This window comes from Bidens hawaiensis, unplaced genomic scaffold (assembly GCF_021521415.1).
Source record: "Bidens hawaiensis isolate Kalapana, Puna unplaced genomic scaffold, B.hawaiensis_p1.1 tig00012643_1, whole genome shotgun sequence".
In the NCBI taxonomy this organism is placed as follows: domain Eukaryota; kingdom Viridiplantae; phylum Streptophyta; class Magnoliopsida; order Asterales; family Asteraceae; genus Bidens; species Bidens hawaiensis.
The window spans coordinates 529,062-601,150 of NW_027492044.1; the positions used below are offsets into that span (position 1 = coordinate 529,062).

General features: G+C 36.9%; 3 protein-coding genes across 3 annotated transcripts; 1 reads left to right on the plus strand and 2 right to left on the minus strand.

Annotated features, from left to right (window-relative positions):
* Positions 1–19,475: 19,475 nt before the first annotated feature.
* On the plus strand, positions 19,476–23,275 carry LOC143541726 (uncharacterized). Its single transcript, XM_077034468.1, has 2 exons — positions 19,476–19,955; positions 22,538–23,275. The coding sequence occupies exons 1-2, from the start codon at positions 19,510–19,512 to the stop codon at positions 23,139–23,141; spliced, it is 1,050 nt and encodes a 349-aa protein (XP_076890583.1). The 5' UTR covers positions 19,476–19,509; the 3' UTR covers positions 23,142–23,275.
* A 1,050-nt stretch (positions 23,276–24,325) lies between these two features.
* On the minus strand, positions 24,326–27,363 carry LOC143541727 (GDSL esterase/lipase At5g33370-like). The gene is made up of 5 exons (XM_077034469.1): positions 27,026–27,363; positions 26,803–26,930; positions 26,223–26,465; positions 25,264–25,516; positions 24,326–24,778 (listed from the first exon to the last, which is right to left on the minus strand). Exons 1-5 carry the CDS (start codon positions 27,267–27,269, stop codon positions 24,540–24,542), a joined length of 1,107 nt encoding a protein of 368 aa, XP_076890584.1. The 5' UTR covers positions 27,270–27,363; the 3' UTR covers positions 24,326–24,539.
* Positions 27,364–28,967: 1,604 nt separating this feature from the next.
* LOC143541713 (GDSL esterase/lipase At5g33370-like) lies at positions 28,968–33,433 on the minus strand. The gene is made up of 5 exons (XM_077034460.1): positions 32,477–33,433; positions 32,036–32,163; positions 31,310–31,552; positions 29,970–30,222; positions 28,968–29,421 (listed from the first exon to the last, which is right to left on the minus strand). Exons 1-5 carry the CDS (start codon positions 32,721–32,723, stop codon positions 29,189–29,191), a joined length of 1,104 nt encoding a protein of 367 aa, XP_076890575.1. The 5' UTR covers positions 32,724–33,433; the 3' UTR covers positions 28,968–29,188.
* Positions 33,434–72,089: the final 38,656 nt, after the last annotated feature.

Genomic DNA, 72,089 nt, shown 5'->3' on the forward strand with positions numbered 1-72,089 from the left:
GGGCTTGATCTCATTCGAAATTATGTTTTATTATGATAAGTAGTCTTTTATGCTATGTTATTAGATAGAAATTGCAGTTTTTAGAGATTATTTGATGCCGAAAAGATGTATATTTATATGTACATCAAACATCCCCACACTTGAACATTGCTCGTCCTCAAGCAAAATTCTTATAAATATCCTCTAAAAAAACAGCAAATTTAGGTTATAGCTATTCCTTAAGTGAGCTCCAAGAAGATGAAACAAAATAACCAATCTTTATGTTAGTAATAAATAAGAGAGAACTTTTGTTTTTATGAGCTTCCGTTTATGCAAAACGTCACGTTCTCACAATGTTCACTAACACTCGGTTTTATATCTGATCATATCTGTGATGGATGTATGTGAACACTCTTAGTCAAAATGCAACCTGTAATAAATAAGCTTGTAATAAGTTCAAATCTCCACCTTTTTAAGGGTTGCATAGATCAGAAGGTAAAAAGGGGTTTCGGTTTAGTGTGAGTAGGGATTGGTATTTTGTGGTGGTTCAAAGTTTAATAGTAAATACAACTTCCACTGTTTGTCGGGGGTTTTGAGATGTCTTCAATGGTTAGCTCCTTTTCTTCGAGAGTTTTTTATATATATATATATAACCATTATATACCTAATGACTCTTTTAAGGTCAGATTGTCAAGACCAATTTTATCGAGGATGTGGATTAATTCTTCCTCAATCCTATTCTGAATATAACTTCCAACTCTAATGGATCGTTCGGCTTTGAGCCTAATAGCCCCCACCCTCATTAGTTCGGTATATTTATGCTGAGACTGAGTTTGACTTTTTCTACATCTTCCTTCGTGGGACCAGTTTCCGCAACCTAAACATCGTTCATATCTTTTTGCTCTTCTCTTCATTGCGTTTTTGGAAATTCCACAGAATGGTGGTCTTTGTTCGTTTTGGCACCACTTTTTCCTCACCTCATTGCTAAAGAGAAAGATTCTCTCCCTAAGTTCTGGAGGCTACCTAGGTTTTGTGAAGTGTATGCAGCAAAGTAAATTGAAATCGAAAGAATGCATTTCCAGTTTTTAGGGTCTACCGGTAAAATACCAATGTTGTATTTTACCGATGAAAGTGGATAAGGTGATCGGATTTTTGGGTTTTGTAATTTGATAATGGGTTTGATGGAATTGTGTAGATATTACCTTCTTCTTTATACAACGCTTCATGCGGTCTTGAAATGAATAATTGCGACAAATTTTAAATCACATGAAACATATGACTCACTCAAAGCTTCCGAAAAAATTATTTATATGGCATGGGGTTTATCTCACAGTAACGGAGGAATTGGGTATTAACGCCATATTTTGCATAAATTTATTCTCAATATTACAAAACTTCTTTTACTTTTTCACTTTTATAGTGATTGGTTGTTTGCAAAAAAAAATTTCTTGGTTTTCTCTTTAGGTTTTTAAGTAATCTTTGTTTTACTGCAAAAATATTTGTTTTAGAGAATTTTTATAATTAGTTGTCAAACAATTTGGTCAAGTAATTCCCCTCCCCACACTTGAATCTCACATTGTCCTCAATGTGACAAGATTCATGAAAATATAAAAATTCTAATTAAGTATTATGGGTTAAAATTGAGAGTTACTTCCCTACGGGTTAACGAAATTTCGACAGAGCGTCCCCTGTTTTTCGTCCGCTTTCCTGTTTTTGTACCTGTATAATATAAAACTGCACACATCCACAAATAACCAAGCATAAACTGCTGAAAATTGGGTATGGAATCATTCATCCCTTGCCCTACCGGGCTAAATTAGTACCTAGCATAATGTCTTTGGCTCCCCCGGCCATAAAAATATCCAAACCAACAAAAAAATAAACAAACAAGTACGACGAAAAGTAAATTGTTTAGAACACACATAATAAGTTCATAAAATACTACCAACCCGTGCCCGTGCCTGACCTACCAGTGCCATCAGTTACCCTTGTCCGGGTCAAATGGTCCCCACTGCCTGTCCATGCGATAGCCCAAACAATCAATCTCTCGTCTCGTCTATGCATATTCGGCTGCTCATTGTGCATCTGAGGCAGCCATCTGCTCTGTAATCCTGTTAAATGAGGCAGTAGTGTTAGCTGAGAACTGATCAATAAGTCCAAATATACCCTCGAAAGAGTATCGGCTATCATGTGATGAACTGGGACCGGCCCCTGACGAAGATGGGCCTCATCTCTGATGGTAAGTGCGGCGACGGTATTGTCTGGGCGGTGATTGTCGTCTCTCGTGCACATCCTGTATCATCATCTCTGACGGGTCTTCTGGATCCCAAACTTGGTTGTTCTTATCACAAAATCTACACACACCCGGGCTGATTTGCTGAACCATCTGCATGCTCTCACAGTAATCAAGGTTGAGAGCGATCGTGTCTGGGCTTGGAGTTCCTTCTGTGTCTGTACCATAGGCCTGGTAGAGGTTGTAGATCCAGGGACCACCAAAGATCGGGGAATTTCCTCGGGCAGTAGCATTTGTCATGAAAAGTTTGCAAAATAGCATAGTGATATTGCATGGTATTTCGTTTTTCATGAAGTATAATACCCAAAGATCCTTCAAGTTAACAACCCCCTCACTCTGTCCTCTAGCGTTAACGGTATGACTCAGCAAACGGTGGATGTACCTCATCAGCGGGTCACGCAGGGCTGTGCTTTTAGAGACGCTTGGTCTATACGTTGTTGTTCCATAACTCAATTGTTCCCAAGCTTCTTCCCTTATGGCACCTGCTACGGCTTCATCATCGTCACCTTCATCTGTAAATGTTGTTTTTGCTTCAAACCAGATGTCGGTGTCAGTTTCCTCGGCCGTGTAAATACTCAAGTCAATCCCCAGTTGGGTAACAGAAGTTGTATGCCAAACACCCCCACAACGGAACTCGATTGCCTTGGTATCCCACATGTCAAACTTTTTCTTCTTAAAGTTGAACGAGGCTAGGAATTCTTTTGTGAGTTCCGTCACTGAATCCTCTGTCTGGTTAAATACCCGTCTCCAAGGTCCCCTCACAATGCTTTGATAGCAGTCCCATTGGTTTAAGTTTCTTAGGGTGTCTTCACATGCACGGAAGTGGGCTTCTCGATATCTATTGTTGAGGTACGTTAATCTTTCGTTTGCCGATCGGTCCTTTGTTTTGCGGTTTCAGAAGACTAGGAACACATGAAAATCTTCCCCATACTCAGCCATCTGCAATTTACACTTAAATTAGTCAAAACTCACGGAAAATTTTCGTTTTGCTGAAACAGAATGCAAAGCACGGCGGCGTGCTTTCAGAAGCACGGTACCGTGCTGCTGCTTCTGGTTCAGTTCCTTTGATGTTTGACTTTTGGTTGACCACGACTCGTGTTGTTTCGGGCACGGCTTGTGTTTTTAATATCGATTTTTAACTTACTCAGACTCGAACCCTCGTTTCTAACCGGTTATATCAATTGGGTTTAATGGTAAGTTGGGTATTTATGTCAAAACCCAAAAACCCGAATTGTTTCTTTCAATTAAACCCTAACCATTCAACATTCAACAATCTATTCATCATAATCAAGCATAATAACCCATACCCTTTTTGGGTTTTGACCTGATTTGGTCGATTTGAACAATTCTAGGGTTAATCTAAATCTAGAATGACGAATTTGGACAATACAATTGTTAAATTAACATACCTTAGGTTTAGAATTGATGAATTGATTAAGAAATTAGCAAAACAATTGAAGGTCGGCGGTTTTCGGTTTAGAATGCAGTGAAAAATAGGGTTGGTTGTGTGAGAAAGTTATTTTATTAAGTAAAAACTCGTAACTGTTGTTTGACCAAAAACACGGCCCCGTGCATTAAGAAGCACAGTACCGTGCTGCGTAGTGCAGACAGTATTGTTTTGTTTATTTGTTGAGCTGGTTATTTTAAACTTGGTAATTTAAACATCATAATTTTCATTAAAAACATAAAACTAAAAACATAATTAAAGATAGATGAAATGAAAAGTACAACAATTCTCGGGTCCTAACACATAGTACTAGCGGGAACATCTTAAACATGAAACAAAGTCAGAACTTCAACGGCCACCACTCCCGAACAAGTACTGGATGTGTGGTGGTGCTCGCTTGGCTTTCAAAAGTTCGTCAAGCTTTTTGTTGAGCGTGACGATTTCTCGGTTGAGAAAGTTAAGTTTGGAAGTCACATCCTTGTGGTGGCCATCCACAACATGGAAGTTTTCGAACCTAAGCAGGTCAACTTTGTTAATTAACTCGACTACTCGAGTTTCGGTTTGCATGTTGCTCTCAACTTGATCTCTTACGATGCATTGGAGTCGCATGACTTGTTCCTCGAGGAAGGAAGATTCATGTTGTTTCCCCTTTTTCACTGGCTTCCATTCAACCTGTTTTCCTTCCATTTAGGTAGTTTTTGTTTGGTGTGAATGGAAAAGTGAATTTATGCATGCATTATATAGAGACTGGAAAGTTGAACACTACACCGTGTTTTTGGAAGCACGGCCCCGTGCTACTACAGGAATAAATGTTTCTGAGTCAGAGAATTGTACGGAGTCAGCGCATATCATGCTGAAAATTCTGGGGTGACCACGGCCTCGTGCTTAGGAAAGCACGGCCCTTGCAATTTGTCACAGTGATTTTTCTTTTAAATTTTCAACATGATTCAAGATCCGGAATTTTTAGAATGACGTTTATTGTGATAATTTGGAAGTTTGGTCATCTAAAAATTACTTTTCATTAAATAAAGATCCTAGAACAATTTCGGGATAAGCCCGGGTTTCCTACGAAAAGAAAATAATTGGGTTAAGCCCTAAGTCCTAACACATTGTGCTTAATGCACTTGTTTACACATAAAAGCATAAAATTAAGTTTCCTAGAGCTCCCCGAAATTCTCTCCTCATCCGAATGGTCCTGGTGGTGGAAAATACGTGAAACCGAGAACTTGAAACTGGAGTTGCTCGTTGATGTCTCGGAGTTCCATTTTCACGTTTTCCACTGATTCGGTGAGTTGCACGAGACGCATCTCTGCAAGGAGATTCATTTCGGTGAGTTCTTTCACGAGTTCTTGAAGTTTCAAGAGAAGCTTGGTTTTGGAAACATGGCGGGCATCGTTTCTCGGATGTCGGGAAACGGGAATTGCTTCATTCATCTCAGTTGGCATGCTGAATTTCCAGAGGTTTTTGGTTTTGGTTTTGGTTTGTGCAAGAAATGCAATGACACAAGGTGCCTTTTATAACCAAACAGGAAACCAAGCACGGCACCGTGCTTTTGGAAGCACGCCCCCGTGTTTTTGTTCTGACAATTCTGTTACAAGCAAGTCTGACTGAGATTTTTGCAGCGTAGATACCGGCCCGCATTTTTAGGCACGGGACCGTGCTTTTGAGAGCACGCCCCCGTGATTTTTATATTTTATAAATTTTTTTTATTTACAAGGCCTAGTTTTGAGAAGGTTTTGGCCAGACCTTATTTCCCTAATTTCTTTAATCAAGAAGTTTGGAGGGTTAATACCTCCAACACTTCTTTAAGTGGACCGTCGATATATGGTTTTAATCGATGTCCATTTACCTTGAACTTTTGGTCGGTTGAACTTGAAATTTCGATGCTTCCATAGTCAAAAACTGTTTCAACTACGTATGGACCTGTCCATCGGGATTGCAGTTTTTCTGGGAAAAGACGTAAACAAGCGTTGTATAACAGTACACGATCGCCAGTTCGAAAATTTTTATTTCCTTTTAAATGAGCGTTGTGTATGCGTTTAGTCTTTTCCTTATAGGACCAGGAATTTTCATAGGCCATTGTTCTCAGTTCCTCGATCTCACGAATTTGATCTTCCCGGTTTGCTCCGGCGGACGTTAGATCAAAATTCACTGCTCTAAAGGCCTAGTAAGCTTTGTGTTTTAATTCTACTGGTAGATGACATGCCTTCCCGTAAACGAGTTTTAAGGGTATCGTTCCTATGGGAGTTTTGTAAGCCGTCCTAAGGGCCCACAATGCGTCATCTAATTTTTCTGCCCAATTTTTGCGATTCATCCCCACACTTCTTTCCAAAATTCTCTTAATTCCTCGATTTGAGACTTCCACCTGCCCACTGGTCTGCGGGTGATATGGTGTTGCCAGTCGGTGATGGACCCCATATCGTGCTAAGACCTTGTCCATCAGGGTGTTACAGAAGTGAGTACCTCTGTCGCTGATGAGAGCTTTTGGAGTACCGAATCTTGAAAATAACTTTTTCAGAAATCTTATAACTACTCGAGCATCGTTGGTGGGAAGAGCTTGTGCTTCTACCCATTTAGATACGTAGTCGACTGCTACCAGGATGTATTTATTTCCGAATGAGTTAAAAAATGGCCCCATGAAATCTATCCCCCATACATCAAAGATTTCACAAATTTGAATGCCCTTTTGAGCCATCTCATTTTTTGATGAGATGTTCCTGGCTCTTTGACAATCATCGCATGCTTGGATCAAAGTATGTGTATCTTTGTATATAGTGGGCCAGAAAAATCCTGCATCAAACACTTTTCTGACCGTAGTGGCGGTACCGTGGTGCCCACCAGTAGGTCCTTCATGATAGTGTTAGAGAATGTCTAAGGCCTCCTTGCCTGCTACGCACCTATGAATGACTTGATCCGCACCTATCCTAAATACGTATGGATCTTCCCAGAAGTAAAACTTAAGGTCGGAGAAGAATTTCTTCCACTGTTGATTGGTAAGCCCTTTTCTGAGGATCCTACAAGCTAAGTAAATTGCGAAGTCGGCATACCAAGGACTTTCGTCTTTTTCCTCTCTCACTTCTAGAATGTGCATGAGGACTTCACGTGGGAAATTATCATTATTATTTTTTTTGTGAAGTTCCTCGGGAGTTGGACATTCTAAACGTGAAAGGTGGTCTGCGGCTACATTTTCTGCTCCCTTCTTGTCTTTAACTTCGATTTCGAATTCTTGGAGTAGTAGGATCCACCGGATGAGTCTAGGTTTGGCATCTTGTTTGTTGAATAGGTATCGTATTGCGGCATGATCGCTGTAAACTATGGTTTTGGAAAGAAATAAGTAGGATCTAAATTTTTCAAAGGCAAAGACTACTGCTAGTAACTCTTTTTCTGTTGTGGTGTAATTCTCTTGTGCATCGTTAAGAGTTTTACTGTCATAGTAAATTGGGTGAAAGTGTTTTTCTTTGCGTTGTCCGAGTACGGCTCCAACTGCAAAGTCACTTGCATCGCACATGATTTCAAATGGAAGGGTCCAATCGGGTGTGGTCATGATTGGTGCGTTGACAAGTTTGTCTTTTAGTGTATTGAATGACTCAACACATTCCTCGGAGAAGACAAATGGTGCATCTTTCTTCAGAAGTTTGGTCATAGGTCTTGAGATTTTTGAGAAGTCTTTTATGAAGCGGCGGTAGAAACCTGCGTGACCTAGAAAACTTCTAATGGCTTTGACCGAGTTGGTGGCGGAAGTTTGGATATGGTTTCTATTTTGGCCCTATCAACCTCTAGTCCGTTTTGAGAAATCTTGTGTCCTAGAACAATGCCTTCCTTTACCATAAAGTGGCATTTTTCCCAGTTGAGCACTAGGTTTACTTCTTACACCTAGCTAACATTTTGTCTAGGTTTTTTAGACAATGATCGAAGGAGTCTCCAAAGACTGAGAAGTCTCCCATGAAAACCTCCATGGAGTTTTAGATCATTTCATGAAAGATGGCCACCATGCAACGTTGGAAGGTGGCTGGAGCATTACATAGTCCAAATGGCATTATTTGGTAGGCGAAGGTTCCCTATGGACATGTAAAAGTAGTTTTCTCCTGATCTTCAGGAGCAATGGGAATATGAAAGTATCCGGAAAATCCATCAAGAAAACAGTAGAACATTTTTCCAGATAATCGTTCGAGGATTTGATCTATGAAAGGAAGTGTAAAATGATCTTTTCTTATGGCATCATTAAGCTTCCGGTAATCAATGCAAACTCGCTAGCCTGTAATGGTTCTCATTGGTATTAGTTCGTCATTCTCGTTCATTACGACCGTCATTCCTCCCTTCTTGGGTACTACCTGAACAGGACTAACCCAATGTGAATCAGAGATCGGGTAGATTAATCCGGCATCAAGTAGTTTGATTACTTCCTTCTTCACCACATCTTTCATGTTTGGATTGAGACGTCTTTGATGTTGGATCATGGGTTTGTATTCTTCTTCCATGAGAATTTTGTGAGTACAAAAGGAAGGACTGATGCCCTTGATATCCATGATCTTCCATGCGATAGCTTTCTTATGGTTTTTGAGAACCTTAAGAAGTTCGTCTTTCTCTCCTTTAGAAAGGTGAGTTGAAATAATTACTGGGAGTTGAGAATCTTTCTCTAGAAAGGCGTATTCGAGATGTTTTGGTAGTTCTTTTAACTCTAAGGCTGGTGGCTCTTCGATTGATGGTTTTGATTTTTCATTGTTTTCAATGATTTCGCATATCATTTCTGATTCTTCTTGGTGGTTATTATTGAAATTTTCGTTCTCTAAAATGGGTTTGTTGAGTGTTTTGTCTAAGACTTGTGTTTCTAAGGGAGTGTTGATGGAGGAATCTCGCATATAGCAACTCACGATGGAGTCTATGATGTCAACACAATATGAAGTGTCATCGTGCTGTTGTGGATATTGCATAGATTTTCCTATGTCAAAAGTGATTGCCTCGTCATTAACCCTGAGAGTGAGTTTACCGGTGCAAACATCAATGATAGCCTTTGCGGTGGCTAAAAAGGGTCTTCCTAAAATCAGAGGTACACTTTTGTCTTCTTCCATGTCTAGAATCACAAAATCTACTGGGAAAACAAACTTGTCAATTTTGACAAGCATGTTTTCAACAATGCCCCGAGGATATTTAACGGATCGGTCAGCTAACTGAATGCTCATGCGGGTGGGTTTTGGTTCTCCTATCCCCAGTTTTGCAAAAACCGCATAAGGCATTAAATTAATACTAGATCGTAGGTCAGCCAAGGCATTTCTAACAGATAAATTTCCTATGAGACAAGGGATAGTAAAGCTCCCTGAATCGGTCATCTTCGTCGGTAGCTTGCTTTGGAGGACAGCTGAACATTCTTCACTTAGGGTGACATGCGAGAGCTCCTCCAGCTTCCTTTTGTTTGTCAGCACTTCTTTGAGAAACTTGGCAACAACTTTAAAGAGTTCTAGAAATTTCCCATACTGGGATTCCAATCGCTCCTGCTTCAATCTTCCAGGGTAAGGAATAGGTGGAACATAGGTTCGTACTGGCTCCTTAGGCTGGACTATGCTTGTTGGGGTCCGCTTTTCATGTGTTTCATCAGGAGACTTTTTCTCCATAACTGATTCTGAAGTTGGTGAGACAACAGTGGTCGTACCTCTCCTGAGTGTAACGGCGTTAGCTGTTGCATTCGGGTTGGTGATTGTGTTGCTTGGAAGAGCGCCAGGTGGTCTTTCGGATAATTGTCGGGCAATTTGTCTGATTTGGGTTTCTAGGTTCTGAAGTGATGCTTGTTGACTTTTGAGATCGGCTTCATGTTTTAATAATACTCCGCTGATATCAACAGCTATTGAGTCGGCTTTCTTTTCTGCTTCATTTGTTTTGGTCATTAACTGGATTTACATTTCTTCGATCTTAGAGTAGCTTGGGTTTTGATGGCTACTAGAACTTTGATCTTGGTATTGAGGTTTAGGTTGGAAGGGTTGATTCATTGGTCTTTTTCGAATCCGGATAAAGGTTGAGTGTTACCTCCATCTTTCCAGCTGAAATTCGGGTGGTTTCTCCATCCTGGATTGTAGTTGTTGCTGAAAGCGTTGTTCTGTCGAGCGATGAAATCGACTTCTTCCATGGCCATGATGACTTGTTTACAGTCACTCATCTTATGATTTCCTCCACAATTGTCACATGTGAGTCTGGTTTTTGATAGTTCGGCTTGAAGTTGTTCGAATTTTTTAGAAAGGGCTTCAAGCTGTGCTATGACAAGAGTGTTGGAATAAACGTGGTGTATTCCTTTATGGGTAGGTGTAGATCTTGGTGGGTTGTAAGCGAAACTCTTCTTTGCGGCTTTCTCCAGGACTTCAAATGCTTCGTTAGGTGATTTGGATCCCAGGTCTCCACCAGCTATTTGGTCGATGGCCTGTTTGTTTTGACTGGATTGTGCGTCAAAGAAAGTTTGAATTGTAACCATACGCTCAGTCCATGATGTGGGCATCTTCTTAGAAGACTTTTGTATCTTTCCCATGCTGCGTGTAACGATTCATCATCATTGGTCCGAAATCCGGTAATGCTGGCTCGGTATTTGGCAGTTTTATCGGGTGGAAAATATTTGAGGAAAAACTGTTCAACCATCTGGTCCCAAGTGGTGATGGAACCAGAAGAAAGAGATTCTATCCATTCTAGGGCTTGTCCCCTTAGACAGAAAGGAAAGAGTTTGAGTTTGATTTGATCTTCTGAACAGTTTTGGATTTTAAAGTTTCCGCAGATTCGTAAGAATCGGGATATGTGAGAAAGAGGGTCTTTGTCGAGGAGACTATGAAATTGAACTGAATTTTCCATCATATGAATGGTGCTTGATTTGATTTCGAGATTCTCGGTGATTTCGGGTGGAGCCACTCCATTACCGTAGCCTTCGAGAGTTGGCTTGCATACTGGCTCGTGTTCGGCTCATTGTTCTGAGCCGCCATCATTTCTTCGGTTTGATTTTCTCCTGATGTGGTGGCGTCTACCGATTCGTCTTTGATTGTTTCGGCGGTTTCTGTTGTCCGTTTACGAGTTCGTCGACGAAAGAGTCGTTCCGGTTCAGAAATTGGAGAAACAAGCTCAGACTCAAAAGTAGATTACATACATGGGACTAAATCAAAAGTAAACTAAAGTGAAAGTTAGCTAAAGTTAGTCTAAAAGGTTAGTCTAATATTAAGCTACAAGTTAAGTTAAGCTACTTTAAACTAAACTAAACTAAGGTCTAAATTAATTAAAGTAAGGTAAGGTAAAAAAAATTAGGCTAGCCGGAAAATTATATATTTTAATATTTAGTAAATATATAATAAAATAAGATTAAATATAATAAAAGTTAAAAATTTGTACAATTATGAACAATGATTAAATTAAAACTCGGATCGTTCTTAGAAACGTACCGTGTCCCCGGCAACGGCGCCAAAAAACTTTGATGTGCGTGTGCGCGGCTTGTATAAAATATGATGGATTGGATATTTAGCTTTTGCACAAAATCGTGTTTTAAATTTATAAAAGTGATTTCTACAAAGACTGAACACACACAAAATAGGCAAGTGTACCTATCATATATGTAGAATAGTATTGGTAAGAACCAAGTATCGATCCGTGGACACAAATGTTTCTAATAATAAATCGTTGTTTTACTTCAATCAGAGATTTTAGTCATTTTGGGGTTAATTTTTGAACTTTTTATAAAATGTAAATACTTATATATAATGTATAGGTGACCAAGACAAGAAATTCTAAACGAGTTGTTCAATTATGCGAAGATTACCATCTAAGATCAAGAATCCACTCCATTTTAACATTGATAAGTAATATGTAGACATGTGATAAACTTGCCGTAGCAATATATGATAGATAGCTCCTTAAACCTTAAGTGAGCATCTTTGGCACTAAGGAGATGATATGCGCATTTTAAAGTCCACCCTTTCCTAATGTCATACCATCTCAATGATGTCAATTTAAGTTGGCAAGTAGTTTCGTAAAGTAGAAAGATTAGGATTGACTTCAATTTCTCGAATACCAATTTCCGGGTACAGTTCATCACACAACCTCTCCTTGGTTGATTTAAGTAGGTTATAATTACACATTCCGTTAACATATGGTTTCTTTGGCTAATTTGATATCCTAAGCAAAGCCATTTTCGGATTACCAAGGTTTAGAAAAATACACCATAACTTATATCTCATCATTTCTAAGTACAATATAAGGATCCATGTTTCGATAATATATCAAAGTATTTCTATCTTTCAAGAACATGAATCGATCATGAACGATTGCCAATGATATTGACAACCACCAACTTTGAATTAGTGATTTAAGATTGTGAAACATTTCTCATCAAAAGATAATTGTAATATAACCATGTACTTTACTAGACTACATCACATGTCTTGATTAATTATCAAGTAAAACAAAGCTTCTTCATAGATTTTAGATGGTAAAAGGAGTTTAGCTCATAATGAGCATGAAGATAGACATTAAGATGATTGATAATAACAAATACATGATTAAACTTGGAACAATATAACCAAATGTAGATGAATCTTTCTTCTTAATGATGGTAATGATGGTTGATGATGATGATTAGTGGTGATGACCTCCAAACCTTCAAACTCTTCACTAGATCTTCAAAGTGAGTGTTAGTGTGTGTTTTTATAAGTGAAAACCGGAGAGAATTCTTTTCAAGGCACACTTAATGAATGCAACATGAGCCAATATTTATAGGCAATCTGGATGGTGAGGCACGACCCCATGCATGATGAGCACGGCCCCGTGTATCTTTATAACATGTGCTAGATTTTTTTGTCTTTTGTGTGAGGTGGCAACGGCCCCGTGGTTGGTAGGCACGACCCCGTGTTTTTTAGTGACATGTGCTCAATTCTTTTTGTCTTTTCTGTATCCTCGTCCACGGCCCCGTGCGTGATAAGCACGGCCCCATGCTTTTGCTTCCAGATTTTGTCTTTTCTTATGTTAGAAGCATGGGGGCGTGTTTCTTGAGGCATGGGGGCGTGTTTATTCGTTTTCTTGTGTTTTCTTCTGTTTTTTCTTCGTATTTTCGCTTGTTTCTTTGTTTGGGGCTTGGTTTCACCTGAAATTATGTTTTATTATGATAAGTAGTCTTTTATGCTATGTTATTAGATAGAAATTGCAGTTTTTAGAGATTATTTAATGCCGAAAAGATGTATATTTATATGTACATCAGTGGACCTCACATGAGTGTCCCCTCCTGTTGGGCTTAGGTACAATGGGTTTGTAGCAGGTTAGACAACATTGAAGGCGGCATCGGGCAAGGTTTCTAAACACGAGAGAGCCTGTTTGGAGAATCAACACGTGTTTATCCCATTTGCCTTTAACACTTTTGGTTTCTTAGCTATGGATGTCATGGACCTTTTGAACAGAGTTCAGAAAGTCACACATGGTAACTTATCGGCCCATAAGAACCGAAACTTTGTTTTTAGTAGGATTGAGTTTGCTATCCAAAAGGGAGGTTGCGGCGCAGCTTGTTATCCGTTTACATGGCACTTCATTGTAAATCGTTTAGATGCTTTTATCGAAAAGAAATTGTTTCAAAAAAATTCAATATCGGTTTTAATAATCGACTTATAAGGTTAAACACGTTTGTTTGCTATGTCACGTACCAAACAAAAGATAAAACACAAAAAATATAACATGTTCGGTTAATTGGTTGGACAAATATTTGCACTGATTAAATAAAAAAACTAATAAAAAATAGGAGAATTAAATATAACATGTTCGTGTTTCTTTATTAATCTTAGGTTTTATGAACATAATTCCGAATTGCATTTCTTTATTATTATTTTGCGATCGTGATTGTGAATCCTAGCATAACCAAAACTAATAGAAATTATCGCCCCTTTCATGGTTATGAACAGTATGTGTGTTCACGATTCGGATTCAAACCGTGAAACCCCCTAAAACGGTCATTGGTTTGGTTTTACGGTCGGTTTGTCATACTAACTTTTTGGTCTATCGTTTCAATATTTTCAAACCGTAGTGAACAGTTTGGCTTACGGTTTATACCAAAAACCAACCGGATCAAACCGTAAGAAATTATTATATTAGAGTTTTGAAATATTTCATATATAAATATATATTATACATAATTAAGACTAAGTTGTTTTAACTCAATTCAAATTAAATAAGTTAAATTAAAAGTAAGCAAACCTATTTTCTTATGTTTCAATTCTCAATAGTAAATAGATATCTTTAGTGTGCTTTCTAATTTGCAGGTTTCCAACACAATAAGTCTCATATACTCAAGTTATGAAATCCTTATAAAATGTTTATGCCCGTATATTTTGTTTCATGTGACTAATGATGATATCATATATTCATATGTGTTCCTTTTGAGTTCCCTTATGTATCTAGGTTCTGTTGATTAATCTACCAAAAGCGTTTATTTTGGACATCTTGTAAATCCCAAAGTGTTCAAACCGTGAAACTAAACCGGAACCAAACCGTTACTAACGGTTTGGTTCAGTTTGGTTTAAGATTTCTACGGTTTGGTTTGGTTTACAAAAATAAAAATCGTTAGTAACGGTTTGGTTTACAGTTTAACCTAAAGACCACGAAAACCGGACCATGAACACCCCTAATGAAAAATTATGACTCTAAATGAAAGGGTGGGATCATATAAATTACTAGTAGTCGTGACATATTCACAACTCCTTTATAACAACCACTTTCTTTACTTTTCTCTTACTTCAATGAGCCAAGAACATGATGCTTCTTTTACTTCACATTTTCGTGCAAACACAGTACATGATGACTTCGCTCATCATTTTTAACAAACACTAAACAAGTTTGCGAAAGCCTAACATCGAAAAGTTATATACTCTTGAAGATTTGAGTTTAACCAAACCTAGCATAATAACATTTCAACTTGTTTTTATTAGTATATAACACATAACATGTTAGTATGTTGTCACACCCCCATCTTAGGCCTGGGAGTGCGACCAACAGTTGGTACCACATTTGAAAATACATCCGAGTTAACGGTTTAAAAGCGGAAGACTTTATAACATGTGGATTTAAAATATAATATTTACATTAACAAAAGGCGAGATTTTAAAAGTTCCTGTTTAGTATATAAGATTACTTGTTTATTTACAAAACCACCATTCATTTAACATTTAAGTTTAACAAAATGATCCGAGCCATCGGATATCTTGAGCACTGCGTCATCCCAAGACATATTCTTAATTACCTGCAAAATGTTTAGAAAATACGTCAGCAACACATGCCGGTGAATATGCTGACGCTGAAATATTTTCTTTTACTTAATTACCCCTCGAGACTACGTAGGTCTCGGCCCAACATGGCTTAGGAATAACCAAGCTTAAAAACAATACAACTATAAACTCAAGTCTCTACACTAAATACCCCAGCAAACACCGCATCTTCGACTTAGTTAAGTACCTATTCGTATACACATGGTCATGCTCCCCGCAGGACATCGTAATTGTGACCAGGTGTGGTGTGGTGTGCCCACCACATTTACCACAAATGTAAGGATCCAGACAAACGTATACAATAGCCTGAGGGCTAGTGCTTATACTTTTATTTATAATGTTTTAGAGACACGTAGTCCCATGTAAACCTTTTAATTCATTTGACTCGTTGTAAACAAGTTTGTAAAGTTTGGAGCGTATTCACCTTTTTCGATTTGGATCAGCTTCAAACACTGTCCGAGGGTCTTTCCCGTTGCTATCTCACACCTATAGTACGAGTATAACCTTTTCTTTAGTCGGATATACAATCCGGCTTAAGACCTTTAGTCATTATAATCTTTACCTAGACTTTAAAACCTTAACTGAAAAGTATTCTTTCTTTCTTTTATAAATTAAAAGTCTTTCTTTTAACTTATATTCTTTTATAAGACAAACCTTTAGTTAAATCTTATTTTCTTTAAACCATAAGTTTATTCTTTTTTAAGAAACGTATTCTTTTCTTTTCTTTATTATCTAAGAATAATCATATTAAACTTAAATAATACTTATAACAAGGAATAACAATCACATAGTATCATATTCATATTTCTTCCTTTTCTTTGTTATGTTTTCTTTTATTTTATCGAGGTATCGAATATATCTTCGACTTAGGGTTTTAAGTCTTTTTAATATTTTATTATTATTTTATTCGAGCATTATGCCTAACTTCTTTGGCTTAAAGGAACCCTATACAATCGAGCAGCACTTTGACGCCGCTTTATCTTCTTTATCTTCTTGATCAAACACTTCCTTTCGACACCTTTTCTTCGCACGCAAATCGAGACACCAACACTTATTTCCACGTCAGCACACTTTACGAGGCAGGTCGTCGGGACGTTGGGATGGCAACACCTTCTTTGTTGGAATGTCGTTGGTATGAGGCACGCACTTCGATGAAATGGCACGGAAAACGAGGTAATGATCGAGGGTTTGCACGAACTTCAAGGTATAATATATGAGGCTAGAGAGATGTTTTAGTGAGAGAGAAGAGAGCTGATGTTGGTGTGATGAAATGAGATGCCCATGGCCTTCTATTTATAGGCTGATCAGCAAGGGCATCGCGATACATGATGGCTTTAGGCTAGCCCGTCGCGTATCGCGACGTAGAGTGACGCGTTGACATATAGGCTTGCCACGTGGCGGACGCTGTGCCACGTGGTGACACGTGGCAACACATAGTGTCACTGGATGACACGTGTCGACACGTGTCATGCCTGTCAGACCACGTCATCGCGATACGCGATGACGCTGGCTTTCAGATGATCGCGTATCGCTATAGGACCTTTTGGTTGGTTTCATAATCATGCTCTTCGCGATACGCGATGAGCTTATCTTCTGAAATCAGATGTTTCATTTTTAATCCTTCATCTTTTGAAACTTGACATTTTAAATCCGAAACTTTCGTGATGTTACATATGTCCATAAATTATAGTTATAAATGTACCTTTTTATCTTATTAAAAAATATATGTTATGAAAACGTTATTTACAATTGCATACAATCATGATTTATTTTCCCGATATAAAAAGTGTGCTTGGTTCGTGTACTTCAAATGTAGTGTAAATCCTAATTCCATCTCTTGATATGTTTGGTTAACAAAATTTGTTGTAATTGAAATCTCAATTCTATTATTAATTTGTTTGCTTGACTTCGGTTGAGAAATGAATTCAAACAAGGTTTAGAATTATCTCCCTTAAATTTCCATGTGCCAGTTAATTCAACAATTTTTCCAAAATTAGTAACTTTATCACATCATCCACCCCCCCAGTCCCCACCACCTATGTCCTTTTTAGGGCTGTTATAACATGTTGGACATAACACAACTACATGATGACCTGCTATATTAAACATGAACACGACACGATAACTAACCGTGTCATTTTTTTCAAACACGAACCTGTTTAGTAACGGGTTAACATGTTAAGACATGTTAAGAGACTTGTTCAAACATACAATGCATAATACATGTGTAATGGAACAAAAATTCTCAAAACACGTATAAAAATTTTAATTAACACATAATCCATAACATATTTGAAACAAAAAACCACAGTCCTTAACATATATGAAACAATAAAACACAAATCGATAACATACTTGAAACAAAAAACTATAGAAACAAATCATAACATCCATTAAAAATATAATAGTGGATTCTGACGGGCATTAGTGAAATGTCATATATAAGTATGACTTTAGGTTTAAGAATTTAGGAGTGCATATCTATTTATTTTTTTAAATTAAAAATCTACACAGATTGCTAACAGTTAACATGTCTTTAACCTGTTAGGACATGGATTTTAACATGTCTTAAACAGGTTGACATGTTTAAGACACGAAACTTGTTAAGCTAAAACCCAAACTTGTTAAAACCGGTGTCGTGTCGTGTTAACAAGTCTGTGTCATAAATTGACAGCCCTAATCCTTCTCAAACAACCGATGGCGATGTCCCACCACCTCGACCACCTTGTTACGTCTCCCTCTCGACCATAGCCATGATGTTAACATCCCCACCTTATGTGCCCCCCCTCCTATGGAGGCAATCATGGTTGTGGTGTCCAAGGCACCGGTGGTAACAAGGGTGGGAATTTTATAAAACTAATCGACGAATGATCTCTCAATATAAAAGTTGGTCTAATAAATACATTTTTTTTCTTCATATGTTAGCCAATTCTATCTGAATAAAAAAAGTTAATAATTAAAGCTTTCTCAACCCATTCTCTAAAGTTGTCAAACCAATATTATTTAAGGTAAATTTTAAGAAAACTATCAAAATCACCACTCCAATCCATTCCCTATTATATAGATGAGTTATATGACAACTAAAGTAAGAGCATTCCCGGCCCATTTCATATGTTTTCCCCTATAATTTAGCTAAAAACACAATTCCATAAATTTATCTATCATTTTTCAAAATTCTTTCACATTCTATTCCCTATTCATATCCATAAATTAATTCTTTATTATTTTTTTTCTTTTGTCTTGTTATATAGTAAATGGTAATTGGGAGATATGTGATATATTATATGGTATGGATCAAAAGTGGGTCCCTATATTTAGGGATTTACTTTAGTTTCCATAACTCATCCATATAATAGGGAATGAATTGGAGTGGTGATTTTGATTGTTTTCTTAAAATTTACCCTATATTATATGGGTTTGACAACTTTAGAGAATGGGTTGAGAATGCTCTAAATCCGTAAATATAGAGACTCATTTTTATCCATACCATATAATATATCACATATCTACCAGTCACCATTTACTACATAATAAGACAAAAGAGAAAAAAAAATAATAAAGAATTAATTTATGAATATGAATAGGGAATAGAATGTGGAAGAATTTTGAAAAATGATAGATAAATTTATAGAATAATGTTTTTTAGCTAAATCATAGGGAAATATATGGAATGAGATGTGAATGCTCTTATCTATAGACAATAAACCATAAAATTTTTTCTGCCCAATCAAAAAGATTAGTATGTCCATCACTAGCTAAACTATCCGATGTAATCTACTTATCCAACACGAACTATTAACCATGTCATGAAAACGTAGTTAGCAGTCCAACTTTCCGTGTATAGTTTTTTTTATGGGTGTGCGTTAGGGATGAGATCGGGATCGTACCGGTACCGCTACCGAAATATTCGGTTCGGTACCGATACGGGACCGGTATTTAAGGTAAATTTTCGGGAAATACCGGTCCCGTACCGTACCGGTACCGGTACCGAAACTCAAAACATTGGTACCGATGGTACCAAATCGGTATCGGTACCGGTACGGTACCGGTACCAACCGGTACCAGTCCCGAATTTGCCCATCCCTAGTGTGCGTGGTGTGATTCAGTGTGGTTTTGGGCTAAAACCAAAACTTCGGTTTATGGTTTTTATGAAACCGTTGGTTTCGGTTTTTCGATTTCATTTTGGTTTCGGTTTTTTCCCTTTGAACTTGAAAATTTTAAGCCAAAAAAAGGTTGGCAAAATATTGAGAAATAATTTTGTTTATTCTTAACTAGCGGACTATTATACATTTAACCAAAAATATCGGTTCACTTTTTTCGATTTCGCATAAGCTTTTATAGTTTCTTTTAGACTTTTACACCGCTATAGTTATTTTTGTTTTATTTTTATAAAAACTAAAAGTAAGTTTTTTATAATTACAAAAAAATATGAATGTATTATGTTATGTATAGGGTCCATTAAATGAGGAGGAGAAAGGGGCAAAGCAAGACGCCCCAAATTCAGCCTCCGAGCGACGGCAACGGAGACCATGGACGACGGCAAACCAGCCATCACTCCGGACCAACACAAACAACAACTCCTCAAACAACAATTCCTAGACACACAACAACAACAACAACAACCACACCACCTCCAACAACGCATGCTTCTCCTACAACAAATGCAACAGCAGCAGAAGCTACAGCAGGCCATCTCTCGCTTCCCTTCCAACATCGACGCACACCTCCGTCCCTTACAGCGTCCTGTTATTAACCAACAACAACAACAACCCAATAACCCTAATTTACAACAAAACCCTAACCCTAACTCTAACCCCATGTCATTGAATTCGCAAATCAGACCCACCAATCGGACCCAGACGCAGAAGCCTCCCGCGAACCAGGCGGAGATGCAGATGGCCTATCAGGACGCCTGGCGGGTTTGCCATCCGGATTTCAAACGCCCGTTTGCTTCGCTTGAAGATGCCTGTGAGAGGTATCAATTTTATTTCTTTCTTTTGTAATTAGTTGGGGGTAATGGATTTGGTATGGATTTATGTAATATAATAATACATGGGTTTAAATATTTACGGGTTGCTTTGTATTCTATGCTGCAAAGTTTATGGCTTTATGCTTGTCTAGTGAGTTGTGAGTGGTGTCAGTTGTTCATTTATTTGTTTGTCTGTTTGCAGCTGTTCGATGACGGTAGCTTACTTGAATTTGTTGATTGTTGGAGTTCTATCAGTCTTAAATATCGGTTTTGTTAGTTATTGGGTTACTAGGTGTCTCTATGTTGTAGTAAGGCATTGAATGTGTACATGTGAATCTTTTTAGGACCAATAGAGTATGTGTATATCACACAACAGTTCAAATGGAACTAGCTAAATACATGTGAAGAAATAACTAAATAATGCTAGAGGCGGTTTAATGGCTTATATATATAACTTAGTTTGTAAGTTGTTACAAAATGCTATTTTTAGACTATACGATAGAGTTTTGCAGGGGTTGTTGAAGCTGTTTGAAAACTGTAATGTAAAGTATCTAAGTGCCTTTTTTTTTCTTTCTAGTTTTTTTTCCCGTATTTTTGCATGTCACGTTTAACACACCTGGCACACAAATGCTGATTGATTCGTGAGTCACATTATATCCGATGCTATCGTCATATTTTCCTGGAAACGAGATAAAAAGACTTTCATGATTTTACTTCTCGAGTCTGCATTCAGTTTTCAGACATCTAATTTTCACGAAGCAGGATTGTTGGTTGATTGTTACATCATAATCTATTTCAGTCATCTAATTCTGCCAGTGTTACTTGTGTCAGTCACATGGTTGATAATTCTCTTTGCATGGCCCTGTCTGAAATATTATGCTCTGTTGAAATGATAATTATTTTGCAATCATTTAAATTTTTGTTTTTATTGTTCTTGTCTTTTTTTTTTAAATAATGTTATCAGTTTAGCTTTTGGCTACCGTGAATGTGCATTAAGTCAATTAAGTTGTTGTTTTTCTTTTAAAGTCACATCTCCTTACTGCAATTTTTTATTTGTCTGAGTCTTTTTGAGTTACCCACTTCAACAGCTTCTCTTCACACAGACATTATTTTTTGTTGGTTTAATAAATATTTGTAACCTCTAGGCTTAGTTTAGAGGCGTGTGATATAAAATTTTAAGGTAGGGTGTGTGAATTATCTGTTACAGATCACAGTCAAAGACCTCAGCTAATCTGATTTATGAACAGATCGATCTCCATTAGATTTATATTCATGAAACCATATCAGCAAAAATCCTGTTTTGTTTGTAAGTATTTTGTTCTTCTATTGCATTGCTACAACACATTGTATAGATGCATAACCATGGCAGTTAGACTTGAATATTGTCCTTGTAGGAATAGCTGGTTAAGTATTCAATAGAAATCATATTTTCCTTAAAGTCTTCCAAGTTTTTAAATTTGTTGATTCTATAAAAGCCACGAGTGTACACACAAAAAAAGTTATAGTCAGCATTAAATTTTATGCAACAGTTTGAGTCAGCAGAACCACATGTTTAAGGCCAGTAACTGTAACTGGATTAGGATATAAAAAACTGTTTTGTAGGCTAAAAACCTGTAATATGCTGTTTTCATGCATGCTGAAAATTAAATGAGAATTAACACACTTCTTTAAACGGTTCTCCCAAGAATTATATCACATCAAGCGGTATTTGTAACTAGGTTCTAGGTCTAGGAGTGCAGTTAAAGGTTTCTTCTGTAATTCTGTTTTGTTTTGGGATGTGAGCATTTAACTGTGGGCCAGCAACGGCTGATGATTGGTTGGTCAGCAGAATGAACTCTGTTTTGTTAATTGTACATCTGTACAAGACATCTATGTTTGCATATGTCCAGAGATTTTCATCATGTGCTGATGGTGAAACATATTTGCTTTATTGTAAGTTGCCAAACTGTTTTCAGTGAGAACCAGTTTGGTTCAAGGTTTGGAAATTTGGGTTTCATGGTCCAGTTTTCGGCTGATGGGTTGGAACTGGCTGGGTAAACCGAACCAGCTGAAATTTATTATTATTATTATTATTATTATTATTATTAATCTATATAGTTATAATAAAAAATAAGATAGTTTTTTTCATGCAAAGGAATCTAACAATTAGAATACACATAAATACTTTTAATTGTAGTATGGATATGTTATTAATTTAACCGATTTCGTGCTAATAGGCATTGTTTCATTTTTCTTCCTTAGCCCTTTAATACACAAAAGGTAAAATGCTTGATCTTTTTTAAACCTACTATTCTACTGAACCTTCAAAGATCTAATTGCCTGATTCGTGCTAAAAGAACGGCCCAAAATGGCAAATTGCCAAACCCAACAAACCCAACGCGACTTGCTTTGACTTGTATTAAATTTGCACAATCTGCAAGTTATTTATTTACATAAGATCTTTGGTCTAAATCGTTGAAGTCAAACTTAACTTGCTTTGATCTGTACCAAATTCGCACTCTGCAAGTTATAGTTATGCTGCACAAATCAATATATGATTCACTTTTTAAATTCATGAATTACTTATATATCTTTTAGTATTTCTACAGGCTGCTGCCATACCATGTAGTAGCAGATTATGAAGCCGAGGAAGACGACCGAATCCTTGATTCCGACACCACAGGACAAGTTTTATCGCGTACACAACAATGGGACCAAAGCATTGCCAACAAAGTCTCAGAATTCACAGCTACTTTTGAAAAACAAGTGCTCGCGTTCAATATCATTTCAAGAAAACGGGCCATCGGGGAATTCCGTTCAGAAGAAAGATTATTAATTGAGCAAGCTCTGGTTCAAGAAGAAAGACGATCGCTACTCGAGGCAAGGGCAGAAATGGAAAAACAACAAAAGGCGGGCCGAGAAGCTAATATGAGGATGGCAGCCATGGCTCAAGCAGAACAGGCTCGGGCGGAGATGATGGCGAGGGGACCGATACGGGCCAGTGCAATGGGGTCAATGGGTGAGCAAGAACCGGAAGTGAATGCTGAAGATGCGATGGACGGATGGAATAATAATGGCAACGGTAATAATAATCAGAGAGACGAGAAAGAGCCGTTGGAGGATTTCTTGAATGATGAGGAAAGGGAGAATGGAGACGCAGGGATTCAAAGTGATTGGCGCGAAGGAGCCGAGTTTGATTTGAATACAAGATAAAAGACTTGTAATATTATGCCTTCTATGTTATAAAGTTTTATTAGATTGTCTTATGTTTGTGTAAGTCTTAGTGATTTAATATTGAAATTCTTAAATGTTATGCTATGCCATATATCTGTGTTGCATTAGTTGGTGTTTGGTGTATTCTGAAAACTAATGTTTAGTTTTTTTTTTATGTTTATTTATTAAGTTTGCTACTAGTTTATTATCTTTATTATTTTCATCATATTAAAAAGTAACTGTAGCTTAATTGCATTGTTTACATTATATACTGAAAAAGTACACTGAAAATTCAATCATGTTATTCAAAATGTGTCAAAATCATCACAAATAACCTCTATTATTTGGTGAAGTGGTGGGGCCGATGGTTACTTAATTACATTGATGTGTGTTGATTTCTTTGTTCCAACAGTTTTGAACAAACATAGAAAGACAACAAAGGTACGCATTATTGATAACTCAAGTGCTGAAATGTATTAATTAAAATAAAATAGTTTCGTAGCTAAATATCATTGATATTTATATCATATTTTTACTTTTCAAACTCAGTTTTTTTTTATTTTTTTATTTTTGTCTTATTAATGCTTGTGTCTTGCAAACTAAATGTTTCGTGATAAATTTGGATAATACCGGTTTAAAAGGTAATTTATAATTTTTTTTTACGGAAATAAAAGACCTCAAAAATTAAATTTAAAATTACTCGAGAAATAAATAAAGGGAAAATTGGGAAAATAACTATGTGACCGGTTAATGTTTTCAAATAGACATCTTTCACAAACAAAAAAATGAACATATAACATATAATCTTAGTGTAAAAATCTCGGTCAAAAGGAGACTTTTGCACGAAAAAGTATAGACACACTAAGAACTGAAGTCAGGCTTCAAAGAGCCACATGTCAATTCCCTAGTGGGTAGTGTGTACACGTGTAGTGCACTTTTGCAGAAAAAATTTCACATGACAGACATTTTCGTACTAAGAGTAAATGTTCATTTTTCATATTTGAAAAGTAAATGTTTATTTTGAAAACTTTACTTGATCATATGTTTATCTTTGAGATTTTCCCTTAATTAAACTGAATGCTTACAACATGATAAATAATTCTTCTTTAATTAATTGAGAAACACACAATATTGACAAGAAAAATAACAAACTTTTGAAGTTTTTGCAACAAATCTTTGAACTGTGGCATTTTAATTATTATTAAAATGTGCTTAGGATACAAACATTTGATGATGATACAATAATCTGACACAAAATTATTGAAAGTACAACCTATAATCCTCAAATAAGCTGCTGCATAGAAAATCACTCAATGAAATAAACTGTAACAGTAACAACATACACAAACAATATATCATTTCAAAACAGATGCAAGCAAGGTGCAGAAACTTAGACAATCACACATTTGCAGCAGCATCCAAAGCCATGATGGTGCTAAGATTCATCGGCGACATGTAGTCGGTTGAGCCCGTTAGAATTTGTCGAACAATGATCCTGTTCGCTTTCTCTGATGGATGGAAAGCATCCCAAAACGCATATATATCTCTATTCGGACACAAGTTTGATAACGCGGTGCATAGCCCGATCCCGTTGTATGGTCCTTGTCCACAACATGCCACCTTTGATGTAACAAACCCTGCTCAACAAAATAAACATTATCTTGATTGATGCTTTAATACACTTTTGGTGAAGAATTAGGGTGTAGACAAGCAGAGCTGACCCCGAGCCTGGCTCGTTTATTATTTATTAATTGTATAACTATTTTATTTATATATTTTTATAGTTTATAATAATACATTTGTAATTTTTATATAGTATAATATATATTATCTGATTAATTTTTATCGTAATTTTATTTGTTATAATTGTTATATAAACATATATTTATTATATTAAATATATATTATATAAGTAAGATGCTCATTTAGGCCCACAAGTTGGCTCTACCCCGATATGTGAAACTTGGGCTAAAGCTCGTCTATTATACGGGCCTTAATAAAAGCTTTAGCTTGGGGTCGGGCTCTTTTAAGCTCGGATAGATTCAAGTTTATAGCAAGTAAATCTCGTATATCTCATGAGCGTCTTGGACTGTTTACACCCTGATGACGAAACCAAACTTACCATATCTTCCGGGGTTATTAATGAAATCAATGTTGGATTGTCGAATATTGGCACCAATAAACACAGTGCTCCCAATCTCGCTATTGAGGCTGTTAAGCATGTTTTGGAGTTGAGGATTAAACAAACCCGCTGCTCTTTGCAACTCGGGTGCACAGTTACCATCTCGGCTACGTTGGGCTAGTTCTGCTGGCACGCATCCCAATGGTCCGGTTCCGGTCACCAAAACCCTTCTTAATCCCAATTCATAAAGTCTCTGAATTCATTAATAGCAACATTAATATATATTGAACAATTTAGTTGATTAGAACAAAAAGTATATATTAACATTGACAAGATTGAAGCACATGGAGAGTTGCATATATGTTAATAAAAGTCTTTGGCAATGAATTATGATATTGACATACACAACTGCCCCAACAGATTTACGCAAATTTATATAAAAAAATACTCAAAGTTGACCTATAAATGGGACCATAACACTTCATTTCAAGAAATTATAATAACATATTTATCAACATGCATGGGCAGTAATTATTATGAACCCATACATAACATGTTAGAAAAGAAAAGATATTTATTAGTATGTTATCCAGGGCCGTCTCTGAGAATTTATATACCTCGACTTAGCCGAAATATAAAAGCCCTAGGCCTAACAGGTTCCGAAATATATAAGTTAATAACCTAAATTTTATGCAATAGATTATGAATAAAAAATATTTTGGACCCGATAATTTTACGGATCAAAATACAATTATAATACATAAGAGTTATTTTATATATATATATATGTATATATATAAAAGATATAAAAATATTTTTGACCCCCCCAAAAAAATGTGCCTTGGCCGAGGGTGCGGCTCGCACACCCTCAAGGCCGCCCCTGATGTTATCTAACTTTTATGACATAAAAACTGAAGTACTGACAATGACTATGGGTGAAAATAACTGTATTTACATACCGTTAAAACTTTGCGATATTCAGAGATCAAGTAGACAACATAATCTGGAAGCGAAAACTGTCTAGATCTTGCTGAGAATGGGACTAAATAGTAGTTGTTTACAAAATCATTGCCTCCCAATGTGATAAGTGTCAAAGCTTGATTCACAATCCTTTGAGTTTCTGCAGGGCCAACTATGTCACCCACCCTTTGTTGATACTGTTCAAAGTATTCCATTTGCAATGTAATCCTTATTATGTTGGCCTGCATATAAAAACACACATATATAATATATCTCATCAAAATTACTAAGACTTATTCCAGTACTAGCTGTCTATTAATTCTTATCATTGTTATCTTTTTTATATTGTTTTCTGACCCTACATTATATATGCATGCCTTGGAAAACCTTTTGTAATGTAAAACAAACAATAAATCTTTTCACAGGAATTGTATTTCCAGTACATTCTAAAATAAATCTTGGTGTATTAAATGTGTCACAAATTGTATTTTCTATACAAATTAAAATAAATCTTGGTATATTTAAATATGTATACAATTTAACAAAATATTGTTTTTTTTAAGAATGAAGAGAGCTTACAAACTGAATTCCTGTGTCATTAAGAATCCCAACACCAGCAGAAGCAAAATTGGCACCATTAAGTAACTTTTGACCAGTAAGAAATGGACTCAAGTATGGCAATGTTGGTTCTTCACCAATGGCTTGACCTGATATTATTAATAAAAAAATATTCAATATTTATCCATAAAACCATGATATATAGTTATTCCATACAACAAAAAACTAAAAGTAATAACTCAACTGATAAGGTCAGGAATATTAAATCCATTGGAGAACCGGCCCGTAGGGCGATGAGTGGGATAATCAATCCCATAAGGAGGTGCGTCGGCTCGTGCCGAGGTAGCCAAGTAGTTGTTATTGCCATTATCGACTAACGAGTCACCGAACACAAAGAAAGCTCTAGCCTCAGCTTCAAGGACTACATTACTTAAAACTGCTAATGTCACACACAACAATATGGCAAGTGATGATTTTGAGCTAGCCATTATTGTGTATGTAACTTTTATAAGTGGCAATGTAGAAACAAACACACGGAAATGTGTGTGTTTCGGTTGTTTTCGATCTGAGAAACAAGCAAGGGATATGAGGTCTATAAATAGGCAATTTGGGACTGTAGTCAGTGTACAGCCAATCCAACTGCACAAGATTGTAGTAGTTCTGGTGTATTAAATTTGACAGTTATTTGCAAGCTATTAAATATTACACAAATACAGGCACCGTTTAGTCAGCCCCTACTAACCAGTCTTACCATCAACTCTAGATTCTTGATTATATTACCATAATGCCTTTACATAGTTACCACTGCTTTGTTGTACCTGTTAATTAAATTACATCTGGTGAATGTTCTTTACTATCTGCAAGTTTTGTATTAACCTTTTGTTATTAAATTTGCACATAAGGTATTCCTGGAAACAATATTTTCTTTATCAAACTGGCTTAATTAATTTGCACAAATCTAAAACTAACATACATACCATTGTTGCATAACAATATAAGAACAGCAAATATGAAAATTATGCAATATAATGGTTTAAATACAAAGAAAGGGAGTCAAATTAGTTTAAGAGTAAAATTATATGGACTTTAATGGATTTAGGCTTTTGTCTGAATTACATAATAATTGAGACCGTAATCGATATACTTCATTTAGAAATTCATCATGTGTTGAAGAAAACAAATCCTTCATCAGCGTTAACGTGATTGAGGCTACGTATTCACCACAATCGCATTATGTAATAATTTACATGTTCGTGATTTTAGTGTCATCGGACTATTTGGGTAATTGGTAATCTACTAGCATTAGCATATTTAATGAGAATACACAATAAATTGGTACAAGTTATGAGCTATGGAGTATACACTTGTCCAAATTATTATGCCTTCGGTACTAAGGAACCTCCATATACTATGTGAGAGTTCTAAGGGGCAACGCCCCTTGGTGGGTCCGGGGCAGCAACTTTGTGGGGTCCATGAGGCCACGCCTCTAGTTTATTTGGAAAGAAGCATTCGAAATGAAGAGCCCCTTAGGGCTCAAGAAGGTGATAAGCCCAAGGACAAGAGTGTGGCTGGATAATCCTCTTGATTGGCGTAGAGGTACCAAATAAATTCTAAAGATCGAGAATTTGTGTTTCTAGATACCTTAGCTAAGGGCAAATAGGGTGTCGATGTTGAAGTTGAACCATGAGGAGATAATAACTAGTGTTAAGCTTCATAGACATACTATAAATTAAAATGTTGATTGGATTGTTATGATTACTAAATTACAGAAGTAAGAAACAAATTGACTAGTTAAGATTCAAATATGTAAAAGCGATCACACCAACTTTCGTGTCCTTTACATTCAACACTAACAGGACTAATATAGTATACTTATCACTGCATACGTATTGGATAGTAAACTCTCTAATCGATCGAGCAATAACTCTTCTAGCGATTCAAGACTGAATAGTTTATATTGTGTGATGAGGATTTATCAATTATCAAACTATTATCTAATACTAACAATTATATTACTTTGTCCTCTAATGGGAATCATCAATAGCCCAACAACACAATGTATCTAAAATGACGAGTTGTTCTATAAAATTCCTTGTTAATATTATCTCTAAATAACAGACTGCTAGTTGATTAACCCAATGTCCATAACTCGGAAATTATATCCCAAAATCATTGAAATACATTAACTGCTATGGAGCATGATTATCTTTGAGCTTGCTAAACTTCAGTTGATTTATTCACTCAATCATACACCTTAAACAATACTCAAACCACTTCAAAATATCAAATACAGACAGCACATGCATACATAATACATAAATGACAACCCAAGAGTGGCATCATTGAGCAAACCTAAATACATGGAGACATACTTGTAGGAAAGCATTAACTATATAAAAGCTAAAAATCAAGGTTTGGAATCCATGGCTAAGATGGTGCTGAGGTTCATTGGGCTCATGTAGTCTGGAGTGCCGCTAATCATTTGTTGCACAATAATTTTGTTGGCTCTCTCTGTAGGGTGGAAAGCATCCCAAAATGCGTACACGTCTCTGTTTGGGCACAGGTTTGACACTGGGGTGCATAATCCTAGTCCATTGTATGGACCTTGTCCACAACATGCTACTTTTGATGTTATAAACCCTGTAGGATCATAAATAAAATGAGCATCAAGTTTTTATGTCTTTTTATTTATTTATTTTTTAAATATGGTCTCACATAATTATAGAACACATGTGGATTTAGAAATATTTTCAGTTATATCATATTAAGGAGTGAGACCTTAAAAAGTGCCAACTATCAGTAAAGATCAATTTTATGCAACTTATTTCTCTAGAAATGCAAACAAAAGATAGTTACACAATTAATAATCTTCTTGTTTATCATGTTTAAAGAAATTTGTACACATGTTTATGCGTTAATTTCTTGTAGTTTTCAATTTAAAGTTGGTTAATTTGAACGTTGCACAAGCACGTGCACGTGTATAATAGAGCCTTTAAATGTTTAATACATGATCAATTTGAATTATTGATATATGAATATCATATAAATATTGAATTCATGACAAAAACTCTATTTGTGTATGTATTTATGCACGCTGTTAGTAAACGTACACGTAATATATGAATAACTTAAATATGATTAAAGGAAAACTATAAATTATTTTAGTAGATGAAAAACGATATTTATACCATAGGCTCGAGGATTGGATACGAAATCCATGTGCATTTTTATTGTATTAGCGGCTACAAAAACATGATCTCCCTTTTCTTCATTAAGACTTTTCAACATATCGTTAAGTTGAGGGTTGAACAAGTCAGTTGCTCGTTCCAACTCTATTGAGCATTCCCCGGCTCTACTGCGTTGAGCCAACTCTGCAGGCACACATCCCATCGGGCCCGTCCCCATCACCAATACCCTCCTAGCTCCAATGTCATACATTCTCTACATTTTTATAATACTATATAGATTCAACATGTATAATAATTCAAAAATTATAATACTATAACTTTGCATTAATAAAACTAAATGTTTATAACGAGTTAACGATAAAAACATACCAAGTAATATGTATAAAGAATAAACAATATTCAAAAGACAAAGCAATTCACTAAAACACGTACGTTCACATAATAAAACAGATCGTCCTAATAAGAGTAATATATCTGAATAAACCCATGATCGACTTAATCATTCAGTCAAGCTATGAAAGGCAATGATAATTGATGCATAAGCAAAAGCATTAACATCCACATGAAGAAATGTAGCCAATACTAGACCTTCCCACCAACCATGACACACCTTCCATTATGACTATTGTATGGCACCATACTCATTAAAAGCCATCCTCCATAAATATATATTATATTAAAAAGCAATATCATATGGATATTTTTGTATATATCCATATGATGTATATATGCGTGAACCCTCAGGTGGGCAAAAGTAAAATTGCACTAATTTTGACATTATTTTACTAATCTCATGAAAATAACGTTAAAAGTGGCGGAAGGTTAATCAGGCATCATGTGGTGGCGTTGATAGCCGAAAGACAAGGGCACATGCACCAATCAGCCGGTGTCCCGATGATTGAGTGCTATGTGCCTTATGTCCAAGGCTTGATGCAAAACTACTATCGAGCCGGGGGTCTCACCGGAAGCAGTCTCTATATCCCTATGGGATAGAGGTAAGGCTGTCTACATCTTACCCTCCTCAGACCCTACCATAGCATTGCTATTGGTGGGATATACTGAGTACGATGATGATGATGATGATGATATGGATATTTTTGTAATATATATATATATATATATATATATATATATATACCATTTAATGATAATTATATAATAAAAATCATAATAAGTATGTCATTTTCATTTCTTTAATCAGATTGATCATTAGTTTTAAAATATAAGCATTGTAAATAATATGATCATAAACATATAAATATATACTCACTACCCGACCAGTAAACAGAGATAAATAGCAAGTAAACACGCGTGCATATAAGCAGTAAGACAATAATTACCGAAAGAACTTTTCTATATTCAGAAACTAGATAGCGAACGTAATCTGGTAGAGAGTATTCCCGAGATCTAGCAGAGAAAGGAATCAGGTAATAGTTGTTCACGAAGTCGTTTCCACCAAGTGATATGAGTATCATCCCTTTGTTGACGACTTGGCGAGTTGGATCAGGTCCAATGACGTCTGCCAATCGAACTTTGTATTGTTCGAAATACTCTAGTTGTTTCCATATTCTTATTATGTTTAACTGTAAGGTACCAACACATTTATTAGTAATGCATAACTGCATATATATTAGACCATTCAGCATTGTCCCAAAAGGTTACTGTTGACAAAAAAATAAAACTGTTCTTTGTAGTGATCAATTCAAAAGTTTACAATCTCCAAAACCAGTTCAATTCACCAATTAAAAGCATCATAATACTTTCTACATATAGTTACTAGAATTAGTTAATATATAATTGACAAACCCTCTTGAGTCAGACCTGACTTACCCAGGAATACCATCAATAGAAATCTATTAATGTGGGAAAACCACTTTGAGTCAGGTTTCGAACTTGAGGTTTTTAGATCCCAAGCCTTAACCATCACTTCCATATCATCAGACCAGAAGGCCAACTAGGACAAATAACGTGTTAGGGGTTATCCTTACCCCGGCCTTGAAGTTTGGACAATTGGACCAGTATTAAAGAATTTTAAATAGATGATTAAAAGGCATGTGGGGACATACAAATTGAATTCCAGTGTCATTGAGGATTCCAATTCCAGCAGAAGCAAAGTTGGCACCATGTAGAAGCTTGTTACCTTTTAGCAGTGGATTCAGGTATGGCAATGGGGATTTCATTCCCATATGTTCACCTAAAGTAAACAAAAATAAACAAATAAAAAAAAAGGATTTTATGCCGACAGATCTATAAATTGTGATTTTAAATGTCATAGTTTTCATCCACATGTACAAAAGATATATGCAACTTGGTTTTTATCAAAACATAAAGACTATTATTAATGTTGTACACTTGTAGTCATCTTAAACACAATTTTTTGCCAACATTAGTAGTATTTTGCAATATGAGCTTGCATATATGATCTTATTATCAATATATTTTCTGTAGAAGCTAGAAATATAACATAAATATTATATGAAACGAATTTTCGATGACGAACACGTAACTGATAAGGTCTGGGATGTTAAGGCCATTTGAGAAGCGGCCAGTGGGACGATGAGTGGGAAAGTCAATGCCATAGGGTGGCGAGTCGGCTCTGGCAGTGGTTTCTAAGAAGTCATTGTTGCCATTGTCAACTAGCGAGTCGCCAAAGACAAAGAAAGCCCGAGCCTCAGCGCAAACAGCGACATTGACAAATGCCACCACTATGGACACTAAGACCACTAAATTACACAATGAAAATGATCTTTCCATAGATCAACACAATCTAAAAACTTTGAACAGATTTTTTTGACTAGTGTGTTGATCAACCTTAAAGGATCACCAGCTATATAGGGGTTACAGTGATGAATCATGGTACAAAATAAATGACCAGTTGTTAGTGAACATGAATATGGAAAAGTAATAGGCATACTTTTGAGAATGGAGTACATTGCTTTCACTTTTTAGGCATTGTGTAATGCACTTGCAATGTTGGTTGAAAATGTGAAAGAGCTACAGTTGTTCATGAGGAATTGCTTTAATTGAAAGGGTAAAAATAGTTTAATAATTAATCCACATATTCATGAATCATGATGGTACGTGTAGGTCCAACTCTTTGGCCGGTACGGGTTTAATGACGGAGGTTCTTGTCCGGTTTTTGCTTCTGAAATATATAAGATGGTCAACAAATGTACTTATGTGTGTCATTATTTGTATCTGATCTAAGTATGCTACAAAGCCTACAATATTAAGTTAATTATTTGAAATACTTGATACTATCCATGATAATTGCTTCCTTTTGATTTCCTATTTGGCAGGACATACTGAATGAGGATTGTGATTGATGAACTACCAATACATCTATTGTGTCTTTAATTATTATATGGCCCATGAAGGACCGATGACAACAAATGTTCTGGTGGCTTAGGATGTTCTCGGCCGGTGGTGATTTAACTTATATATTGTGCGACTAGCCATGTATACATGTTGCATTCTAGGAGTACGGTTCACAACTTAATAACAAAATACACAAGAAAAGGAAAACAAATGCAACATGAAAGTAACTTACAATAGACATTACAATTGAACTAAAATAAATGTGAATAATGGTTAGCTAAGAATTTATGAGGCTATGTGTTGGACATGCTTTCCTAAAAACAATCTGTGTCACCTTTGGGAATGCATTCGCGTAGGGCTGGCAAGTGGGTACATGTTAAGACACGATAAAACTTTTTAATCAAAAAAACGTGGTATGTGATTTTTTTATTTTCTTAAATAATTGAAATTAGTATGCTAGAACTCTATTTTTCCTTATTGGTACATGAAACTTAAAACTGTCTTACAGTCATGACATATAAAGTAGTTAAACGAGTCGTATTTATATTTAAAATATACTTGTGTTAAACGTGTCGTTTCTAATATGTTAAACATGTTAATTAAGACACAAATTTCCAGCCCTTGATTCGCCTAGTAAGTAAAACAAGAGAAGCAATTTATAAGGCTAGAAATGACTACTAAGCCTAATATTCACAAGAGCATTTCTTTTGTTGCTGTAACCTTGTGTGCATTTGTTGTGTACGAAAATATTTGGGAGTATATAAAGTCTCTGAATGTTTCAAGAAGGTTTTCAAAAGTTTTTTCAACTAAGGTAACACCTTAATTGTTGTAACGCTTCAAAACAGGCAACAATTTTGTTAAATTTATAGGTTGCATACATACGTATGTAGGTCCTTAGAACGGATCAAACAACTAAAGTTCTTGGATCAATCTCACTACTAGCTAGCGGAAATCACTAGTAGAGAACCGAGATCTCGGATCTTGTTTGGGTGAGTTATTACCCGAAGTGGAAAGGTGAGAGAGAGTAGAGAGGAGAGTTGGTGAAAGGATAAAATAATTTGTCAAAAGGTTGTGTTAGCATGTGCATGCTTCACCTTTTATAGGTGAAGCCATGCGGCCCATGCCATGCTATAATTCATTATTTACGGCCCAATGGGCTCAATATTACATGACATTAAGCCCAAACATACACAAAGGAAACCGACATGCTAACTATGTTACATCGTGAATAGTTCAAACAAATACAAAAGACTAACTAACAAAACGGGACCCTACAATCTCTCTCTAGTCTTTAGTATTTGATACGTTAGCGCTTGTCTTCAGTCGGTCTCATAGTCGAAGTCGGACTCGTAGTTGAATAGTTGATTGCCAACAAGATAATGCACAAACTTGTTGAACTTTTCAACTATCCCATCCATGTTGTCCCGTTGGACATCTTCGACTGTACCCAGCGGGTAGTTATACAGCTTGAGGAGATTTTCTTGGCTGACCACAGAAAGCTCGTGTTTATCAAAGAAGCAAATGTGGTGCATGTGTTTGCAGTGAATCACCGCTTCCCCAGTGTTATTGTCAAACTCCCAGCATATGAAGTGTTCGAACAAGTTGGGCAATAAGGGTTCACCATTATAAATTACTTGCCCGTCCTTGTGAGTCTTGTATCACCACATCTTCTTCTTTCCAGTGACCGGATCAACTTCCATTGGGTGACGGAAGTACTTACTCTTGTTGAGTTTGAAGTTAGGCTAATCCTTCCTCCATTACCTGCTCAAAAACCGATTGAACCATCCCTTCAACTCTTTCTCTGTCTTGTAGTGACCCACGATTCTTTTGAAGTAGTTCATGTCAAGCTCGGACAGAGTATGCATGCCCTTATAGTTCATGTAGGCCAGATCTCTGTTTGCTCGTCTGATCACCAAAGTTTCACTGCTAGGGTGCCATTTTTAGTAGACGATTGGAGAATCATCCAAGTATGGATAGATTCGGTCTCGAACGCTTGCTTGGTTACTGATTGTGTATAGCTTGTTTATTCTTCGTCTTGGAGCTTGAGATGATTCAGCAGCAGTGACAACATTTTGAGCAGGAAGAGCCACAAAAGTATCATCATGAGCCGGAGTGTCTGGGTTCAAAGAGTAGTTGTTACCATATCTTTATTTTCTTCCATGTCTTCTTGAATCAGAGACTCGGTACCTGCAATGTTATCACGTTAAAAATAGAGGAGATCTCAGCCTCCAAAGCAGCGCCCGCTTCTCTGGCTTTCCTTGCGGGATCATCAGTTGCAACCCTTGGCGAGTTTTCAGGTTGTTGACTCGTGTTCTTTCCACCACTAACACCATCACCACCATCATCATCGTCACCATTACCGCCTTCATCACGCGGTTCATCATAACTATCATGAGGATCATCATCCTCGTCATTATCATCTTCACCCTCGTTATCACATTCCGCATCATCATCTGAGTTACCGTCATCAGACTCATCACTGTCATCATCATCACGTTGATCAACGTTTTCTCCAACATCTAAAACAACAACTTGTGCGTCTGAAATAGCCACAACAAGTGCAGTTGTGACAACACCAACTTGACTGGTACTTTCACCAGTAGTACCAACAGCTGCCATGCTCACAACCTTTCAAACAACCGTGACTGGTTCATCACCAGCATCACCAACACGGCTACCACTAGCACCTCTGTTGGTAGATCCAACAACAATCCCATCTAGACTGCTTTGCTCTCCAACACTTCTAGCATCAACAACAGGATTAGCAAGAGCAGTCCGTTTCTTCTTGCCTTGCTTAGTCCGTTGCTCTCCAATCTGTACCATCCTTTGAACGTCATCATCAGCCAATTTCTCAAATCCTCAACATCATCATTGGTCATTCGCATGACCTCCGTTGCAGCAAGATAACGATTCACACGACCCTCATTGATAAGATATTGATTGTTGTTGAGGCTTCTTTGCTCTTCGATCTCTCTTTCCAACCGTTCAATCATCGATCTGAGCTAGACATTTTCACTAATTAGGGTTCCCACATTTCTTGAAGAAGTCCAATAACCCTCCAACAAACGAACCCGAGAATCAAGAGTCTCACATTCAATTATAGCTCTATCAACAGTTTATTCTAGCTCCTCCTTAGATTTTGAGCAAAGTTTGAGGAGGAAGGAAGATCAGTTTCAAGGTGAGAAAGTCTTGATTGAAGTCTAACAACATCATCATGACGTTCAGTGTTCATCAAGGTTTCTTAAGTCACCAGCTGTTGCTGGTTGTTCACCCCATTCAGTAGATTATCAATCCAAACCCTTTGGCTCTCGATCAGGGCTCTATCAACCTCCCTGTCGTGTTCCAGTTAAGCCACTCGATCTGCCATCTCACCTCTCTCCTTCACAACCCTTTCATTCACAGCCTGTTGATCTTTAACGAACTTGATGAACCGGTTTTCCCATTTTACCCTCTTCTTGTTTGACTCCTCCAGAGCCTGAATCCTATCGAGGATAGGATCCCGGAACACTGGAGATCTCCTTGAGTTTCCACTAGACAAGGGTATGGAAGATATGATAGGGATTTTGGTGGTTGATGGAGGTGTAATGGAAAAGGTAGGTTGAATGGTTGTTTGGGTTGGTATGGTGATGGTTTGGGAAGGTAAGGATGTGGTTATGGTTAGGGGTAGGCTAATAGGTTGAGGTGAGGTTTGGGTGGCTTGTGTGGTGGTTTGGGTTAGAGTTGATGACGTGAAGGTGTAGGTCCAGAAAGATGTACCTTCGATTGGGGATGTGAATTGGTAAGTTGGTGAGCTAAAAGGTGAGTAGGTCCTAGGTGGTGAAAAGGTTTGATGTGTAGGCTCGGTCTCAGTTTGGTTGGTGGATATGGGTAGGTTTTCAAAGTTAGATGGCATAGGTTCATCTAATCTAGAGGGTGAGGTCTCGGGAGGTGTGACGGGCTCATCTAAGAGTCTTCTAGAAGTTGTGGATTTGGTTTTGGTTTTAGTCTTTAGTTTGGGTTTGGGCATGTGAACTTGCTTTGCCTTTAGGGTTTCTAATGTCCGGGATAGAGTGGTTGGTGAGGGTCAGCTTGTGTAGTTGGTGATGGTTGTGTCACAGTGGAAATAGAAGGAAAGATGACCTTTATAAAAGTCGGCATCTTGGAAGGCCCAGTCTTCTTGGAGTCCTTAGCCTTCTTCAAACGTTTGAGAGGACGCTCGGGTTCCTCTTTCTCTTCCTCAGCCTGTCGGGATGAACCACCAGCAGAAGGCTTGCTGACATCCTTCCTCTTCTTCTTATCATGAGGCTTCTTGGTTCTATGCTCAACCCTCCACATCAATTTCAGTACGTCATCACCACTCTGAACATCATCATCTCCATCATCCCTACTATCTCCATATCCTCTTTCCTCTTCTGTCTCTTCACTATCAGGTTCGGTTCAACAAACAAAATGAACTTAGTACCAGGTTCTTGCCCTCAGTACTTGTATCCACTTCTTCCCACAGGATCCAACATAGCCTTGAATACCGTTTGTTTCACCATTTTCATGTGATGAGGCTCAGATGGTGCTACCACATTTCCTTCATCACCAAACTCTTCTGGATAGACCGGTCTTGGAATGTTCTTCAACAGGTCGTCCAAAATTAGCTGAACAAAGAAAGGATACATCCTCCAGGTGTTCTTCGAGAGCAAATTTGATTGCATGCACTGGAAGAACAACCTCGAGAAGTTGATTGCACTTTGTTGGTTAGACATGCCATCACTCCGACCCACTCCATCTTCAGTTTGTCAAAACTGCCTTTTTACTTAGATAAGCAATGAACAACAACATGGAACAAACATTTCCAACAAGCTGGCAAGTGTCTCTTCTCACATGTACTCTAATCCACATCATATCCAATGTCCTTCACATATCCCTCCAAATTCTTCTTCTTAGAGAGTTCAGAAAAATGACGTGGGGCATCCTTGATATTTAGGACTCTTTTAATAACTTCCTCTGTGATGGTCAACTTTTTCTTAGCCACCATAGTAGTAATGGAGTCCCCCCTTTTCACCGTCTTGGCATTCAACCAAAATTCCTCCACCCAACAACTATGTATCTCCAGGTTAGCGGAGATAGCATGCAATAAGGGGCATTCTCATAGCCCCTTTATCATGGAGGTGAACACATTGTGCTTTTTCTTCCTTGGAAGATCCAAAGGACATAACATGTTGTGTTGCTAGTTTGCTACATGAAAACATAAGGCAAACCAGTAGAATTTAAGACAAACAAGCATAAATGTATATATACATGCATACATAAACTGTTAAAGAAAACAAAATAATTAAATAAACACAAGAAAAATAAGCAGAGTTATAGTTTAAGATTAAAATTTTAATAAAATAAATCAAATTTTAAGATAAGTTTTGAAAACTGCCAAGTTTGAGGGAATCGAATCGAGTTTTGGTAAAAATATTCGAGTTGGATAATGTTTGTTGAAAAATATTCAAAGTGTAAACCAATCAAATCGAACATTAAACGAATTGAATCGAGTTTTAAAATGAATCTAATCTAGTTTAGATTAAATCTAATTGAATCTGGAGATTCAGATAAGTTAGATTGGATTGATATTTTAGATGTTTGATTAGATTTGAGTTATAAACATTCGAATCCTTTTTAGTATGTCAAGATTTAGAATTACTCCAGCTGTCAATGAATCAAATTGAGTTTGAAAGGAATCGAATCGGGTATCAAATCAATCGAATTGAGTATAGAACTCGATTTGAATGGTCTGGAATTTGATTCGACTGGAATCAATCTCAATTCGAATGGCTTGAATATTACCTCGATTCGTTTCTTTTTTTCTTTGAGAAATCTTTGAGTGGCCATATTTTATTTGAATTGGATTTGAATTCGATTCGAATTCGATTCAGTTCAAATTAAACTCGAATAAAATATAACCCTTTGTCCAAATATTCCATTTTCTCTTTATCTGGGTCCATATGACCCCGGTATACATTTCTGGGTTGTTCCAAAACATATATGAACACTCTCATAGGTCAATTAGACCTAAATAGGTCCGAAAGTGACCTAAAATCTAAAAACTATACAAATTAAGGTGAAAACTCAATTAAATCAACACCAAGGTCCCTTAGGACAACGATAATAAGATGATATCATCATCATGAGCAAACAACAACATATTAAACCCCTTTTTAATGAACAGTTACAACAGGAAGATGGATTAATCTTAATTTGTATAGTTTTTAGATTTTAACAAAGGAAGATGGATTACCATTGGTGAAGGGTCCATTTGTGATGATTATCAAGTGTAATCAACGAAGAAACACGTATGTTTGATTGAAATCTAGGGTTTGAAATTTAAAATATGAAGGCGGTGGAAGAAGGATAAGGTAGAGAGAGAAAGTGTTTAAGAGAGTTTTTAGGGAAATGTAAGTGAATACATGAAAGATATTTTGGTTGGCCCTATTAATAGGGCCAGTCTATCTTGCGATAGGGTCGAAACATCTCGAGTTTTAAATTATTTTACATCTCAACCCCCGAACTCTGAAAATATTTACAGATTTAAACCCGAAAAATCTTTACACACCAAATCTAAACACTCAAATATAGGGGTGTTCTTCGGGTTGGGTTCTTCGAGTTTCAAAGTTTTAAATCTTCACCCAAAACCCAACCCAAATCTCTCATGGGTTTTTCGGGTTCAGGTAATTCGGGTTTGGGTTTTTTCGGGTTGGGTTAATCGGGTTTCAAGTATCCTAGAAAACAAAAAAAATATTAGAAAAAATTTAATGCTAAAAACAAAACAACGTATTCTTCTTTGCTGGTAACGCAAATAATCAAATATTAAATCAACATAACTTGATAAAACAATTCAAAAGAAGAATAAAACTAAGTAACTAACTCGAACCATAATCTTCTTCAACCAGACGTGATTTAGTTGTTCGATTATGATTTATAGTAGTAATAAACGAAAAACCTAAATTAACAATAAACAATTGATCCATAATAGTTGGAATGACACAATCGACTATGGTCAGATTTTGATAAATTTAGTGGCTAAAACTAAGCTTATTATACCTAAAAATATATTTAATTTTAAAACTAAGAGTTTATTCGGGTTGACCCGAAAACCAACTCGAATTACTTCGGTTCAGGTTAGTCTTTTTTCGGGCTCGGGTTTTTTGGTTCGAGTTAGTTCGGGTTCGGGTACGGGTTTTTTCGGGTAAGAGTGACTGCCCTACTCAAATATATACATGATATATTTTTGTCGGTCCACCTTAACATAAACCCGTAATTATTAAACTTGAAATTTAATATATAAAACCAAAACATAAAAATAAGATGAGAAAAAAATAAATAAAAATAAAAATAAAATAAAACGTACTTAAGGTAAGTTTTTTATAAGTTAAAAAATAATAATAACAAAAGTAAAATAAGTTGAATTAAATATGAAATTAATATTATATCAAATATACCACTTATAAGTATTAAAAGTTTACATATTTTTGGTGAGAAAGATCATGCCATGAAATCACATTATCCATTAACGTCCTAGATCACACTTCTATTTCAATATTATTTATGCCAAGAACCCAAAGTCGATTGTAGATATATTTTATCAACTTTAAGCTTAAAAAGTATTTAGATGTCAATGTGATACGTTAAGGTATGTATTAAGCACAACACTTTTGTGGTCCCCATTTAATCCGATAAGTTACTGACTCCATCATACCTCGGGTATAGTTTGTGTTTATCAGATCACCCCGAATTGACTCCGACCCTCTAATGATTGATCAAAACATTTTGAGGTAATTTAAACTTTTGCAAACTTTTTCAAACTATAAAGGTTGAACAATTGACTTACTTGCCAAGTTCGGCATTACATGTTTTCATATAAAGTGTTTAGGACTTACTTGTTTGCCCCACGTTACATGTATCTAATATACCCCTTTTTGTATGTTAATTATCAACATTTTGTGTTGAATTTAAATTCTTTTAAGCACTTTTTAGTATTTTGACGTTTTTCATTTTTATTATAATATATATATATTTATAAATAAATATATATATATATATATATATATATATGTGGTGAGGATCATAAGAGAACTTTTTGAAATTGAGAACTTTGAGAACCATTTTATGCCACAAAAAAACCTCTTAAAAATATTTTAAAAAAATTATAAAACGAAAAAAATGAAAATTTAAGAAAGTAAAAAAACAAAAAAAATTATTTTTATTCCGGCTTCATAAAAAAAACTCGAATTATACACATATGTATATTTTTTAATGCCGATTTACATAATGTACACATATGTACATTATCATTTATCTTAATTGTGCATATGTGTATAAAGAATTACATGTATAAAATTAAAAAAAATAATTATTATACATATATTTATAATTTTGCTAAACCGATATTTCTTTTTGATTTTATATATATTTTTTTGAAACCGGGATAAAAAATAAAAAGATTTGGTTTTTAATCTTTTTTTATATTCGCGTTTTTCGTGTTTTATAAATTTAAATTCTTTTATTTTCTTAAAAAGAGTTACTTTTGTGGTTCAAAATGGTTCTTGAAGTTCTCAATTTTAAAATGGTTCGCACATGATCCCAATCCCTCTCTATCTCTCTCTCTCTCTCTCTCTCTATATATATATATATATATATATATATATATATTTATATTTATATATCAAAGCAAGAATAATTTTTTGATGATCAATCACTAACAAGTTCGTGTATGAATGACTAATAACATTTTTACCTTCATCAATATGACTTTAAGTGGAGTCATGTAACTGCTTCATGAACTTGTACCCACTAGTAAAGGCATGAAATTTAATTTATATCACTCTGACACTTACTCGTTTGTCAAACATATCTACACATCAAGCGATGATCTTGTTGGATTTTGACATACTCTTTTCTTGTGCTAGGATTATTACAAGCAATTTCTTATCATTTTTCAAGGTCGGATCTATTTCTCAAAATTTTATAATTTATATTATCTGACTCCCTCTAAGTAGGATCTCCCTATATATGGGAAAACATTTTTCAAGTAAAATACAAAATGAAATATATGTACTAAAATATAAATATTTTTGGCAAGTCAAGTGACTTAATTTTTTTTTTTGTTTTTCTTAAAAATAAGCTAAAAATCTTTTTGGTGAGTTATACTGTCACACCCCGACTTAGGGCCTAGGCGTGTGACCACAAGTTGGTACCAGTTTTGTAAATATATCAGAGTTTATGGGTTTAACGGAAGATTTTAGGTTGAATATAATATTAATTTACATTGAAAATTTACTCGGGAATTAAATACCCAAGTATCGGTTTACAAAATATATGTTTTATGTTACAAGGATTATATTTCAAAATGGAACCATCTTGTTATACGCTTCTATCTTCAATATAGACTCCAATCCTTGTTATTGCTACCTATGCTTAATTACCTGCAATGGGTTGGAAAATACGTCAGCTATGTGCTGGTGAACACGTATGACTCAATAAAACATTTTGAATGACGATTACAATACAAACATAGTTTTCTCGACAAACTCAGCGGAAGCATTTCTACTTCCGGTATATGTACCACTGCCCTACACACATAACGGTATTCTCCGACCCACATCGCCCTGAACAGAGAACTGGTCATGACCGTTTAAGCCCGCGACTACCTTGCCTTTGATTGATTGATTGAGCTTTAACAGTTATGTTTGGATCCAGACACATGCGTATTCGGTCTGAGTTGATTTTATTCTATACTTTGTATTATAACGTTTTAGAGATTACATAATCTCATGTAGACATTTATTGACTCGTTAAGACAAACACCCGTTCATCTTATCGAGTATAAATATGTTTTGACTAATTGAAAAGGTTAACGTATTCACCTGTACCGTCGGTGTTGAAAACCTTGACTGATTGATTGTGAATGATAATTAACCTATACATAAATAGGTTTGTATGAATGTTTTGAATGGTGTTTCTTGATTAAGCTATGTTTGCTAAGCTTAACCTTGAAATTGTTTATCTTTGATTGTGAATGAAAACACTTAGTTTTATGTGACATTTGATGTAACATGCCTTGGCTTAATAGGTTCTAACACGTTGGTAAGTATCTCCAGGTAAGTAAACGGGTCCCTCGGTTGATTGGGATTTGTACGAATTACTTTCCTTAGGCAAGAAACTTACTACTGGTGATATCCTCCTTACAGTTACTACATGCCTGTCAAAATATATCTTTTAATTAACATTACTTCATCATGAAGTAACGTTTATGAAAACTAGATTGTGAATGTTTATAAAATACGATCAAGGTTAAATGCCATAGCCTCGATTGATAGTCTAAGCTATAATTCAAATAACTTAAACATAACTCCTACCTTATACGGGTACTTTGATTGTTAATAAGAAAGGCAGGATCTTGATCTACTCGGTTGTATGATTGTTAGCTCGATTATAACTTCGTTTCTTGCACGAACTACGAGAAAATGGCACGTCGAATTGATACGGCAATAGGGTACGCTTCCCAATTCTAAGTGTGTGAAAATAGAGGTGAATTTGGGATGAATGGAGTCCAAATCCGTACCCTCCTATTTATAGGCAAAATCCATACCCCGTCGCGATACACGATGGGTTCCTTTTACCCCATCGCGTATCGTGGCGCCGCAATTCGTTGCCGCCTTACCAGCTAGTGACACGTGGCCTGTCATATCGTGCCACGTGTTGACACGTTGTTGGACACGTGTCCAACGACTCAGTAAGGTCATCGCGATACACGATGATCATTGTGATTTGGGCCGTAGCGTATCGCTACACCGCCTATTTCTGGGTTTGTGTGCAAGGCCATCGCGCTACACGATGGGCTTATCTTTGCCCCGTCGCGTTTCGCGATGGGTAAAGTTTTCAGAATATTCATTTTTGTTCCTTATACTTTCTAAGTTAGCATTTTAGGCTCAAATTTATAGGGTTTAAGACGCGGTGTTACATCCTCCCCACCTTTTGAATGATCTCGTCCCTGAGATTTATTGGAATAGATAGGGATACTTCTTCTTCATTTCTTACTCGAGCTCCCACGTATACTCGGGTCCTCGTCTTGAATCCCATTTGACTTTCACTAGCTTGAGTCTTTTGTGTTTGAGAAACTTGATCATACTATCTTCAATTTCAATCGGTTGTTCTACAAACTTAAGCTTCTCATTGATCTTAACATCTTTTAATGGCATTGCAAGAGTTTCATCGGCTAAACACTTGCGTAGGTTGGATACGTGGAACACATCATGAATGCCTTTCATTTCTTTGGGTAACTCTAGCCGGTAAGCAACTGGTCTGATCCTATCAAGTATCTTGAATGGTCCAACAAAGCGTGGACTTAACTTTCCCTTTTTCCCAAATCTTACCACACCTTTCCAAGGAGATACTTTCAATAATACCCTATCGCCTTCTTGGAATTCCAGTGGTTTGCGGCGAACATCTGCATAGCTTTGCTGTCTATCCCTTGCTGCCTTTAATTGCTCACGGATTTGTATAACTTGATCAGTAGTATTTTGAACTATTTCGGGTCTTGACAACTGACCATCACCTGTTTTAGACCAACATACAGGTGTCCTACACTTACGCCCATACAAAGTTTCAAATGGTGCCATTTGGATACTCTTGTGGTAACTATTGTTGTACGATGGGTATCCCAACTTCCTCCTAGATCAATAACACAGGCACGGAGCATATCTTCTAAGGTTTGAATCGTACGTTCACTTTGGCCATCAGTTTGGGGATGATAAGCAGTACTTAGGTTTTATCGAGTCCCCATTGACTTTTGAAAGCTTGACCAAAAATTTGAAGTGAAACGACTATCTCTGTCGGAAATGATGAATAGCGGCACACCATGTAAGGATACTATGTTTTCGACGTATAAGTGTGCTAACTTATCCGTACTAAATGTTTCTTGGATTGGAATGAAATGAGTAGACTTGGTAAGTCTATCTACAATAACCCAGATTGCATCATTTAGGCGAGAAGTTTTCGGTAACTTCATGATGAAATCCATAGTTATCATATCCCATTTCCATATTGGGATTTCCGGTTGTTGAAGTAGTCCTAACGGCTTTTGGTGTTCGGCTTTTACTTTAGAACATGTTAGGCAATTGGCTACATACAAAGCAATATCCCTTTTCATACCAATCCACCAATAATCATTCTTTAGATTGTGATACATCTTGTCACTTCCCGGATGCATCATGTACTTTGATTTATGTGCTTCTTCAAGAATCTTGTCTCTTAGATTTCCGATCACTGGTACCCAAATTCTTGTACCAAGTCTAAATATTTCATCACTCCCTTTAACCAGTTGATCAATAGTACCATTTTCCTTTTCGGATTTAATGTTTCCTTCTTCCAGTGCTAACTTCTAAGCTTCTTTGATTTGACAAGCTAAATCAACTTTGAGTTCTAGTCTAAGAGCTCGGACCCTCTTTGGTTTTTCATGATCCTTCCTACTTAAGGCGTCAGCCATAATTTTGGCTTTCCCTTCATGATATATGATCACACAGTCGTATTCGTTAAGCATTTCCATCCAACGCTGTTTAACTCTTTTTGATCAAATATATGTTTCAAACTTTTATGATCGATATATATAATGAACTTTACACCATATAAGTAATGTCGCCATAACTTTAACGCAAAAATTATAGTGCCTAATTCAAGATCGTGTGTGGTGTAATTCTTTTCATGAACTTTTAATTGTCTCGAAGCATAGGCAATTACTTTCTTCCCTTGCATCAAAACACATCCCATTCCCGTATGCGAAGCATCAAAGTAAATGGTAAAGTTTTCTAGTCCTTCTGGTAAAGCCAGGATACGTGCATTGGTTAACTTTTGTTTAAGTGTTTCAAATGCTCCTTCTTGCTTCGGACTCCATTCAAACTTGGTTGCTTTTCTTGTGAGTGAAGTTAATGGAACGACTATTCGGGAGAAGTCTTGAATGAATCTTCGATAATATCTGGCTAGTCATAGAAAACTTTGGACTTGAGTTGGTGTTTTTGGTTTCTCCCATTTGGTAATGGCCTCAATTTTTGCTGGGTCTACTTGAATACCCTTCTCGTTTATAACATGACCAAGAAATTGAACTTCGGACAACTAAAACTCACACTTAGAAAATTTGGCGTACAATTTCTCGTTTCTTAAGGTTTCAAGTATGATCTTAAGATGAACTTGATGATCGTCTTTGGATTTCGAGTAAACAAGAATGTCATCAATGAAGACGATAACAAACTTGTCTAAGTATGGTTTACAAATTCGATTCATTATGTCCATGAAAGCTGCCGGAGCATTAGTGAGTCCAAAAGGCATAACGATGAACTCATAATGTCCGTATGGGGTTCTGAATGCTGTTTTAGGTATATATTCTTCTTGTACTTTCAACTGATGGTAACCCGATCTAAGATCAATCTTAGAAAAACAACTTGCTCCTTGGAGCTAATCGAACAAGTCGTCAATTCTCGGTAATGGATACTTGTTCTTGATTGTGACCTTATTTAATTCTCTATAATTTATACACATCCTCATCGATCCGTCTTTCTTCTTTCCAAACAAGATTGGAGCTCCCCATGGTGACGAACTTGGCCGTACAAATCCTTTTTCTAATATCTCATCTAACTGCTTCTTTAATTCCTTCATTTACTTAAGCGCTAAACGATAAAGAGATTTTGCTATCGGTGAAGTTCCTGGAATGAGATCGATTCTAAATTCTACTTCTCTATCAGGCGGGGTTCCTGGTAATTAGTCAGGAAACACATCTTGAAATTCAGAAACCATCGGCACTTCTTCCATCTTCTTCGGTTCGGGTTCTTTAGTTATGTAGGTCATGAATGCGAGGCATCCTTTACCTATGCAATGGCTTGCTTTGATCTTGGAAATGATTCCTACCTTTCCTCCTTCTTTGTCTCCGGTTATACGAATGGTTTTGTTATTAGGTGTTCGAATATCGATGGCTCTATCGTTACAAAGGATACGGCTTGATTAAACATAACCAGTCCATACCTAAAACTACATTAAAACCTGCCAATGTCATTGGTAACAACCGTACAGGTATGATGTGATTGGCCAAAGAAATTGTGGCATTGTCTAAAGCCTCGGTTATTTTACTTATGTTTCCGTCAGCAGTTTCAACTTCATAATGTTTATCTAGTTTAACTAAAGGCTCATTCAATAGACTACAAAATTTATAATCTATAAAACTTTGGTTCGCACCTGAGTCAAATAAAACTCTAGCATAAACATTATTAACCGGTGATCACGTTCGGTATATCAGCTGCCTTTTGAGTGTCTAGCATGAAGACATGAGCGTTTCCTTTCTTGGCCTCGGTCTTAACACCGCTGCCTCTTGCACCAGCCGCCATTTTCATCGGCTTCTTCTTTGGACACTCATTGCTAAAATGTCCTCTTTCACCACACTCAAAACATACTGTTGTCTTCTTCCTACAATCTGTTTCCGAATGACCCAGTTTCTTGCAAAAACTACATATAACGGTGTTAGTTGGTCGAAGACATCTACCGAAATGTCTCCTACCGAAAAACTTGCAAATGGGGCGACTATACACAAATGCCCCTTCCCGTTTCTTCTCAGTATTCTTCATCTTTCCTCCCACAGTCGTTTTTCCATCATCCTTCTTTTCCTTGTCACGATTTCTAATCATTCCGTCCATCAAATACCCGGCCAACTCCATAGCGGATTCCGTCATGGACGGCATATGTGAACGAACTAAGTCACGGATCTCGATTGGTAATCCGTAAATATATCGTGTCACTTTGTTAATTTCAGGAGTGACTAGTGAGGCACAATTCTGCAGTATTCAAGAAACTTGGTGTTATATTCCTTGAGGTTTGTTCCCACAACCTTGTGATTCCACAGTTTAGTCTGAATCTGATCCATTTCATTAATTGGGCAAAACTTTTTTAATATCATTGCCTTAAATGTTACCCTATCTAGATTATACAAATTCTCTCTACCTTTGATTCCGATCAGGATATTCCACCACTCTAATGCCTCCCCCTTGAACATCTAGGAGGTATATTGAACCTTTTCATTTTCCGTGCACTTACTTATCAGCACAGTCGATTCCATTTCCTCCAACAATCGGAGGGTGACTATCGCTCCTTTATACCCGTGAAACTCTTTGGGGTTATAGACCTTAAACACCTTGAAATTACAACCTTCGTTGATTTTAAGTTTCTTTGTTTTCTCACGGAGGTTGTTTTCAGCAGTGGAGCTTTCATCACTTACTTCTTTCTTTCTCTCAGTTTCCTTTTTCTTTTCCTTATCTTCTTTCTTTTCCGATTCTCTTTTAGACTCTTTCTTTGATTCTCTTTTCAAATTAACACTTTCACTTTTGCTTCTACTTGTTCTTTTGTTAGATTGAGAGGCGGTACGGCTAGGATCATTTTTCAAAATTTCATAAATCGGACTTACCGTTTCGTTTATTAGATCATGAATACCGAGTACATAGTCCTTCGGTATTGCTTGAATGTTTTCTGCTACAGTCTTTTCTTTGTTGATTATTTGTATGTTTTCTTCCATGTTCTTTTCTTTATTATTTAATTGAACCTCTTGATTACTGTTGGCTTTAGACATGCTGTTACATGAATAAAGCAAAAATTTAGAAAGAACATACTTAATATTACATTATTTATTTTACAAGAAGAAAACATAACAACTAACAACAGTACACAACAACGATTTCTAATCCTTAATCCACTTTTTAACAAGATTTTTTATCTTGTCACATTTCTTAACTATCTTTTCCCCATCTTCTTTTTGTCCACTCTCTCACTCCTCAGCTCGTCCATCACTGCGTTGGGCGGGTTAGGATATCCCGTTGGTGCAGACGCGGCTGGGAAGAGATAAGCCTTTTTCTTTGGATAAAGATGCGGATTGGTAACATATGCATGCATTTCCTCATCGGGGATATTGTTAGTATAAAACTCCTCGATGAGATTTGCCTCCTCATGGATTTCATTAGCTTGTTGTGATATTGAAGGTCTCGGTCCTAGGTATGCAGGGAAATAAGGATTCTCGTTTTCCTCATCTTCTTCCTCGGGATCCTCCTCTTCTTCAGGATCCTCTTCCGATTCATAAGGATTTTTGATTGGTGTTGGATTAAGTCTCTTTTTATAAGGTATGATAACCCTCATCTTTGGTTTCCGACTTGGTTCTGCAATGGTTGGTGGGATCTGATATTGATAATTGGACGGTGGTGATCCAAATTGCCATCTCCTTTGATCAGAGTGACAATTCATCCAACTTGATGATTCTGATTCGGTCTCCTGTTTGATCTTGATTTGTACTTATTGTTCCTCGGAAGGATGGTATGTTGGAATATCGGACGGATAGTACTGGGGAATGTTATCGGTGGTGTTGTCAGAAATTTCTATTGCCATTTGCTAACTTCCTGGGAGATACACGGGTTGGCTTCCGTGTGGCATCACCGGATTGATTGGTTGATTGTGATTGAAAAAACTAGTATAATAACTATTGTAACTCTCCATATCAGATGGATCGTGAATGATTGTCGGTTTTGATCGGATAGCTACTCGGCGTCTATGACCAAGATAGTTAACGTACGACATCTGCACTTTGATTAAATTTAGGGATAGGAGGTTTACCATTCCTATCTTATCCCTACGAAATAATAACTTTTAATGGTTAAAGCTTAGGTACTAATGTTTAATATCTAATTCGATGAAACCAATGGCTCTGATACCAACTTGTCACACACCGACTTAGGGCCTAGGCGTGTGACCACAAGTTGGTACCTGTTTTGTAAATATACAAGAGTTTATGGGTTTAGTGGAAGACATTAGGTTGAATATAATATTAATTTACATTGAAAATTTACTCGGGAATTAAATACCCAAGTATCGATTTACAAAATATATGTTTTATGTTACAAGGATTATATTTCAAAATGGAGCCATCTTGTTACGCGCTTCTATATTCAATATAGACTCCAATACTTGTTATTGCTACCTATGCTTAATTACATGCAATGGGTTGGAAAATACGTTAGCTATGTGCTGGTGAACACGTATGACTCAATAAAACATTTTGAATGACGATTACAATACAAACATAGTTTTCTCGACAAACTCAGCGGAAGCATTTCTACTTCCGGTATATGTACCACTGCCCTACACACATAACGGTATTCTCCGAGCCACACATCCCTGAACAGAGAACTGGTCATGACCGTTTTAGCCCGTGGCTACCTTGCCTTTGATTGATTGATTGAGCTTTGACAGTTATGTTTGGATCCAGAAACATGCGTATTCGGTCTGAGTTGAATTTATTCTCTACTTTGTATTATAAAGTTTTAGATATTACATAATCTCATGTAGACATTGATTGACTCGTTAAGTCAAACACCCGTTCATCTTATCGAGTATAATATGTTTTGACTGATTGAAAAGGTTAACGTATTCACCTGTACCGTCGGTGTTGAAAACCTTGACTGATTGATTGTGAATGATATTTAACCTCTATATAAATAGGTTTGTATGAATGTTTTGAATGGAGTTTCTTGATTAAGCTATGTCTGCTAAGCTTAACCTTGAAATCGTTTATCTTTGATTGTGTATGAAAACACTTAGTTTTATGTGACGTTTGATATAACATGCTTTGGCTTAATAGGTTCTAACACGTTGGTAAGTCCCTTGGTTGATTGGGATTTGTACGAATTACTTTCCTTAGGCAAGAAACTTACTACTAGTGATATCCCCCTTACAGTTACTACATGCCCATCAGAATATATCTTTTACTTAACATTACTTCATCATGAAGTAACGTTTATGAAAACTTGATTGTGAATGTTTATAAAATACTATCAAGGTTAAAGGCCATAGCCTCGATTGATAGTCTAAGCTATAATTCAAATAACTTAAACATAACTCCTACCTTATACGGGTACTTAGATTGATAATAAGAAAGGCAGGATCTTGATCTACTCGGTTGTATGATTGTTAGCTCGATTATAACTTCATTCCTTGCACGAACTATGAGAAAATTGCACGTCGACTTGATACGGAAACAGGGTACGCTTCCCAATGCTAAGTGTGTGAAAATAGAGGTGAATTTGGGATGAATGGAGTCCAAATCCGTACCCTCCTATTTATAGACAAAATCCGTACCCCGTTGCGATACGCGATGGGTTCCTTTTACCCCGTCGCGTATCGCTGCGCCGCAATTCGTCGCCGCCTTACCAGCTAGTGACACGTGGCCTGTCATATCATGCCACGTGTTGACACGTTGTTGGACACGTGCCCAATGACTCAGCAAGGTCATCGCGATACGCGATGACCGTTGTGATTTGGGTCGTAGAGTATCGCTACACCGCCCATTTCTGGGTTTGTGTGCAAGGCCATCGCGCTACTCGATGGGCTTATCTTTGGCCCGTCGCTTATCTCGATGGGTAAAGTTTTTAGAATATTCATTTTTGGTCCTTATACTTTCTAAGTTAGCATTTTAGGCTCTAATTTATAGGGTTTAAGACGCGGTGTTACATATACTTAACTCATTTTCTCTCTAAAATTTTGACATATTTTAAATACATAAAAATATAAACGAAATTTTATCAAATGAAATTATACCCAACGACTCTACAAGATATAGAAATCGGGAACGATCAAAGGCTTTAGTGAAAAGCCGACAAAGTAGTAATTTGTGTGGATCCTTTCAATACCGACAAGTTTCTGGTCATAACAATCACGAATGAAATGCATTCGGATGTCAATATGTTTTGTCTTAGAGTGTTGGACTGAGTTTTTAACAATACATACCGTTGCTTTGTTATCACAATTGATAGGGGTGTTAAAGAAAAACAAACCTTAATCTAGCTGTTGATGCTTGATCCATATCACTTGTGAACAACATGTTGAGGCGACAATGTATTATGCTTTAGCAGTGGAGGTGGATACTATAACCTGCTTCTTGCATTGCCAAGAAATTAACCGGTCTCCCATGAATTGACATCCTCCTAAAGTTGATTTTCGGTCACGATTACATCCCCATAATCATTGTCGGTGTACGCATGCAGTACAAAAGGAGAGTCTTTGAGATACCAAAGACCTATGCAAGGCTTTCCCTTTAGGTACCGAAAGATACGCTTGACAGCGGTTAAGTAGGACTCTTTTGGATCACATTGATATCTTGCGCGTTGACAGACATGTAACATAATGTCTGGTCCGCTGGCAGTGAGATACATCAAGGAGCCAATCATAGAGCGATAAAGGTGTTGATTGACTGAATTTCCAATGGATCTGGAGCTAACACTGGTCGAGTCGCAATTGGGGTGACGAAGGAATTGGCGTCCTTGAACCCAAACTTCTGAACAATTTCACGAATGCATTTCTCTTGATGGATCAAAATCTCATCCTTCTTCTGTTCAACTTGATGGCCCAAAAAGAAATTCATTTCCCCTAACGAACTCATTTCAAACCGACTTTGCATGACCTTGGCTAACTCTCTACACAACATATCACTTGGTGACCCAAAGAGAATGTCATCAACATACACTTGGACAAGAATCTGATCGTCCTTTACCTTCTTGACAAAGAGTGTTTGATCTATAACACCTCTTCTATAGGTATTCTTCAAAAGATGTTCTACTAAGGTAGCATACCAAGCATGAGGTGCCTGATGGAGGCCATAAAGAACTTTATCAGGATGGTAAACGTAGTTTGGACATTCAGGATCTTCAAAACATGGTGGTTGCTTAACATAGATTTCTTCTTTCACTTTCCCATACAAGAATGCAATCTTCACATCCATTTGATACACTTTGAAGTTCATGTATGAGGCATAGGCCAGGAAAAAATGAATTGCCTCGAGTTTAGCGACAACAGCATAAACCTCATCATAATAAAGACCTTCACGCTGAGAGAAACCTTGAACTACCCGCTGTGCTTTATTTCTTATTATCACCCCTTGTCATCCTTCTTATTTCCGAACACCCACTTCGTACCAATCAGTTTCTTGTTCTCCGGCTTCTTAACCAACCTCCATACATTGAGCTTATTGAAATGTAACAACTCATCTTGCATTTCTTCAACCCAGAAACTTTCCTTGAGAGCTACCTTGTAGTCCTTTGGTTTGACTTATGAAATAAAACAACCAAAAAGACATCTGTTAATGGTACCAGATTTACTCCTTGTTTGGATGTTGGCCGAGGGAGAAACACTGATGTTTTATGTTGGGTGAGTCCGATGAATGGGTAGATGGGGAATGTCTTCCACTAGAGTTATTGATTCCGCTTGAAGATCAACTGGCATACTCTCAATGGGATAGAATGTGGGAAGAGCATTAATCCGAACATCAGTCGCTGGTTGAACAATGTCAGGTTGATAAACCACATGTTCTTGAGCAATGGGACCATCCTAGAGATTTTCAACAAATGGAACAACTGCAAGAACAAGAGTAGGGGCAGTGTTATCAGAATCACCAGCAACAGGTTCTTCGGCAGCAACAACTTGTTTATTGCCATTCGAAGAGGGAGGTGTGGGAAAAAATTCGACCACACTTGGTGCTGCTTGATCATTTGTTGCGAACTCTGTCTAAACTGATTCCACATTGTCAGCTGACATAAACGAGTCAGCTGAGTCTGAATCAGATGCATCTTCAACAACTACTAGATTAGTTGTATTAGCGGGTTGAGGAGCAGGATTGTTGACAACTGAATGAGGGACTGTTGGCTGTATATTTATGTTAGAGGGGTCAACCAACATATTAGCGTCATTCAGACTATTAACAAGAGTTTGCATCAACACTGGTTCAGGTACAGATGTTGGAACTTAAGTGCTTGTTGAGGGCGGGTTAGACATGCCACAAAACTGATTGAACAGGTAGTCATAGTCAAACAACCAGTTGGGTCCTGTATGAGCGTCAGAAGGGCTAAACTCTTTCCAGTCAACATTAAAGGACTCCACGATCACCTTTGTCTTCTTGTTGTAGACACGAGAAGCGGTTTTGTTGGGTGCATATGCAACAAAGTAACACTCATCCACCTTTTCATCAAATTTTGGATCTTAGTGAGCACAAGTATGGAGCAAGGTGGAAGGACATCCAAAGGTTTTAAAGTAGTTGACTTGCGACTTGGTCTTATAGTAGACTTCAAAAGGAGTCTTCTCTAAGTGCTTGTTGATGATCACACAGTTTTGTATGAAGCATGCAACATTGATGGCTTCACCCCAAAAGAATAATGGAAGTTTGGAGTTTGACAACATGGTTCTTGCAGCTTTGATCAACGTTCGATTGCGACATTCGGCAACCCCATTCTGTTGTGGAGTGTATGGGGCACTGAACTGCCGATCTATCCCATTTGAATAACATAAGCCATCCACAACTTTGTTGCAGAATTCAGTTTCGTTGTCGCTTCTTATACATTTCACCTTCTTGTCAGTCTGCCTTTCCATAAGAGTTATGAATCCGATAAAAAACTGTGCAATTTCATCCATGTGCCCTAAAAGGAAAGTCCAACTGAAATGCAAAATATCATTAATAATAAAAAGACAATGGGCTTTTCAGCCGATTGCCAAAGGATGAATTGGACGAAATAAGTCCATATGTAACAACTAAATGGAATCTATGGAATTGATCGTCTTGGGTTTGTGAGGGAGCTTGTACTGCTTGCATTTAGAGCATGAATGTCACACCCTCAAAGTTCGATTAACGGAGTCTAACCGCGAGGCGTGTGACATACCAGGATCTTGCTCATTTGTTATACCAAACATCCAATTCAAATATTCAAAACGTTATTTAAGTCTCATTCAAACATGAGAAAACAAAAACCAAACCCAAGAGTTTAAAGTTTTGCGGAAGCGCAAGGTAAATGGTTTAAAATAATAAACCATGACTCTAAGAAAACAATCCCGAAAACATGTATACGAAAATAGTTTAGTGTTCTCAATCTAGAAAACAAGTAAGGAAATGTTTGGTGTTTTCTTTCTAGAAAACAAGTATACGGAAATAGTTTTGTGTTTTCTCTCCAGAAAACAAATAGGAAAAGCATGAACTCACCTGGTGTCACGTGCAATAGGCCTTTGTCGAAACCAAAAGGATGCACTTGACTCGCTAACCGTTACCTAGTACAAGTGTTTAATTTATGAGAGTGTGTTCAACAACACATGACTCTAAGACCCACATATGGACTCACACATAAACACAATCTTGACCCGAAGAATCGTTGGTGATAATAAGTAATTTCAAGTGTACCAAAAAGTCCTAACAAGTATCCACACATCATATTATGGTAAAGCAACCAAATATTCATCATACAAATTAACTTATAATCATTCAATTCACGAAACAGATTATGGCATGTACAAACTGATTTTATTCACTAAGTAAAACTTAAGGATAAATTATATAACATTTACCACTGTAGAATATAAGAATTAGGTTTGTCAAAAAATTTTTATTATATTTTCTCATGCATAAAAAACTCACAATAATTCAATCATTGCAGATAGGTACCAATAGTTCAGCAGATTGCGCAACAAAAAGTTGTTTCATGGTTCTCTCAACTCATTTATTAAAATTGTGCAAGGCCAATTGGGTTGTCTTTTAGAATTATAAATCTACGTTCCAGAAGTGGAACCAACTCATTTGGCTTTGTTAATCTCAAGTAATGATGTCAGGAACACAGACCAGAATTTGAATACCTGCATCAGCTTTGACACATGTTTTTGTAAAATCATAAAAAATATACAAAACTTGTCCAAAAATTAAAAAAATTACCTTTATGGAAACAAGACTCAGAAAACTACATCCTAGAATCAAGAATCGATTAATAATCATCGTTTAACATCAAGTTACAAACCAATCAATAAACGAGAATGAATTTGTCAGCAAACTGTTTTCATCAAAACTCAAACCCTAATGTGTTTATGTCATCCCTAGGGTTTTAAGACGTAAATTACCATCATAATCATCAATATTACAGAAAGTGAAAATCTAGGGTTTCACAATAACTCATAAAAAACATGAAATCAATGCATAAACTTACCAACTAGCATTAGGAATGATGAGAATCAATTAAAGACACCACCAATTTGGAAGAATCGAGATTAAATTGAAGGACTTGTGTGTGTGTGGTGTGTAGTTCGTGAGAGAGGGAGAGGAGAAGAAAGGTCGACATCTGGTTAAGGGGATTTAGGGTTTGCTTATTTACTTAATGCAATGTAATCAATTTTACAAGTATGGTCCCCGTTGAAACAAGTTTGGCTTTAAACGAACTTTTTAACAACGAACCTTGTTACAACAAATCATTATGACTAAAATACTAACCCATGTTTATAAAATAAAGTCTCATAGATATCTTTGTGAAACCTATTTTATAAAAGCCGAAAACGTACAAATTACGCGCAATCAATCGAAATTTCACATAACAAGCTACAAACTAAGCATATAATTATTTAGCATGAAATGTCACATAAAGAATATTATAAACATATGCCGGAGGTATTATTTTCATATAATAACTATTAATATGTTAAGCGAGCATAATGTACTAAATCGTGTAACACATAAAATCATCTAACACATAACAATTATATTCGAATTATTTAAACATATTTGACTCGACATTAATCACCAATGCGTACTGACAGACTAATGTGTGTGACTCGTTACTGACTTGTATAAATGTTATGCATGCCGTGTAAGATAACGGAGTTTGGATTAATGAAGTTAACGTGAAAATGCAGTGTGTCACAATGAAGTACATTTTTCAATGCAAGATAAAGTTTTAATAGGAAAGTCCCTCACATGTTCACCTTTAACCTGTTTATTTAAATTTTTAAAGTTCACATGGCCAAGATGTCTATGCCATAGTGATGAATCGTTCTTTGAGGCCTTAGAAATTAAACATGAAACAGTTCGACGAGAATATGAATTTTTTTGAAGTTCACATGGCCAAGACGTCTATGCCATAGTGATGAATCGTTCTCCGAGGCTATAGAAATTAAACATGAAACAGTTCGACGAGAATATGAATTGTTCATGTCCAGTATGTAAGCATCATTGTGTATTTGAGTACGCATCAAAATCCATTCCTCTAGGACTTTGAACCTAGTTTTAGAATCAAACATTATTTTTCTGTGAATAATGTGGAGTACTGCCGATAACAAATTTGTGAGACACTGAGCAGATTGTGGTTGAGTTGCTCCACCAGTTCTTGCAATGTATTGCAAGGTTAGATGGATTACCACACACATAACAACATTTTCTTCTAGAGAGCCTATAGAACTCATCAGAACTGAGATGCACTTGATGTGATTGGAAAGGTGATGCTTGGAAAGGAACATGAAAGTTATTTGATCTGTAACCTCTATCATCAAAAGCATTTGTGCAAAATGAATCAACATAATGGTGTTGACGAGGACCATAGTAGTTGTTATCATAATGATTGTACCGATGAGGACTTTTCCAATGATTAGTAGTTTGTGAGAAAGAGTTTTTGTGAGGTGGCATATATTTACTCGAAGTACTTGCCTTTTCATTTTCAAAAACTTTTCTTTTATTAAAGTCACCCTCAACTTTACAATCTTTTTTTGAGTAACTAGTTATGCTCATTTCATTAACCACAATAGTATTCACATTACATTTAACAAAGTTTCATCATAAATAGTTTCACAATCACCATCTGAAACAAAACCATCGTTTTCATTTAAAGCATTTTGAGAAGTGCCAACATCAACACTCTCACAAATTACATAATTATTCACACATTATATCAAAGTATTTTTCATGGAACCAAAAGTATTATTATTACAGACCGAGTTAACAAATTATTGTTTTAGATTCACATTGGAATCAAAAAGTGGAAGTTAAATTTTTTTTTGTTTCCATAACTCATGTCCTTTTCCATACATCCACTTTCTTCTACATGACATGCCGAAGAAGATAAATCACCATTAGAACTAACTGATATAGGAATGGGATGAACAATTTTGGATACAGGAGGAAAAAATGTCTTAGGTTTTGATACATGACCAATTCCATAGACCATTTCGTCCTCAGGTGGGGTATTGAAACTAAAGTGAGGTAGGTGTAGTTCTTAATGAATGGAGGTGGAACTGCTGTGTGATCAAAGCCTAAACCAGCCTTTTGTCTCACCCCAATCCGTGCCCCAATAATCCCATTCAATTTATCAGATGCTAATTCAAACTTGTCTACGGCTATCTTTTGTTTGGAAAGGTCTAATTCTAGCTTCTGAATTTTAGCATTTAACTTGACTACACGTCTTTCATGAAACTCAATAGTTTGTTAGTCTGAAACAATTTTTCATTTAATTTAGCCATATCATTATTATGGGTTTTAATTCTAGTTGGAAAAATCTTCTCAGCTTTTCTGTAATCATCGTCCTGACATTTAATGCTTAAGTTTTCATCTATTAATGCAACATTATGACTCCTATAATTCTCAACTTATTAATGCAAGCTTGAGAACAGAGTTTGTGTACCTTGGGAATGTTAGGGACAGTTTGGTATGATTTTGCAGCAGAGCTTGATAAGGGTTGATCTTCATTTACAAACATCAAACCAGCGAAGGTCAGTGGATTAATCGGCTCACAAAATTGGTCATCCTCCCAATATCAGTTGACGTGGTGATCATGGCCTTTGAGCTTGATCTAGAGTTCCCTTTTATTAATTTTCCTTAACTGATTCGTGGAACTCTATGTTTTGAGGAGGTTCTCTAATAAGGACATTTTTCACTTCTTCTTCCACCTTCGCTAACAAAAACTTCAGTAAGCTTGATGTTGTTGGCAGGCTTGGATGGGTTTGTGCATTCCCTTGCGAAGTGCCCTGTTTCATTGCAGTTGTAACACCAAAGCTAGTCCTTGTCGAAACCAATCCCATTCCCATCAGAATACTTGAAGCTGTTTCTTCCATAATTCTTCATGAAATTTGATGCACGATGAACAACCATGGCCATCTGATACTTGATGTCCATTTTCTAGAGATCCTTCTTGTTGATCTTGGGAATGTCTCCTTGTTGAAATGAAGGAGGTAGAAGCTTTCCTTGCAACAACTCCTCATGACTTGCCATAAAGGAATGAAACAATGCATTGTGTGATTCATCAACTTGAGGAGGGGAGTATGATGAACTACTTGCTGACTTCTTAACCCCACGAGCTTTCAAAGCTTGCTCAACAGCCTTGTCTACTGCTTCTTGAAAGGAGTTTGAACTGGACGGTGTTTGATTACTTGCAGAGTTATGAATGCAAAGTTCTGTGTTGGTTGAGCAGAAAACATATTCACCCCATCAACTGGATGAATAGTGGGATATGCTTGGCTGAGGAAAGCTGTGCTGACTCCAGACCCGGTAGAGAATTCAACATGATTCAGAGAACTAATATGATTACCCAATGTGAGCTTGTCATCCATTTCAAATGACTTTACTGTGGAGTCCAAGTCAGATAGTGATGTTATTTGAAAGTTCATTGTTCTCTTTATGGTGATCACAATACTGTTCCAGGTGTAGGGGAAGGAGTTCAACAGCTTATCATTGATTTCAATATGAAGATAATCAGTCCCAACACTCTTCATTTTGGTGATCAATGTTTCAAACCTATGGATAAGAGATCCAACAGTTTCTCCTTGTATATTGTTGAACATATTGAATTCTTCCTTCAACATAAACTTCACATTGTTTCTCATCTCCACATTCCCTTCAAATTTGTTAACCAGTGCAACTCATAGACCTTTAGTAGTGGTGTGATCTCTTAAAGTTTGAGCAATTTCAAGAGAAAGACACACACCTAAGACACCATAGGCCTTTTGATCATCACTTAACATCTTTTTGTCATCATCTTCATAGGCCGTTACATGTTTTGGGAACTATCCATCGGCAATATTGGTTGTGGGAATGTGAGGAACAATCTCATTTGATCTGAGAAAAGCATAATCAGTGATTCTTATGTAGTTCTTCAAACACCACTTGAATTCCTCAAAGTTGTTATCCCACTTGAGTTGTTTTGGAGATTTGTTGGTGGTCCCGGCCTCATTCTTTAAAATAATGAAGTCCTTCAATGTTTCAGTATCAGTGACCATCATGTAAATCAGTAATTAGATCAAACAGTCCAATAATGGGTTATGTTAAAAGATCCAAGTACAAACAGATCGAAATGAAAAGGATTCGAATTGAATAGATAAACGAATCGAATAGGATATCAATCGAATCAAATAAGAAGTTGAATCAAATCGAATTGAAAAAGCAATCGAATTGAATAGAGACTCAATTCAATTGGTTTTGAGTTTCGATTCGGTTGGTTTCTGAATTTGATTTGAATGGGTTTGTAATTCGATTCGAATCGTTTGAGACTCGATTCGAATGGTTTCTAATTCGATTAGATATGTTTTGCAGAAGGTACGGGATGTAATTGTTACACGACTTTTCACACAAGTACACATTTTCTATAAATGGAAACTCGATCGGAACCCTTTAAACACTTGTAGATATAGAAACACAAATTTTTAAGCTCAAACCACACAATATCCTTGAATCTTAACACTTTTAACAACATAAGAACACACAAACACACTTCTTTCAACCCCGAATCCTTACGACAAACTTATTTCAAGCTTGTAAACACACTTTTGACAAACAAGTGAGCCCGTAAACCCACTTTAACACTCGAACGCAAGTCTTCAACACACAAACAAGACTAAAATCCAAGATTGTGACCCAAGAACCACAACAACTAGACCGGAAAGCTCTGATACCAATTGTAGGTCCTTTGAGCGGATAAAACACTAAAGTTCTTGGATCAATCTCACTACTAGCTAGCGGAAATCACTAGTAGAGAACCGAGATCCCGGATCTTGTTTGGGTGAGCTATTACCCGAAGTGGAAAGGTGAGAGGAGAGAGTAAAGAGGAGAGTTGGTGAAAGGATAAGATAATTTGTCAAAAGGTTATGCTAGCATGTGCGTGCTTCACCTTTTATAGGTGAAGCCATGCCATGCTACAATTCATTTACGGCCCAATGGGTTCAATATTACATGGTCTTAGGCTCAAGCATACACAAAGGAAACCGACAAGCTAACTAAGATACATCGTGAATAGTTCAAACAAATACAAAAGACTAACTAACAAAACGGGACCCTACAACGTAAGACTTTAAAACTGTTCATAGTCCATTACACTTATAAATTGTTGACAAAGATTTAAGGCGTCTCAATTTTCCAAACTCTAAAACTGACTCTATGTTTTTATCCTTGTCGGGTAAATTGATATTCCACATTACAGTCCATCTAACCCACGTTTATATACATATCATAACGGGTCACCTTACATGATCAGTTCATCATTTCTACGTAATAGTTCCTATTTTACCATCATTTATAAACTTTAATACATAATTTAATGTGCACATGATTATTTAGTCCACTACATAAGTATTATCTTATTTATGATACATTAAATTAAGATATAAATTTGCGTTTACTTTTTATATTTTTATAACAGAATACTATTTAAATTAAGTATTATCATAATAATACTTTAAAATAAGTATTATCTTATTTAAATACTTAAGTATATAATTACTAGTATTTACATAATAATAATATAATCAGGAATAAGGCATGTCGGGCCATTATATATAAGAGGGTTGTTTTCGGGAAAGCCGACCCGAGTCGATTAGCTCATATTCAACTCAGCTTGTTTCAAATTGGTTGATTATTTCAAAGGCAACTTAAATAGCTAAAATGAATGGGAGGGTGTCATCGGTTCCTGGTTAGACAGTCCGGGCCGACAACCTTAATAAAATTAATCGTAAAAAAAGTTGTTTGACCGGCTGGACGAACCTTAATAATATTGACTACAACAAAAAAATATATCTTAATTTGATCAGTGGCGTAACTTATTAAGGGCATGGGGTCCCAACCCCCTCTCATATGACATTTGTCAACCTTTTGATTTGTATCTGATGTGATGCGTTGAGTGCTTCTAAAGTATATGATATGGGAGATTTAACTTTCGCACAAGATCGTGTTTTAAATTTATAAAAGTGATTTCTATTAAGACTAAACACAAAAAAAATAGGCAAGTGTACCTATCGTATATGTAGAATAGTATTGGTAAGAAACAAGTATCGATCCGTGGACACCAATGTTTCTAATAATGAATCTTTGTTTTAGCTCAATCGGGAGTTTTAATCATTTTGGAGTTTATTTTTAAACTTTTTAAAAAATTGAAGAACTTAAATATATATATATATATATATATAATATGTAGGTGACAATAAGAGAAATTCTAAATGAGTAGATCAATTATATGAATGTTACCATCTAAGATCAAGAATCCACTCTATTCTTCCTTGATGATTATTAAGTAAACATGTGAAACTTGCCCTAATAATATATGATAGAATAGTCCCTCATTTCTAAGTGAACATATTCTATGACATAAAAGAAAGTAGCCTGCGTATTTTAAGTCAACATTTGCTTAATCTCATACTACCACGAGAGTGTCAATTTAAGTAGGCAAGTAGTTTGGTAAAGTAGAAAGATTAGGATTGACTTCGATTTCTCAAATACCAATTCTAACAACTTCGGGTGGTTATAGTTTAGTCACACAACCTCCCTTTGGTTGATTTAATTAGGTTATAATTACACATTCCATTAACATATGATTTCTTTAACTAGCATGATAACCTAAGCAATCGTGGTAACAATGTTATTTTAGAATTATCAAAACTAGATAAATAGATCATAGCTTATATCTCATAATTTTTAAGTACAATACAAGGATCCATGTTTTATCTTGAATAAGTTATCAAGGTATTCTTTTTACCATTTCTACTCTCCAAGAACTTGAGTGAATCATGAATGATTGTTAATCATCAACCTTGATGTATTGAGTTAAAGTGATAAAACATTTTTCATCAAAGGATAATTGCAAAATAACCATGTACTTTACCAACCTAAATCACATGTTCAACATAATCATCAAGTAAAACAAAGCTTCTTCACTGAAATTAGATGGTAAATGGAGTTTAGCTCATAATGAGCATGGTTATGAACATTAAAAGAGATGAAGATAACAAACACATGATCAAACTAGAACAATCTAACCAAATGTGGATGAATCTTCCTTCTTCAATGGTGATGGATAATGATGATGATGATGATGATGACGATGATGATGATGATGATGATGATGATGGATGGTGATGATGATATCCTCCAAGCCTTCAAACTCTCCACAAGATCTTCTATATGAGTGTAATGTGGGTGTTTTTATATGAGAAATCCGTATAGAAGTTTTCTTCAAGCACACCAAACGAGTGCAAATGCTCATCTATTTATAGACTGTCTGGGCACTCAAACACGGCCCCGTGCTCCATGAGGCACGCCCCTATGTCCATTTGCATTAAATGCTCTGTCAGATCGCACATGCTGACTCACCACGGGGGCGTGCTTCCTGAGGCACGGTCCCGTGTTTTTGGTCATTTGTGATATTTCTTTTGTCTTTTACTGAAAGGTGACCACGGCACCATGCCTTCTGAGGCACAGCTCCGTGCCCATTTGTCCAGTATTTTATCTTTTCTTGCAGATTTTTGTCTTTTCTTGCATAGGAAAGCATGGGGGCATGTTCAGGGAGGCACGGCGGCGTGTTTCCTTGTTTTCTTGGGTTTTCTTTCATTTTTCTTTGGCGTTTGGTCCGTTTCTTCGTTTGAGGCTTGGGTTTACCTGAAAATACATTTTAACATGAGAAATAGCTATTTGAGCTATATTATTTGATGGAAGTTGCAGTTTTTAGAGATTATTTGATGCTAAAAAGATGTATAATTTTATATACATCAAACATACCCACACTTGAACCTTGCTTGTCCTCAAGCAAGCTATTTATAAATATCTATAAAAGTAGCAAAATTATAGCTTAAACATCCCCAACAGAGTTCCAATAAAATGGGAACAAAATAACCAACCTTAAATCATAAGAATATATGTAGTGATATATAAAAATGCGATTTGTTTTCATGAGCTTTTGTTTATGCAAAACGTCACGTTCTCACAATGTTCACTCACACTCAGTTTTATATCTGATCATACCTGTGATGTATGCATGTGAACACTCTTAGCCAAAATACGACCTATGATAAATATGCTTGTAACAAGTTCAAATCTCCACCTTTGTGAAGGGTTGCATAGATCAGAAGGTAATATAAGTTGGTTTTGTAGGGATTTGCTATTTTGTGGTGGTTCAAGGGGTTATGTTAATGAGGAAGAGGATGGTAAATACAACTTCTTCTGATTGTCGGGAGTCTTAAGATATCTTCAATGGTTAGCTCTTTTCTCCAAATTGCTGATTGTTTTACAAACCTAGTGACTCTTTTAAGGTCAGATCATTAAGACCAGTTTTTTCGAGGATGTGGATCAGTTCTTCCTCAATCTTGCTCAACTCCCAACTCTAATGGATCGTTCGGCTTTGAGCTAAAATCCCCCACCCTCATTAGTTCGGTATATTCATGTTGAGACTGAGTTTGACTTTTTCTACATCTTCCTTCGTGGGACCAATTTCCGCATCCTAAGCATCGTTCGTATCTTTTTGCTCTTCTTTTCATTGCGCTTTTGAAAACTCCACAAATTGGTGGCCTTTGTTTGTCTTGGAGCCACTTTTTCCTCACCTCATTGCTAAAGAGAATGATTATCTTCCTAAGTTTTGGAGGAAACCTAGGTTTTGCGAAATGTACGCAGCAAAGGAAATTGAAATCGAAATAATGCATTTCCAATTCTTTAGGGTCTGCCGGTAAAAGACTAGTGTTGTATTTAACCGGTGAGAGGGATAAAGTGGTAAGGTTTTTTGGGGTTTTTTATTTAGAGAATGCGATGAGGGAATGGTGACAATATTACCTTCTTCTTTGTATAACGCTTCGTGCAGTTTTGAAATGAACACATGCGACAAGTTCTAAATCACACGAAACATATGACACACTCAAAGCTTCTGAAAAAATATTTATATGGCATGGGGCTTATCTTACAGTAACGGAGGAATTGGGTATAAACGTCATATTTTGCATAGATTTATTCTCACAGTAACGGAGGAATTTATTCTTTTTTACCTTTTCACTTTTTTTGTTATCGTAGATTTTTAGTTGGCTATTTGCAAAAAAATTTCTTAGATTTTCTTTTGGTTTTGTTATAAAAATAATATTTGTTTGCTACAAAAAATTTGTTTAATAGAGAATCTTATAATTAGTTGAGCAAGCAATTGGTCAAGTAATTCCTTTTCCCAGACTTGAATCTCACATTGTCCTCAATGTGGAAAGATTCTTAAAAAGATTCATAATTAGATTCATATGAAGTATGGTGGGTAAAATGGAAAAGAACTTCCCTACGGGCCAATGAAATTTCGACAGGGCGTCCCCTGTTTTTCGTCTGTTTTCCTGTAGTGTACATAAATAATAAATACTGCACACAACCAACAAACACCAAAGCATAATACTACTGAAAATTGGGTATGAAATCATCCATACCCTGCCCATATTGGCTAAATAAGTCCATGGTCAAATGTCTTGCCACCCCCGGCCATAATAAGTATCAAACAAACAAACAACCAAATAGAAATTGTCTCAAAGAAACATAATAATAATAATAATAATAATAATAATAATAATAATAATAATGTCAATAAGTACTACCGCCCATGCCAGACCTACCATCGCCGCTGCTCGTCAGTTACCCAGGTGATCCGGGTCAAAGGGTCCTCACTGCCTGTCCATGTGTTCACTTAACTGATGAATCTCCCGCCTCGTTTTTGCGTACTCTGCGGCACGTTAAGTGTCAGATGCAGCAATCTGCCCAGATAACCTATCAAAAGAAGCGGTGGTGTGAGTCTGGAACTGGTCAATGAGTCTGTATAGCCCCTCGAAAGAGTACTATCTATGGTATGAAGAGTTGGGCCGACTCCTGATGATGACGGGCCGCCCTGCCGAGAGTAAGTGCGGTGGCGGGTCTGACGTGGTGGTGATCTTGTCTTCCTCTCTGGTATGTCCTGAATGGTCATCTCATTGGGGTCCTCAGAATCCCATATTTGGTTGAGGGCATCCTGAAACCTCCACTGGTTTGGGGTTCTGCCTATTTGCTAGATCATCTGCATACTGATACAAAGGTTGAGGTCTAGTGGGATCGGGCTGGGGCTACGTGTTCCTTCCCTGTATGCACCATAAGCTTTGTAGAGCTTATAAATCCATGCACCACCAAAGATCAGGGTATTTGGGCTCCTTGCGTTTGAATTAGTTCTAAACAGTTGACAGAATAGGTACATGATATTGCAAGGTACCTCGTTCTTGATGAAATAAAGGGCCCATAAATCCCTTAATCCTACCACCCCTCGCTCTGGCCACGCTGAGTGACCGTGTGGCTCAACAAGCGGTGAATGTATCTCATAAGTGGGTCACGTAGGGAAGTGCTTTTGGTGTTGCTTGCACAGTAGTTTTCACCCCCAAAACTTAACTGCTCCCATGCTTGCATCCTGGTGTTTCCTGGTTCTCCTGACTCATCAGCATCTTCATCTGCAAAAGTAGTCATAGCCTCGTACCATATGGGATTATCGGTCTCATCGGATGTATAAATTCCCAAATCGATCCCGAGTTGTGTGGCTGAGGTTTTGTACCATTCCCCTCTGACCTTGAACTCGACAGCTTCTCCATCCCACATATACAAGTCTTTTATTTTTATAGAGAATGAGGCTAAAAACTCTTTAGTCAATTCAGTTACTGCCTTGCCTTTTTGATTGAGAACACGTACCTATAGCTCCTTGACAAGCCCTTTGTACCTTCTCCATTGGTTTACTTGCTGTTGTGTCTCTTTACAAGCATAGAAGTTCGGTTCTGGAAGTCGGTTGTTTAAATAGGCCAATCTTTGTCGGGCGCGTTCAACTCGTTCCGTGTTTTCTGGAACGATCAAGAAGGCATGCTCATCGTCCCAATATTCAGCCATCTGCAATTTTAGAACAAGATTAGTCAATTAATCTCAAAATTTTACTGAAATGGTGGAACAAAAACCCAAGCACGGCCCCGTGCCTCATGAGGCACAACCCCATGCTGGTATGGTTTTTGGCAGTTTTGGCCATTTTGACTGATGTTGACCTGCAATTGACCACCGGGTGTGTTTTGCACAAACACGGCCCATGTTTTTAATATGATTTTTGCAAATGTTAAGATTTGAACTTGTGATTCAACCTGGTTCTTAAGAAATTCATCCGGGTTAGGATTTTTTTATGGCATGGGTCATCCAAGACCCGGACCCGAATGATTTTTCTCAACAAACTCTTTCAAACCTAAGTTCAAATCTATTTATCAAATCAAAACCCTAGACTTAAGAAACTAATCCTTCTATTTTCCGGGTCTTGAACCAATTCATCAACAATTGGGTATGAAATTAGGAATTTAGGTTTGTTTTATACCTAAAATTATGAATTATAACTATAGAATTACCAAATTGACCTACCTCTTGTTGGAAATCGAAGATTTGAAGCAAATATTTGAATGAATGGTTGAAGGTCACCGGTTTTTGGATGTAGGCGGGGTGTGTTTTAGGGTTAAGTTATGAGGAAGTTGTTAGTTTTATTTAAAATCCCGTAACTATACTGTAGTTCGGGGCACGGCCCCGTGTTTCTCAAAGCACAGCCCCTTGCTGCAGGTAACAGTCATGTCATTTTTGTTTTAATTGTTTGTTTAACGAGCTGATTTGTTTTTAATTGATTTCTTTGAGGATTAAGGTTAAAAACACAAAGTCCTAAGATATTTCATTAACTTCTAAACATTACAACGAAAATTAAACAACATGAACCGAGAAACATGAAACTTGCTTAAACGAGAATAATTCCTAAGAAAACAAGACAAGGCTTATCCTACTAATGACCACCATTCCCGGACATATGTTGAATGTGTGGTGGGGCTCTTTTGGATTCCAAGAGCTTGGAAAGCTTTTTTGTCGAGCTTTCCGATTTCTTGGTTAAGGAAATTGAGCTTGTAGTCCACATCTTTGTTGTGGTTCTCAACAACATGGAAATTCTTGAACCTTAGTAGTTCAACCTTGTTTGTTAACTCGATCAAGCGAGCTTCTGTTTGGATGTTACTCTCTACTTGGTATCTTATTATGCCTTGAAGCCTTATGTTTTCTTCCTCAAGGGTTGAGGAAGATTCACCATTTTTGAATCCTCACTGGTTTTCACTCCATTCTTTTGTTGTCCATTACAGGAATTTTTAGTTTGGTATGAATGGAATAGTGAGGAGGACATGCATTATATAGAGACTGGAACGTCTAGCACAACCACGTGCTTGGTGAAGCACGGCCATGTGGTTTTGAGGGAATAAATGTTTCTGATTCAGAGATTTGTACGGAGTCAGCGGGTATCATGCTGAAGATTCTAGGGTGTCCACGACCCAGTGCTTCATGAGGAACGGCCCATGCTTTTTGCCACTGGAATATTATCTTTGATTTTTCAACAAAACGCGAGAACATGAATTTTTGGAATGATGTTTTAAGATGTTTAATGAACGTTTTTAACGTCCTAAAATTACTTTGCATTAATAATAAAGTCCTAAACATAGAGTCAGGATAAGCCCGAATATCCTAAAACATAAAATTAAGTCGGGTTAAGCCCGAAAGTCCTAAACTTTGTGCCTATTGCACTTTATTACAAATGAAAGGATAAAGAAGAATGTCTCTAAATTCCACTGAATGGATCTCCTCCATCGAACGGCCTGGGTGGAGGAAAGTAAGTGAAACGAAGGACTTGAAACTGAAGTTGTTCATTGACGTCCCTTAGTTCCATTTTCATGCATGATTTCTACCGACTCGGTGAGTTGTAATAGCGCATCTCTGCAAGGAGATTCATTTTGGTAAGTTCCTTTACGAGCTTTTGAAGTTTGATGAGTAGCTCGGTTTTGGAAATGTGTTGATTTTCGTTTCTGATTGGCGAGGAACGGGGATTTCATTGCTCATCTCAGTTGGCATTTTGATTTCTCATGGGTGAGGGTTTATGTTTGGTTTGGTGCAAGAAACAAGATGTAACGATTCCGGCAAATTCAGGTATACCCTAGCCGGAATATACTATTTACGTGTTATTCAATACTGAATATATGAATTATAATGTGTTTATACGAGTATATAAGATTCACAGTACGAATTATACTCGAATGAACAGTTAGTCGTATTAGAATTACGATTAACCGATGAACGGTTATTGAAACCCGAACGAATCGGGAATTACATTATAGACGAAATATATAATGTTTACGGAGTATTAAAGCTTCGGGATAAGTGATTTATGGCACAGAAAAAGGATTTCGATTTATTAGTACGTCGGTACGTTAAACGAAACCTTTAACATCAAACCAAGCAAGAGACGATCGATCAAACCGAAAAAGATGCACAATGACCGACAATATGATGGGTTGAGTCAATAAATGTCATGGTTTAAGTTTTTAAAGTTTTTAAATCAGTTTTATGTAAATTTTATTTTAACCCGAAAAACGACCATTTTAGGCTCGTTTTAAGCCGAATTACGAGTTTAAACGAGAAACGAACTGAGCCAGATTATCCAAAACATTATCCGGATTACGAAAATCCGAATGTGTGGCCTAGAATGGATGTGTGGGCCCCACCCCACACATAACCTTGGACCGATCGGTCCTTGTACACACACACACACATTACATTTTCTTTTTTCTAAACATCCAACTCCAAAATCCTCTCAACACTCATCTATCTTCATCCAAGTTCTTGATTTCCAACCAAGATTTACAAGATCCGGGCCGGTAGCTGTTCACGGTATTACACCTCTGCTCACCAACAAGGTGAGTTTTCACGAGCCCCTTTTACTGAACTGTTTTAAATATTTTCCCGGGGCGGAAAGCATGTTTCTATCAAAGTGTTTAAGTACATGCTAATCGCATGGAAACGAATGTATTTATATAATGTTTATTGTACGGAAATCGTACAGGAATGTATTAAGATGGTAATTAACTAAGTTGCTAATATTGTAAGACCCGAAACAGTGTTCTGGGGTAACCGAGTTCCCAGAGGTTATTAAATGGGTTTCTGGGGTAACAGAGTTCCCAGAGGTTATTAAATGTGTTTCTGGGGTAACTGAGTTCCCAGAGGTTATTGGAAGTATTCTGGGGTAACAAAGTTCCCGGAGGTTAATCGTTATGTTTTGGGGTTAATAGAGTTTTCACTCGTGAACTCAGTATAATTACATCACTTATTCATGATTTTTATAATGATTTGTCATGGTTTATTTAAATTAGTGAAACTCACCAACAATTCGTAGTTGACCCGTTTTCTTTACATGCTTTCTAGGTACACTCAAGTCGGAATGAGTGATATGTGTTCGATGCTGTGTGCTATTTTGTGGAAGTCTAGAGATCTATATTTTGCATAAAATATGTTAATGTACTATCGGTAACACTTATGTGATAACGCTTAGATGGTTATGAAACTCAGAACAATGTAATACTTTTAAATTAATGTAGTGGTGTTTTCTTTATAAACAATGCTGTTGATATCAGATGTGTCTATTGCATCCCGTGTACGTTTCCGCTGCGGTTACGGGGTGTTACAGAACTTGGTATCAGAGCCATTGGTTATAAAGAATTAGGATGTCTTTAAAAGATACCTAAAATATAACCAGTAGCTCAAGTATTATAGGATCTGAATATCAACTAAATATATATTGTGACGAGATCGGGATGAACTTGGATGGACAAGTGGGTTATTATGGTCCGGAACATAATAACAGACTTGTCTGCACGAGGGAATTCAGGGGAAGTCACGGGGGACTTTAATAGGTAAAATTGGCAACATATGTGCAAATATGTGATAATATTGTTATGTGGTCAAGTTGTATAAGTAAGTGTATATTAATTTGATTATGATTTACCCCATGGAAAGAACTATATGTTTGTTAACTTGTGTGCAGGTAAAATGTCAAGAACCCCCAGTTTGTCGATTGAGGAGGACCCGGAGGAGGTCAGCTCCGGGGACTCCGGGAGCCCACTTGTAGCATCTAGCACCGAGCCTTCCGAGGCTAGCTTTAGGAGCTCCGGCCAGTCCTCCCCTGCTAGGATTGCCAGATCCCCGACCCCACCCGCACCACAGGTCGCTCCTGCACCCCCTGGATTCGGACCCCGCCTCACGGCGCGGATCAGTATCCCACATGTCCGACCTATCTCGCCCCCACCCAGACCTGCTACTCGCAGGGGCGAGTCCTCCAGCTTTCGTCCCGAGCCTGTGACTCTACCTGTGTGGGGTCTCCCGAGACAGGAACGGGACGCGGCGGCCTGGCTCCGAACTCTCACCGAACAGGTGAACGAGCACTCCGCCGCCCTGACGGTGGGAGTCCAGAGGAGGATGTACTTGGGTGATTGCATACTGGATCATCAGTATGCGATTGCCCAGCTGAAGAGGGAGTGCTCATACTCCCAATGGATGCTTGACCGGATGGAGAGTCGGGTTCGGGTTATGATGGCTGTGTTAGTGGTGTTGGTGGCGATGTTGGTGGGGTTGGTTTACCACCGTGTTTAGTTGTTTTGGGTTGGGGATAGACAGGGACCATTTTTTTGATACTCTGTGTAAGCAGTTAGTGGTGATGCTAACATGGAGTGAATCTTGTTTAGTTATAATACAACCACTGGCCCTTAGGGTGGGTCTCTTATGGGGCATATCAGTATAGATACTTTTGGGTATCATTCAAGCACTGACCCGTTGCGGGTTATGTCGAGATGATGTCGACATAGGCCCTATGTAGGAAA

What these genes read in the sequence shown, in the direction of transcription:
- LOC143541726 (XM_077034468.1), top strand. Translation starts at nt 19,510, where the DNA reads ATGGACGACGGCAAACCAGCCATCACTCCGGACCAACACAAACAACAA. An exon ending in CTTGAAGATGCCTGTGAGAG is followed by an intron (nt 19,956 to 22,537) that starts GTATCAATTTTA and finishes GTATTTCTACAG; the next exon opens with GCTGCTGCCATACCATGTAG.
- LOC143541727 (XM_077034469.1), bottom strand. Translation starts at nt 27,269, where the DNA reads ATGGCTAGCTCAAAATCATCACTTGCCATATTGTTGTGTGTGACATTA. An exon ending in TAATATTCCTGACCTTATCA is followed by an intron (nt 26,931 to 27,025) that starts GTTGAGTTATTA and finishes TAATAATATCAG; the next exon opens with GTCAAGCCATTGGTGAAGAA. An exon ending in AATATCGCAAAGTTTTAACG is followed by an intron (nt 25,517 to 26,222) that starts GTATGTAAATAC and finishes TAATGAATTCAG; the next exon opens with AGACTTTATGAATTGGGATT.
- LOC143541713 (XM_077034460.1), bottom strand. Translation starts at nt 32,723, where the DNA reads ATGGAAAGATCATTTTCATTGTGTAATTTAGTGGTCTTAGTGTCCATA. An exon ending in TAACATCCCAGACCTTATCA is followed by an intron (nt 32,164 to 32,476) that starts GTTACGTGTTCG and finishes TGTTTACTTTAG; the next exon opens with GTGAACATATGGGAATGAAA. An exon ending in ATCCAATCCTCGAGCCTATG is followed by an intron (nt 29,422 to 29,969) that starts GTATAAATATCG and finishes ATGATCCTACAG; the next exon opens with GGTTTATAACATCAAAAGTA.